General features: G+C 34.8%; 3 protein-coding genes and 1 pseudogene across 3 annotated transcripts; all 4 read right to left on the bottom strand.

The window, feature by feature from the left end:
• Nucleotides 1-3,314: 3,314 nt before the first annotated feature.
• Nucleotides 3,315-4,253, bottom strand: LOC143654937 (olfactory receptor 4K14-like). Its single transcript, XM_077126554.1, has one exon. The coding sequence runs from the start codon at nt 4,251-4,253 to the stop codon at nt 3,315-3,317; it is 939 nt and encodes a 312-aa protein (XP_076982669.1).
• Nucleotides 4,254-17,195: 12,942 nt separating this feature from the next.
• Nucleotides 17,196-18,128, bottom strand: LOC143655311 (olfactory receptor 4K17-like). The gene has a single exon (XM_077126692.1). It carries the CDS (start codon nt 18,126-18,128, stop codon nt 17,196-17,198), a length of 933 nt encoding a protein of 310 aa, XP_076982807.1.
• Nucleotides 18,129-42,291: 24,163 nt separating this feature from the next.
• Nucleotides 42,292-43,251, bottom strand: LOC143654935 (olfactory receptor 4K17-like; annotated as a pseudogene).
• A 22,603-nt stretch (nt 43,252-65,854) lies between these two features.
• LOC143654934 (olfactory receptor 4K14-like) lies at nt 65,855-66,772 on the bottom strand. Its single transcript, XM_077126552.1, has one exon. The coding sequence runs from the start codon at nt 66,770-66,772 to the stop codon at nt 65,855-65,857; it is 918 nt and encodes a 305-aa protein (XP_076982667.1).
• Between the last annotated feature and the right edge of the window lie 5,317 nt (nt 66,773-72,089).

Here is a 72,089-nt window from a genome sequence, read left to right as displayed (position 1 = left end):
TTCACATTTGCCTCTCACCCACACTTGCAGGTAGCTAGAGACAGATGGGAAATGCTGACATATTCTCCTCCCATGAGAAAGCACTCTGACTTGAAGCTGATCAGAGAAAGAGTCCCGTGTTCTTGGCTGCAGTGATCAAGAGTGGAGTCTGCCTTAATGGGCTGGGGAAAAAGAGGAAGTAACTATCCTGGTTTAAATTCAATAGTCTCTCACCTTGATTACCAAATCTAAATAAATGTTCTTAAAATAATGTTTATTCATTTGCTGTTCAACTTCAGGTCCATTTTCAGACCTGGAAAATTTATTTTATTTTTTATTTTTATTTTTAAAAAAAGAAAAAGAAAAAAGTTTATTTTTGTTTTAGATTTCAGCAGTTTCAAAGTGGAGTGGGCTAGGAGAACTCTTCATACTATCATACCAAAAGTCAAACTACAGAGGTGATTTCACATGACATGCTGACACTTACTAGAAGTTCAAATCTACATTTTCACTATCTCAGTTAAGAGCGGCCCTAAAGAACAGAGGTGAGGAACAATACCTCTAAGCACAGAAATTCAAAGAGTACATTTGGACCTCTACTTTGGCTAGAAACATGAATGTATATTGATTCATAAAAAATTACTAATGGTTTGGTTACCTGCTCAGACCTTAGAATGCATGGAATTAGCAAATTGGTGACAAAGAAATCTGGGAAATAATTCTTTGGCTTCCTGAAATGGGCACAGTTTTTTGAAAATCCAGTTACCCATTTTGAATATGCACCATAGAACAGCCTCTTCAGTGGAAGCTTTAGTAATCAGGCAGACAAATGACAAGTTCTGTGTAGGTTAGACTCTTTTCCTAGCCATCCCAAGGCTTGTTCAGTTCATCCCTTACAAAATGACAGGAATTGGAAGCCATGTGTTGGTAAGTAACCTGGACTATCTCAAAAGCTTGATGTGCCAGTCAGTACTGAAAAAGCCCAGTAATCCTGAGGCCATGATATAGCAAACTTCGTGGTAACTTGCCAGTCACCAAGTGGATTACATTGGGATATTTCCATCATGAAAGTAGTAGAAATTTGTTTTTATTGGAGTTAACATTTATCCCAGATACACTTTTTTTCTAACAATTAAAGTTTAGATTACATTCCCATTCATGTGTTTGAGGAATGTCTAATTGACAATCCTGGCACCTGTACAATTTTGATACTGATAAAGGAATTTATTTTAAAGTGAAATCAATGCAACAAATTCTGTGGTCATATTCTATATGACCATAGAATTCAATGGTCTTATATATACTTGATGATCCAGAAGGAGCTGGCATAATAAAACTATGGAATGGAATACAGAAAATTCCTATATGACTCCCATGGGGGAAAAATTCTTCATTCTCTGGATTTTGGAACCAACATATAAAAATTCCTCCTACTATTACACCTGAAATTTCATGCACAAAATATTTGCTTCTCACCCTCACAATTTTAAGCTCTACTTGTATCCTTAAAAAGGATGCTTCCACCAGGTTAGACAACAATATTTCCATTAAATTTGGAATTAAGACTGTAAGATATTTCAGGTTTTTTGTAATGGAGTGTGCACATCTACCAGTAATATATGTGGAGATGATTCCAGTAGAAACTATTAGGATTTTAGGAGAATCTGCCTATCTGATAATGTGTAAACAGTAAGCTCGGATATAATAATGAAAAGGTACTGAAATGTTTGAGTTGAGAGCATGTATTATTAAAGTATTATTAGGATTTATTATAAGATCATATAAGCTGTTTCTTTATATCCTTTTCCCTTACCCGTTTTAAAATTTCCAGGAAAGCCATACAAGTAGTCATTTATATTCAAGTTGGTCTTATAAGGACATACAAAAATATAAAGGTACCCAACAGCTTTGTAAGAAAAAATTACATAAAACAGAGAGTGAAGGCAAATGTGGTAAATAAAAATGTATAACCACAGTGAGTAGGAGAGGCTAGAGGCTATGTAGATACAACAAAATACTTTGCTATTAGTCTTTAAACACCATGAATTAAGTGGTGTTACATTCTCAATTTATACTACATGATCAAACTAGATTCCATATTATGCAGTTTCAAGGTTTATTTTTTATATTTTGTTAGATTAATGAGTTATATTCTGTATTTTATTCTTGGAAAGATCTACTATGCACTTTCTTTGTAGGATTTTTTTTTTGCATTTTGCAGTGTCTATAATGTATGACTCGTCCTAGAAAAAGATTCATCTCTGAATCTTATGTAGGCAGAAAAACAAGTCTATGTTACTTTGACAGAATTTAATTCACACTTATGTATCTCATTTTTTTCATTTGCAATATTGAATAACAGTAAAAGTATTTAAGTAATACCTAAAACAATGATATAGAGTAGGCACTCAATGATCATAACTGCATTTTCTTATTCTACAATTTTGTTTACATTGTTCCCATATTAAGAGAAATAAAAACCGCATATGTTCTTGTTTTATTTTAAAATTTTATTTTTAATTCTTTAAACTTAATTTCAATCTATTTAATATATAATTCTGTAAGAAAATCAAAATATTTTCTTTATGATTTAAATCATACATGTACATATCAATACATGTAAGGCATGATCCCTACCCTTAAGATTACATTTCAAGTGATTACATTCTACATAAATGGTTAGGGAGAATTTAAACCATAAATGTCAAATCTGGTGAGAGACTCAACTAAGGAAATGCCACTAGACTTTCAAGTTTTTTTACTTCTATTGAGCCAGTACAAACCAATATGGAATAACCATTGCTGTTACTGTGTATATTTTTACCACTTTCACTTCTCCACCTTTACTCTTCCCATTTTTTCCTGTTTGGGTAGGAAGATAGGTTAAGGAAAAAGTAATAATTTAGTAGCCTTTTAATAAAAGGTGAGTGAAAGGTTTGAGAGGAATGGTTGATGTTCTGGAAACACCTTATTTTCAAATGGAGATAGGAGAAGTTTCAAGGGAAATTAATGAAAATATGTTCCAAAAGAGAGATATATGGCTGTGCTGAAAGTATTTCAAAATTCTCATTGAACATATTTAAAGACATAGGCAGATTGACTGGGTAGTTTCTCCATAAAGGAGGATCATTAATATTTGGATTTGAGAGTAATGTTTCATGGTATTACATTGAATGATTAATATTTTTTGTAATTCCTTGAATTATATTAAACATATTCCTGCATTTGAAGATGGACATGACATGCATATATAAGCTAAATACCTGGAAATTTCAACCTAAATCACAGGGTCATTATGTTATCAAATTATAGTGCTCACATTAGATCCTGGAGCATTAAAAATTTCTCTTGAAATCTATGTAGGAGTTTCTATATCTCTTCATAGCATTTTTTATCTCTTTATTTCTCAGTGCATAAATGGATGGATTTAAAATCGGTGTGATAACAGAATAAAACACAGCAAGAAATTTGTCCACCCAAGTAACGCTGAGTGGCCACACATAAACGAAGATACAGGGCCCAAAGAAGAGTACCACCACCGTGATATGGGCAGTGCAGGTGGACAGTGCCTTCAATGCACCGGTTTTAGAGCTTTGGTGGACAGTTAAGAGAATATGTGTGTAGGAGATCAGTAACAGAATAAAGCAGGTCATGGCTAGGACCCCACTGTCAGAATTCATTAATATGCCCAAAGTATATGAATCCATACATGCAAGCTTGATCACCAGTGGTATATCACAGAAGAAGCTGTCTATTTCCCTGGGGCCACAGAAAGGTAGTTGCACAATCACAGCCATTTGACTCATGGCATGCACGAAGCCAATTGTCCAGGAAGCCACCACCAATCCAATGCACTTTTGCAAGCTCATAATGGTGGAGTAGTGCAGAGGCTTGCAGATGGCCACATAGCGGTCATAGGCCATCACCACCAATAGCACCATCTCAACCCCTCCAATAAAATGAACAAAAAGTATTTGACACATGCAGCCTCCAAAGGAAATGGTTTTGCTCTCCCTGAGAAAGTCTGTGATCATCTTAGGTGTGGTAACTGAGGAAAAAAATATATCAACAAAGGACAGGTTGGCCAACAAGAAGTACATGGGGGAATGGAGATGGAGGTCAGTGATGATTAAGATCATGATAACAATATTTCCAAATACAATGGTTAGGTAAAGCATCAAAAATATCATTAAGAGTAAAACTTGCATATTCCATGAATGGCTAAGTCCCAGCAGCACAAATTCTGAAACAACAGATTGATTTCCTCTATCCATTTTATTCAGGATTTACTTCAATAAAACCTAGAGAGAAAGGTAGATAGTCAGTTAATGGGTTGGGGATGGATATTTACTTTTAAAATTTTGCATTTACTTAAGAATTTTAGTATATGTATTTGAACATGAAAAGTACAATTATGCAGACAAATGTTAGCCACATATGCACAATTTTATGTTAAAAAGATGTTTGAATGACTAAGATTGTCTTCCCAGAGATGGATTCTTAAACAAAGAAGATAAGATTCTTATATGAAGATTTATTGTGGAAGTACCCTGAGGAGAAAATATGAGGAAAGCAGGAGAAGGTAACATGAAAGGGAAAGAAAAGTTTGTGTTCCACCTGTAAACTAGATTCAGTTTACTTGTTCAATAAAAAGAATCTGGGTAGAAATTTAGATTATGTCATATGCTTAGGAAGATGCTTTGGAACTAATATTGAAATTCAAAACAAAACATTACAGCTTTTTTGATTTGTATAACAGTGCCTTCAAGCCTCAGATGAATATTTTCTCTAAGAATCATAGCATTAAATCCCTAGATTTATGTGCTAAAATATATGGTGACTCAACCTTTAGAAAATATGATTTAAAAGGCTGTATAAAAATTATCCAGGCATGATGATCCTGATGTAATAAAAGGTACATAATATATCATTAACATAAATCAACAATTGAATTGAATTCATTTAGTTTATTAAATATGTCAAAAGTCATTTTGAGTGGACATGTGAAAAAAGGACTAAAAAGTGGAAGGAAACTCAGACTAATATTTTAACTTCAGGGGCTCTGAATAGAAATTCTCTGAAACTCAAGTATATCTGTAAATGCCATTTATCTTTTTTTATGTCATTAGATGCCAAGAAAATTCATAGAAATTGAAATATTGCAATCTCCTATAAATGTTACAAAAAGAAAAACTATAAAGTAAGAAAATAATACAGACACATATAAGCAAATTATACATCTGACTGTTAGGGCTATGTGAATTTTGAAGTTAAAACTTAATTGGTTATCAATTACTCACCTCTACATGTAACATTATTGCTTATATTGCTCTCTAGGTAAATTGAGAATTCTGATCATGTTGGAGAATTGAAAGATTATTGCCTGTTTCCTTTCACCCTTTATTTTCATTCTCCCTTGGCTCATTTCAATTTTGTGTGTCTCATCTTCCTTTATCCTTAAAAATTTTAAGGGTAGTACCAAGGAGAAGATACAAAAATGAAAATCATTACTTCGCTATAAGTACCAATATTCTGTTCTCCGATACTGAAAATCAGAAGCATAAATTAAAGATAGGTAATTTAATATTCAAACTGTAGGAAGTTTCTATTTGGGTTGATAGTAAAGTTTTGGTACTGCATGGTGGTTATGGTTGTACAACATTGTGACCATAAATAACACCGTAGAATTTTATATGTGAATGTGGTTAAAAGGAGATATTTTAGATTGTATATTTTATATTAGAATAAAGATTTTAAAATAAACATGGGGAAGTACAATACAAACATTGAACCCTATTGTAAACAATGGACTGTAGTTAATAGTCTAATTATAAAAATGTTCTTTCACGAAGTGCAACAAATATGCCACAATAATGCAAGGTATTAGTAATAGGGTGGTATATGGGAACTTGGTATTTTATGCATGATTTTTCTATAAATGTATAAATTCTCAAATAAAAATTTTAAAACAGTAGCTTTTTTCTAAAGAAATTAGGTGAAATATGCATTTGCTGTGGAAAAAGGGTTATGCAATAATAGTTTCAGAATTCACAAATAAACATATGTTCCATAGTAAGGGAGATTTACTTAATTTTAATGATAAAGTTCTGATGCTTTACTTGATTACATTTGACAGACTTGTGTTCTCTGAGGAACATGAGCAATTTCTCTTTCATCTTGAAATTTAACTTTTTATCAACACATATCTTTTCTGGATAACTTTTCAGTAAATGGTTCTGTATGCATTGGAAAAAATGACATAGGAGAGAGCTAACAGCAAAAATGGGAGTTCAAATATGCATGACAGTGGCATTTGTGAAAAGGCAAATATGTACATTCCTAAGAACAGTTTACCAAGAAGAATCACACTGCTTTTTAAAATTCATATTTTGTAATATTGGATAGTACTCTATTAATACTAATGTGATATTTAGAAAAGAAGTAGAAACCATGGACTTTTAAATTATTCACTCTTTTGCTCTCTCAATCTATTACTGATTCATCTTACTCTATTAGTGATTGCATCTCACTCTATTACTCACTCTATTCATCTTGCGACTATGCAATAAACCTGTTTCTGGTTCCATTTCCTCTCTTGTGAAAAACCAACCAACCAGCCAACAAAAAATATGCTCAATGTATTATGCTTGTTGTGAAAATAAATGAAGAAGACAAAGAGAACTTAAAACTTTCCTGAAACACAGACCAGGTTTAGTAAATACTACTTGTTCTCAGTCTGTCTTTTTATTTAAGTGAATCTTAAAGCAATACATTTGCAAAACTTACTGTCAACAAACACTATATAGTCAATGAACTTCTTTCTGAACCAAAATCAATCAGCCCTCTTTCTTTAAAATATACACTACTTAACCTTTCTCTGAATTAACATATAATATACTCAGCAACTTGGTAGAATGTACAAATGCAAAATATACATGCTGCTTGTTCTCAAAGAACATAAAATTGACTTCTCTTTATGTCCAAGGGGAATATTCAACATCTTAAGAGCACTTACGAAAGGCAATTATATGTTTGTGGTTAAATCACCTTTGAAATTCTTTGAGGGAGAATTTTCACAAATATGGGCACTGAAAAATCTGGGATTAATTAAATTGAAAAATTAAAGGAGATGAATTGGGTTGTTATTTTAGGGGCATTAAAATGTAGCACCAAAATTTTCATCCTCTTTTAGATGCAGTATCCTTTCATAAATATTTTTTATTTAAATGATAACCTCAAATCACTGTGAGAGTCTCAGAGTCAATACTTTACAAGGGGAAATTTGGACACAAAAAGTTATTAGATTTCCTGAGATACACATAGAATTGATAAGGTACCCAAGGAATATTCCATCTCCTCATTTTTTTTCTTGATTTATGTGTTTTAATGTTATCTTGTAGGAGCCAAGGGTTAAAACAAGACCTGCAGAATTTGTTGGGAGCAGCTTGCCTTAGGATGGTGACAGGAAACTGTGGAGATTGTTACCTTTTTAATTAGAGCAGTCTTGTAGTAAGAGAAAGTTTGTTTACCCCAAATGGTTACATTAAGTATGAAGAAAGTTAAGCACTTTGTTTTCTCAGGAAATGCAGGCATGCCTTTTGTTACCCTGAAGAATATAAGCAGGATCTGATTCAGAATAAAGCTGTCTGTTATCTGTTATGACTGAGCTTCGGACCTCCTGATCCCATCTGTCTCTTTCTCTCTGGTCATTTCTTAATATCCTTTGAACTCCGTTTCATAGGAAGCAACACTATCCCCTTTGTAACCCAGTTTTATATCACATCTTCCTGAATATGTAACTTCCTTTTATTTCTAGCTCTATGTTAAAAGTTGTCTTAGCTTTGTGTTTTTACCCTTATCTTTTAAAAAGGGAGGGGGCCATTAAATAAAAGAAGACTGAAAGCTGCTAATAATAAGTAGCCCTCAAAGAAATATCATCTTCCAAAGTGGACCTCAGAGCACGTCTGAGGCAGTGCATTATGTTGATGTGCAAACTAGTGTCAAACATGCTACTATGATTCCAGTCCTGGGTTAGGAGATGAAAACCTGCGAATTAACTTCTGAAGAGATCAGAAGCTAAACAAGTCATTCTTAACTACAAGCCTAACAGGCATGCATGGCACAGGTACATTGAAATATATTTTTAAATTATCTTAAGAGAATCAAAGAGACAGAAGATGACTTACCATATACAAATTTTCTCTGAGACCAGATTCCTCTGATATATTCTTGAGATGGCATCCATGTTTTGGAGGAGACAGTATCTGTGGGAGATCTTTCCCTCAGCCTGACCTATATCCACCATTGTAAGAAGCCCCATGGGTGAATTTTCCTATTCTATATTCTGTACAGAACAGGAATCAATGAATTAAATTACTTTGCATTTCTCTTGGGGACTTATGTGTTAATAATGATATAAACTTTAGTACACCCTTAAAATCAGAAAGAAGAGTCAAGAAAATTGCATATAAATCACATATAAAGCAGCTAAGAGTTAAAAATTAGTGAGGTTTTAAATAATTCTTCATTTGACCTTTAAGTGCTAAGTAGATGCTTTCTCCAATCTTGCTCTTTAACTAGATGTACAAAATTACATTCAATTAAAAGTTCAGTTCTAGTTGGAAGAGAAATCATATCCTGACCAGTAGGAACATGAGCATCAACAAAAAAAATTCAAAACGATCCTCAGTCAAGAATTTTCAGTTGTTACATGTTTTATATTTTTCCTACTATCTGCTTTATAATATACCTCAGTCTAATGAACAACTTTTCTGTGGATTTTTTTTGTTTCGTATGTACTTCATCAAAATAGTTTTATGAAAGTCTTTCCTTTCTCCAGTTTAGGTTGGAAGTGAAAGAATAAACAGTACATTGCTTTATAGCACATTAGGAAGTTAACAGAAGACAATAGACAGCCTCAATGGGCTTTGAAGAAATAAATGGGATGAAGGAGAATGTGAAGTACCATTATATTTGTCTTTATATTACTGGAAAATCCCAAAACAAAAGAAGATAGGCTTTGGAGTTTTTATGAAATATAATAAGTTGTTTATTATGTGTTGAATACTGCTATACTATTTTATAAATGGTATAATGAGGAAATGCAAATGGAATGATAGACAGTGTCCTACTCCAACAGGTATTTAAGGGATGTAATTCTGTGCATCCATAATTTGGTAAATAGGGAAATTCCATTGATTTAGTAAAGAAGTAGTGCTGATTCTTAAACATGCTCTCTTCTAGGCATGGGTAACAAGGCTCAATGAGGTTGAATCACTCAGCTCTTTTCTCATCGCCATCATTTATCAGAGTTGGTGCCTTTGCTGCAATATTTTAAGATAACTTCAAATGAGTCCCTTCAGGCTCTATCCCAGACATATACACCTCCTGCTTCAATAGCTCACAGCTCCAAGGTTGGAATGCACTACATTCCATGTCCACCATCCCATCCCCACTGGCTAGAGCTTCACTTTTATCCACATTACCCTCCTAGCAACGGTGGAGGAATTTTATTTCTATACAACCTTGCTAATGCTTGTAATATTCCTTTTTTTTTGTTTGTAGTCATTCTGATCAGAGTGATATGACATCTCATTAAAGTTTTGTTAATGCTTTTTATTGTTACATATGACATATACACAAAGAAAAGAAAGAAAAATCAATGATTTTCAAAGTACATTTCAACAAGTAGTTACAGAACAGATTTCAGAGTTTGTTTTGGGTTACCATTCCACTATTTCAGATTTTTCTTTCTAGCTGCTCCAAAATACTGGAGGATAAAATAAGTATTTTTTTTATTTCCCATGAAAAATTAGAAATATACAAAAAAGCAATAAATTTCAAAACACATTGCAACAATTAGTTGTAGAACAGATTTCAGAATTTGGAATGGGTTTCAGTTCCACAATTTAAAATCCCTAATTCTAGCTCCTTTAAGATACTGGAGACTAAAAGAAGTATCAGTCTAATGATTCAGAAAATATACTTGTTTGTTAAACACTATCTTCTCTGTATATCTCCACCATCAACTTTGATCTTTCTCCCACTCTTTAGGGGTATTTGGACTACGCCCATTCTAACTTTTTCATGCTGGAAGGGGCTGTAAATAATATGGGATAGGGGATGGAACCAGTTAATGTTCTGGGGAGGCTGAATTCTCCATGTTTTAAGATTCATAAAGTTACTCAAGTGCATGGAAGTTTTGTAGAACCTTATATATTGCTCTATATGTTCTTTAGGATTACTTGGAATGGTTTTGATTAGAGTTTGCCAAATTATGATAGGTAGCAATGTCTAACTGAAGTTCGCCTAAGAGTGATCTCCCCAGTAGCCTCTCATATTATTTGAACTCTCTCAGCCACTGCTGCTTTATTTTTACACTTTTTCCCCCTTTTGGTCAGGATGGCATTTTTCACATGGTACAAGGGCCAGACTCATCCTTGGAAGTTATCTCTCCTGCCACCAAGGAGAATTTCACCTCTAGATGTCAGGTCCCATGTACTACTGCCTTTTGAGGGACAATGTGGCTTGGTACAGAATTCTTGGCTGGAAGTTTTTCTCTTTCAGGATCTTAAATACATCATACCAATGCTTTCTCACCTCCATAGTGCCAGTTGAGAAGTCCAAACTCTGTCTTATGTGGTTTCACTTGTATGTATTTGATTGTTTTGCTCTTGCTGGTTTCAGGATTTTCTTCTTCTCTTCAACCTTTGACAGACTGATTAGTATGTGTTTTGGGGAAGGCCTATTTGGATTTATTCTATTTGGAGTTTGTTGGGCTCCTTTGATTTGCATATTTATTTATGTCCTTTATAAGGGTTGAGAAGTTTTTTCCCATAAGCTCTTCCACTAATTTTCATAACCCTTTACTCTTCTCCTTCTGGGACACGGATGATTCTTAGACTTGTGTACTTTCTTTTGCTCATCATTTTCCTGAGATCCAATTCAAAATTTTTCCATCTTTTTTACCATTTGCTCTTTTATGTGTTTGAATCATTTGTTCTATCCTCTATTTCAGTCATTCTTTCTTCTGCATTTTCAAATCTTCTGTGGTGTGTCTCTAGTATATATTTTACTTGGTTTGCAACATTTTTAATCTCTGTGATATCTGCTATTTTCTACGTATTCTTTTAAATTCCTCTTTATCCTCTTCTAGTGTCTTCTTTAATTTGTTATGTCATCAATCACCTGACTGATTTTATTTAGCAAAGTTAGATGAACATCTCTGATTATTGTTCCAAGGTCTGTATCTCCTCTGTTGTTTTAATTTGGTCATTAGACTGTGCTATATCTTTCTGCATCTTGATATGCTTAGTGATCTTTGGTTGCCTTTGAGGGATGTAAATATCTTGATAGATTTACTTTAGATATTGATTTCCCTCAGTAGTCTAATGCTTTGTATTTGCAAGATGGATGTGGAGCAAGATGGGGGTGGGGCACAACAATGTAGTGATGGGTTGCAGCACTGGAATAGGCACAGGTTGGGGGTACTACATTGATACCTGAGAGCATGGAATTCATAGTGCAGGGTCTTGGAGGTGTGGTTCAGGGTCCATGGGGATGGGGTGCAGCTTATGCAGGCCTTGGAGCACAGTACCAGGATGAAGCATGAGGGACACAGATGTAGGGTGTGGTAGGAGGTAAATGGAGGGCCTGTGCAGATACACAGGGGCTGTTGCACAGGCAGGATGTAGGTAGGTGCATGGAATGTGGGGTTCATGGATATCAGGGTGTGGGGTAGGTGGCCCAGAATTGGAGATCTCATTGATGTTTGCTTGTTTTTTTTTGTTTTTGTTTTTTTTGCTTGAGAAGACTCCAGGAATTGAATGCAGATTTCAGGCATGGCAGGCGAGAATTTTGCCTGCTGAACCACCATGGCTTATCCCATTCCACTGAGTGGTTTTTTTTTTTTCCTCCATTCTGTTTTGATGTGCATTTTCCTAATAATTAATGATAGTTAAAAACTTTTGTGCTTCTTAACATTTGTATATTTACCTTATGGAAATATCAAACTCATGCTCTTTGCCCATTTTAAAATTGGGTTGTTGAACTTTCTGTTGTTTTGTTGCAAGTTCTTTATATTTTATGGATACTAGACACCTCTAACATTTATTATTTGCAAATGGTGTTTCATATTATATAGGTTATCTTTTCTATTTTTTGGTAATGACCTTTGAGGCAGAAAAGTTTTAATTTTGAAGAAATCTAATTTTTCTATTTTTTGTTTGTTGCTTGTACTTTTGTGTTATATCTAAGAATTAATTGTCTAATCCAAGATCATGAAGATTTACCACTATATTTTCTTCTAATAAGTTTTTGGCTTTAACTCTTGTATTTGGATGTTGCCCCATTTTGAGCTAATCACATATGGTGGAAGATTGTGATCAGATTCATTCCTTTATATGTGGCCTCAAGTAATCTGGTCTAAAGCACTCCATTTAACATTTCCTGTAAGGCAGGTTTATTTGGAATGCAGTCTATTAGCTCTTGTTTATCTTGGAATATCTTTATTTCTTCCTTATTATTGGGATAATTTTGCAGGGTACAGAATTCCTGGTTGACAGTTTTTTCAGCATGTTAAAATTTTCTTCCCACTTCTTTCCTACTTGTTTTGTTTGGGATTTAAATTAAGCAGTTAATCTTTATGGCAAATGTTTGTACATGAGAATTCACTTTTCTCTTGCTGCTTTAAAAAAGTCTATATGTCATTTTCTTTCAAGAATTTGGTTAAATGCATTTCAATGTGGATCTCTTTTCTTTTATATGTCTTGGAATATATTAAGCTTCTTGGATGTGTAGGTTTATGTTCTTATCAAATTGGGTAACTTTTTCTTCCATCATTTCTTTAAATATTCTTTCTGCTCTTTTTTCTCTCTCTCCTCTCACTTTGGGATACCCACTATGCCTATGTTGATATACTTGATGGTGCCTTACAGTTCTCATGGGCTCTGAGAATTTTTCTTTATTCTTTCATTAATTGACACAACTTCAAGTTTGCTGATTCTTTATTTTGCATGTGGAAATATGCTATTGTAATTCTCCAATCAGCTTTTCATTTCAGTTATTGTACTTTTCGACTCTACAATTTCCCTTGGGTCACTTCTTGAATATCTAACACTTTATTGATATTTTCTATTTGTTTCTACACTGTTCTCTTGGTTTCCTTTAGCTTTTTATCCACAGTTTCCATTAGCTTTTGAACATATTTAAGACAATTGACTTAGAGTTGTTTTCTTGTGCATACTATATCTGTCTTCCCTAAAAGGATTTCTGTAAGTTATCCTTGTAAATGGATTATAGATTTTTGTTTCTTCATATGCTTTGCTATTTTTTTGTCCAAAACTTAACGTTTTAAATATTGCAATAGGGTATATCTGGAAATTAAAATTTCCCCTTCCCCAGGTTTTCTATAGTCTTAGTGACCTTCATTATGCTTATTGATGAATATTTTTTTTCATGTGTGTTCTCTAACGTTCTTGTACCTTTCACTTATGTTTGGCTAGTGTTTTGGCATAGATTTCCTTTAACATCAAGAGGAAAAAGGAAAAAATATATATGAGAAAGAGCAGAAAAAAATTAATGAACAATATAAAAATAATGTGTCTCCTGTTGTTTGTGGATCGACTGTTTCTGGACACTCCTCCAATGCTTAGTGAGGCGATTGACAACCTAACCTAAATGTTAAAAAAACAAAAACAGAAAAAATATCTTCCCAGCTTTTCCTTTTATATTTACCCTAGCTGTATCTTTATACAGAGAGTGTGTTTCTGGTAAGTAGCATAAATTTAGGTCTGTATTTCTAATGTGCATTGGTCATTTTCTTATTTTCTGATCTCTTTTGTTGGCTTTAGTATCAGAGTAATACTGCCTCCATTAAATGTTAAAAGTGATGCATATTCCTCCATTGTGAAATTGATATTGTAACTTTCTTAAATAATTAGCAGAATTCATCAGTGAATTCCTCTAGGCATGAGATTTTCTTTCTTGGAAGTGTTTTTAATAACTAATGCAATCTGTTTGCTTCTTATAGATCTCATATTTTTCACTTTTTTGGAAGTAGCTTTCAGTAATTTTTGTCTTTCAGGACATTTTTCTATTTCATGTAAGTTATCTAGTTTGTTGTCAAACAGCAAATATACAATTCCTTTATAATACTTTTTTATTTCTGTATGGGTGGTAGAGATCTCCCACACTCTGATATTTATTGTTTTCTAAAATGGGACTGGGGCATGGATTTCCCATATTCCACTCCAAATATTTTCAGCTCCCTCAGGCAGGGCCATGCAGCTGTCAGTCCTTCCAACCTCACATATTCATACAAGGCAGAACCTCTATAACATAGAGCCTGAACTAAGGAACTGAAGGGATGGGAGCTACCAGGTTTCATATCCCTATTTGGGCCAAAAAGGAATACCACCTCTGTGTTCCAGGAATCAAGCTAGAAGGGGTTGAAGTTGGCTATTCTCACAGGTTACCTCACTTGTTCAGGTAAAATTTTCACAACCTATTGCTGGGGAGAATGGGAGCAGCCTCTGGCTTAAATGTCACACCATTCCAATATCCTAATTACCTTCCATCTGTTTTATTGAATGAATTCTTCACAAAAGTTTTGTATGGCCTTTGGTCAATTTTAAAGGACTTTAAATGTTGTTTTAGGGGATTTTTATCGAGTTTTAATTTTTTTTTCAAGGAAGATGATCTGCTCAGTCATTCATGCAGCCATTCTGAAAGTCCTGCCTCTATTTTTGTTTTCTATGCTTATTTTCTTTTCATTGCTCAGAAATTGTCCTTTGTAAGAATACATTGCATTGTTTACCCATTTGCTAGTTGATGAACATTTGAGTGACTTCAAATTTGGCAATTATGATTTGAGCTATTATGAACATTTGCTTGTTTCTTACTGTGGAACAAACATAAATTGATTTCTTTTAGAACGTGATACACATGTGTGGTACCTTGAAGTTATGTACCTCAGAAAAAAATGTTCTTAATCTGAATCCTTTCCTGTGGACCTGAACTCATTATAAATAGGAAATTTTGGTGAAGTTACATTAGGTAAGGTGTGCTGCAGCTGAATCAGAATGAGTCTTAATCCCACTACTGGAGAACTTTCTTTAGAAGGCCACAGAGAAAGAAGCCACAGTACAAAATAAAAACTTGTAGGTCAACAGAACATAAAAGAGAGAGAAGAAACAACCATATACATTGCCATATGATAGAAAAGACAAGGAATTGCAAAGATAGCTGGGCAACCTGAAGATACTGACCCTGGGAGGCAGCAGGCATTCTAACCTCTTAATCCATGAATCAATATCTTCCTGATACTAAGGCAACATATTCTATTGTATTTGTTTTAGTAGCTAGGAAATAAACACACCCTAGATAGCATTGACTACTAGTTCTAGACCTCTAACTAGAGCCCAATAACTGATTTTCCAATATCACAAGAAGTTTCTTCACAGCTGTGTTTTCTTTTTGGGCATTGCTCCTAATGTTATACAGTATGATAAAAGCAAGTGCAAAATGATTTCAAAATAGGCAAAATCTATGCATCTCAGGGCTTTTGCCATTTTCTTCTGAACTTTTTCCCTATGTATTCAAGTTCTTCATGCCCAGGAGGACATCATTTCCCTAGGGCTTCAATCTTGGCTGGGTGTTGTAGAAAAATGGAATCAATAAACTCATTTCTGATATAATATACATGGCTAAAACCAAGGAAATATGTTACTGTTTGCATATTTTTGTGCATTGAAATTGTTTTCTGGGGACAGTTGAGGTCATCAGATAGCTTGCTGGTCTATGTATAAAACTGTCCCTGCACTTCCATCTCTGGAAGTGGGTATGAGCCCGAGCTATATAATGTAATAGGGAACTCTGTTTTTTTGTGAAATATGAAAGAGTTCTCTAGAACCCTACTTTCCTTCCTAGAATCTGTTACTTGTTTTGAATGAACCAGATAATATTCTTTCATAGTGCCTAGCATTCTTATTCTATTTATATTATGGCTGAGCGGTTAGTGGTGGAAGCATTTATCTGTGTACATTTATAGTAGAAGGGCTTCTGAGTTCCTGTCTGTTGTGCTGTTTGTGTTTTAGTTATGGTTCACTTTCACAAATTCTTGATTTGCTTTGTGGAATGCAAGATTATCTTCATTTTCTCTCAATGAGACTGGAGAAAAGAATGCCTAAGAGAATTGGAATTTATTGGAAATGTATTCTAAAATAACTTGCTCATAAACATAATAGACATCCAGAAAATTCAGTGCTCAACTTTTTCCTTACATTAAAACAACACAAAATATTTCCTTGTTGTGGATTTATTCAGATCATTTTATTTTATTGACAGAATGCACAGAATTATTTTCCTATTTCCTTCTGTATCTGTAACTGGAGTTGGTGTTAGTACCTGAAATTTCTTTACTAAGGTAGCAAGGTCTTCCTTAATCATTAAACTCTATTTTTATAATTATGGTCAAAGGGTATGTGAAAGTAGAGAAAATTATCTACCAAAACATATATATTGTTTTTTGTTGTCACCACTGGACTTTGCCTAGGATTATATTTGTTTAAAAGATAAAATTATTTACAGCTGCTGATTTTTATATCTTATATCATTTTCACATGTTACAGAGGGAATGAAATTAAAAATTGTAAAATATATTTGCAGAGTCACAGCTTGAGAAATTCTATAGAATCTTGTTTCATTAATGGGAATTAATACAGTTGAAACCTATATGTCAATATATTAATTTCTTGGAAAGTAATAATAGTCATTTAATATTAGAAGTCATTATTTTAAATTCATACTATTTTTAAGAAAAAAGTCAATGTCTTTTCCGGAATGCATAGTTTTTTGAATCAGTACTTATTTTTTTGAAGTGCAGTATTATTACATGGGACGATGGGAGTAAGATTTGGTAATACCAACAGACTTAAGGAACGTATACAAACCCCTCTTAGATTGGAGGCAACAGGAAAAATGAGTATACACTGATGGTGTAAGTAGATACTGAAACTCAGAATTTATGCCTTCTTAGGAGACACCAAAAGTATTTATCAATTGATTCTTTCTTGATTGTACATCAAGAAAGTAAATGATTTTTATATTCTTGCTGTCTTCCTCACTTGTTCAATATGAATAAAATTATTTTATTTTTAGAAAGAATTCTTAGAGCATTAAATATATTATTTCTAATTAAATTATATTTTTAACCTATATCACTTGTTAGGAGCTCCAAAAACACTCCAGAGTTTCTTCATAGCTGACATCATTTCTCTGTTTCTCAGAGTGTAGATAATTGGATTCAAGATGGGAGTGACAATGGTGTAAAATATAGCAAAGAACTTATCCACAGAGTGGTTGCTTAAGGGCCAGATATAGATGAAAATACATGGGCCATAGAAGAGAATTACCACTGTAATGTGAGCCATCAAGTTAGATTGGGCTTTGGACTGCCCAGTAGATGTATGGTTCTTAATGGTAATGAGGATAAGGCTGTAGGAGATAAGCAAAATCATGAAACAGCTCAGGGATATCATTCCACTGTTGGCAACAATGACAATCTGTACAATGTAAGTATGTATACAGGCAAGCTTAGTAACCATAGGAAGGTTACAGTAAATGCTGTCCAACACATTAGGGCCACAGAATGGCAGGTTCACAACAAAAGGTATCTGAAGCCCTGAGTGAAGAAGACCTGAGAACAATGAGGCCTCTACCAGTGAAACACACACTTTTTTGTTCATGATGGTCATGTAGTGTAGGGGCTTACAAATGGCCACATAACTGTCATATGCCATGGAGACCAAGAGTACCATTTCAACCCCACCCAGTAAGTGAAGGAGAAAGATCTGAGTAAAACATCCAGCAAAGGAAATGGTCTTATGCTTTTTAACCAAGTTCACAATCATCTTAGGGGTGGCAAAAGAAGCAAGGGTCATATCCACAACAGAGAGGTTCCCAAGGAGAAAGTACATGGGGGTGTTCAGGTTTGGGGTAGAATACACTGTGACAACAATGAGAAGGTCCCCCAAAACTGTGGCTACATCGATAATAGAGAAGAGTGGAAAGAGAAGAAACTGAATATGCTGTGAACTCGTGAGTCCTAGCAAAATGAATTCTGATACTTCAGACTGATTGAATTTCTCCATGGACTCCACTGTATAGTTTATGCTGGGATGACCTGTAGAGAAAAAAAGAGAGGGCAGTAATTCCATGGATATTGCCAAGCTTTATAGTCTTATGGACCCTTCAACATTCTTATTTGATTTAGAAATTTAATGTCATTTCCTACTATCTCTAAGAGGGAGGAAAAAAACTGAAAACTTATAACCTCCTGGAAAACCCTAACTGTAGCTTATAAACAATACCCTGAACAGATTTATTAGTTCCCTTAAGCAATCTGTAAACCCAGAGTCATGTGCTTCATTTTCTTAGGTGAAAGGAAATGCTCCCATCATCCATGAGTTTGTTTTTGTGAAGTGAGATCCTTTAATTTGAATCTTTCAGGGAAAATTGAGACTCTGCAAAACCTCTTTAAAATTCTAATTTAGGTGACTCAGAGTGTTACCTCTCTCCAAAACTACCTTAAGAGGATATATTCTTAGTTCTAAATCAATCCCACTGTTTAAGGATTTTAATGCAACATATTTGAAGCTGTTCTTGATAAAAGAGTAAAATGAGGTTTGGAGTACACAAGCGTTCTTTCTTTTCCTTCTTAAATTCCCAGCAACCAGTAAGTGGGTTTAATCTGGAAATGCCTATGAAGCCTCTATGGTAGACATATTATTTTCAAAGGTAATTGTTATTTCCCTGTGTCTACTGTGGCTGAAACCCACTTTCTCACAAAGGTTTTATAAAACCCAAAAGTTGAAAAGGCACCTTGTGGTTAAGCAGCAGTGATGAATGTTCAAGGTCTCTGAGCAGCTCCATCATTTCAAACAAAGGTCACATATTATGGAATGAGCATTAAAAAAGTGAATACAAACGGTATTATCTGTGGCATTTAGATGTCTTTCTTCATGCTTTCAGCTACTATGCCACGTCCCATCCCAAAGACTAAAACTCCATACTTTAAATGACCAGATTTTCCATTTTCTTCATCAGGCACCCACTCACACTCATGAATGTGTCACTGACCTGAAGATGAGAGAGAGGAGTAGCACCTATTCTAGAAGCCTCAGGCTGGGGAAAGCAATCTCTTTACTTGCTACATTCAAAATTGGTAAACCATGGTGGTCTATAGAGAAGGCTATATTGTATGCATGTGTGAATACGTGTGTGTGTACATGTGTATGATATTGCAGAAAATTGTATCTGAAGGGGTCAATTAACAACACAGGAGAGAGAGAAGAGATAGAAAGCTATAATAGCTATGCCTGAATTAAGATGTGAGAAAAAGCAGCACGGTATTTTGAAAACATTTAACTAAAGTTGGAAATCTGGGACTGAGAACCAACTTTCCCTTGAAGAGCTGGTTCATCTTTTTTTCTGGGCCTCATGTTTCCCATCTGAAAAACAAAGTGATTGATCTTGATCTTTGGGTTTCTATTCAGCCTCAATATTTGAAGTGTCTATTATTCTTTTCCCATTTCAGTTTTTTTTAATTTCTTATTAGCTCATTTGATTTTTACTTTGAATTAACTCATATAAATATCTGATACAGCCTGTCTAGCAAATTTTTGTTTAGAAGTTTCTCTGTGATAAGTCCTTTATCTCCTTTCTTAGGTAGAATTTTCTTTCTTGTTTGTGACATTTTCTCTAAGCCATATACCTACTGTACTTTTTCGAACAGAGGGTCCAACTGTAAATTTTGCTCCCTAATACTCATGTCACCTGGTCGTCTCTTTGTGCTTGTCCTTCCCCTTAAACGTAAGTTAGTCTCTACATTGTTTATTAATTTAAAATATTTCAAAACCTTAAAATGTGCTGAACAGGGCAGGCCATGGTGATTCACCAGGCAGGAATGCTTGTCTGTGATGCCAGAGGACCCGGGTTCAATTCCCGGTGCCTGCCCATGTTAAAACAAATGTGCTGAACTGTTCAGATTGATCTTCTATTTCTCATAATTTATGCCAAGATAATGATTATGGATTGATTATCCAATCCTCATGGCAACATTATTTATACAAAAATTTGATGCAGAGAACAACTACTAAATAACCAGAAACAATAGAGGAGAGCTCCTGGAGCCACGATAGTGACTGGACACACAGCATACCCCAGTCTGGACCAGCTGGACTGGCTGCAAGTCTCTAGAACAGTGACTTCCCCAAGCCACGGAAGCTCCCCATGCCGGGGTGGCCGGGCTTGGCACCCCTCCCCCACAGGCAGCTTCCCAGAGGGAAAGGAAAGACACTCTAACAGGAGCATGGACTGAGTCCAACCAAACACCAATTGTGGCATTAATAAAAAAATTCTGACTACTAAAAATAGGCTTGCAGCTCAGGTGAAACTGGTCAAGGCAGAGGTCGGCTATTGGGCTAAATGAAAAAGAGGAAAGGGGACTAAAAGGAGGCTTTCATGGCTGTTTATATGGAGGCTTGGCTGCCTCTGGATTCAGCAGCAGGATTGCACAGGCTGTAGCAGCCCCATGCTTACGCAGAGGCAGGCTGCTTTCAGGGCTGTCTCCCTCTTGACCCTTCCCCAGGGGAGGGGTGAAACGCAACTTGGGTGGAGTCCCTCTGTCGAAGATTTCAGACCCCAGGGCTTGGTGGCTTGAAACCATTAAAACTGGCCTACAACCTTTCCTCTGTCTCCACCACACCCCCAGCAGGGAGAGTCTTCCAAAATTAAAGGAGCCACATCTTTTGCTGGTAGGACCCGCAGGCAGACAAGCAACACATACTGGGCAGGATAAGAAAAACAGAGCGCAGAGACTTCACAGGAAATTTTTTCAACATGCTGGGTCTCACCCTCAGGGAAAACTGATGCAGGTGACTTCTTCCGCCCAAAAGGAGGCCAGTTTATTCCGGGAAAACCTGGCTGGAGTATGTAATACCTATGTAGACCCTCCTAAGGGTGGGGAGGGAAAAGGCACCTTACAAGAAGGACAAGAAACAAGAAAACAAGAACTGAAAAATTACCCTCTGTTAAACAAAACTTAAGCTAGAGGCCCAGAAAAAGCTGAACTGAAGGTCAATGAACAGATAGACAACAAACTCATCTAGTAAGAAAACCCTAGGTAAGATAAGTGAAAGCAAACTCCAGAATAAACTAATTAAGGTAATTAAATGTCCAGACGCCAGCAAAAAAATAACAAATCACACAAGGCAAATTGAAGATATGGCTCAGTCAAAGGAACAAGCCAATAGTTCAAATGAGTTACAGAAGCTAAAACAAGTAATTCTGAATATACTAACAAAATTGGAAAACCTCTTCAGAAACCAAATCAATGAATTGAGGGCAGACATGAAGAAGGCAAGGAATGAACAAAAAGAAGAAACGGAAAGCCTGAAAAAACAAATTGCAGAACTTATGGGAATGAAAGAGACAGTAGAAGAGATGAAAAAAGCAGTGGAAACCTACAATGGTAGATTAAAGAGACAGAGGTTAGAATTAGTGAACTGGAGGATGGAACATCTGAAATCCAAAAAGAAACAAACTATAGGGAAAAGAATGGAAAAATATGAGCAGGGACTCAGGGAATTGAATGATAATATGAAGTGCACAAATAACGTGTTGTGGGTGTCCCAGAAGGAGAAAAGTAGGGAAAAGGAGGAGAAAAACTACTAGAAGAAATTATCACTGAAAATTTCCCAACTCTTATGAAAGATGTAAAATTACAGATCCAAGAAGTGCAACGCATCCCAAAGAGAATAGATCCAAACTGACCTTCTCCAAGACACTTACTAGTCAGAATGTCAGAGGTCAAAGAGAAAGAGAGGATCTTGAAAGCAGCAAAAGAAAAGCAATCCATCACATACAAGGGAAACCCAATAAGACTATGTGTAGATTTCTCAGTAGAAACCATGGAGGCAAGAAGACAGTGGGATAATATATTTAAATTACTAAAAGAGAAAAACTGCCAACCAAGATTTCTATATCCAGCAAAATTATCCTTCAAAAATGAGGGAGAAATTAAAACATTTTCAGACAAAAAGTCACTGAGAGAATTTGTGGCCAAGAGACCAGCTCTGCAAGAAATAATAAAGGGAGCACTAGAGACAGATACGAAAAGACAGAAGAGAGAGCTGTGAAGAAGAGTGTAGAAAGAAGGAAAATTAGATATGATATATAAAATACAAAAGGCAAAATGGTAGAGGAAAGTAATACCCAAACAGTAATAACACTAAATGTTAATGGACTGAACTCCCCAATCAAAAGACATAGGCTGGCAGAATGGATTAAAAAAACAGGATCCTTCTATATGCTTTCTATAGGAAACACATCTTACTCCCCAAGAAAAAAATTGTTTGAAAGTGAAAGGTTGGGAAACGATATTTCAAGCAATTAATAACCAGAAAAGAGCAGGAGTAGCTATACTAATATCCAACAAATTAGACTTCAAATGTAAAACAGTTAAAAGAGACAAAGAAGGATATTATCTACTAATAAAAGGAACAATTCAACAAGAAGAAATAACAATCATAAATATTTATGCACCAAACCAGAATGCCCCAAAATACGTGAGGCATACACTGCAAATTCTGAAAAGGGAAATAGACACATCTACCATAATAGTTGGAATCTTTAATTCCCCACTCTCATCAATGGACAGAACATCTAGACAGAACATCAATAAAGAAACAGAGAACTTGAATATTACATTAGATGAGCTAGACTCAACAGACATTTATAGGACATTACACACCACAACAGCAGGATACACCTTTTTCTCAAGTGCTCATGGATCATTCTCAAAGATTGACCATATGCTGGGTCACAAAGTAAGTCTCAACAAATCTAAAAAGATTGAAATCATACACAACACTTTCTCAGATCATAAAGGAATGAAGTTGGAAATCAATAATAGGCAGAGTGCCAGAAAATTCACAAATACGTGGAGGCTCAACAACACATTCTTAAACAACCAGTGGGTCAAGTAAGATATTGCAAGAGAAATCAGTAAATATCTCGAGGAAAATGAAAATGAAAACACAACATATCAAAACTTATGGGACGCAGCAAAAGCAGTGCTGAGAGGTAAATTTGTTGCCCTAAATGCCTATATCAGAAAAGAAGAAAGGGCAAAAATTCGGGAATTAACTGTCCACTTGGAAGAACTGGAGAAAGAACAGCAAACTAACCCCAAAGCAAGAAAAAGGAAAGTAGTAACAAAGATTAGAGCAGAAATAAATGAAATTGAGAACATAAAAACAATATAGAAAATCAATAAGATCAAAAGTGGGTTCTATGAAAAAATCAGTAAGATTGATGAACCCTTAGCAAGATTGACAAAAAGAAGAGAGAGGACACAAATAAATAAGATCAGAAATGGAAGAGAAGACATAACCACTGACCTCACAGAAATAAAAGAGTTAATAACAGGATACTATGAACAACTTAATGCTAATAAATACAACAATGTAGATGAAATGGACAAGTTCCTAGGAAGGCATGAACAGCCAACTTTGACTCAAGAAGAAATAGATGACCTCAACAAACCAATCACAAGTAAAGAAATTGAATCAGTCATTCAAAAGCTTCCCAAAAAGTCCAGGACCAGAAGCCTTCACATGTGAATTCTACCTAACATTCCAGGAAGAATTAATACCAACCCTGTTCAAAATCTTCAAAAAAAAAAAAACGAAGTGGAGGGAAAGCTACCTAATTCACTCTATGAAGCCAACATCATCCTCATACCAAAACCAGGCAAAGATATTACAAAAAAAGAAAACTTCAGACCAATCTCTCTAATCAATATAGATGCAAAAATCCTCAAAAAATTTCTAGCAAGTCGACTCCAGCAACACATTAAAAGAATTATACATCATGACCAAGTAGGATTCATCCCAGGTATGCAAGGATGGTTGAACATAAGAAAATCAATTAATGTAATACACCATATCAACAAATCAAAGTAGAAAAATTACATGATCATCTCAATTGATGCAGAGAAGGCATTTGACAAGATTCAACATCCTTTCCTTTTGAAAACACTTCAAAGGATAGGAATACAAGGGAACTTTCCTAAAATGATAAAGGGAATACATGAAAAACCCACAGCTAATATCATCCTCAATGGAGTAAAATTGAAAACTTTCCCCCTAAGATCAGGAACAAGACAAGGATGTCCACTATCACCACTGTTATTCAGCATTGTGTTGGAAGTTCTAGCCAGAGCAATTAGGCAAGAAAAAGAAATACAAGACATCAAAATTGGAAAGGAAGAAGTAAAACTATCACTGTTTGCAGATGATATGATACTATACATCGAACACCTTGAAAAATCCACAGCAAAACTACTAGAGCTAATAAACGAGTACAGCAAAGTGGCAGGTTACAAGATCAACATTGAAAAATCTGTAGTGTTTCTATACACTAGCAACGAGCAAGCTGAGGGGGAAATCAAGAAATGAATTCCATTTACAATTGCAACTAAAAGAATAAAATTCTTAGGAATAAATTTAACTAAAGAGACAAAAGACCTATACGAAGAAAACTACAAGAAATTGTTAAAAGAAATCACAGAAGACCTAAATAGATGGAAGGGCATACCATGTTCGTGGATTGGAAGATTAAATATGATTAAGATGTCAATTCTACCTAAATTGATTTACAGATTCAATGCAATACCAATCAAAATGTCAACAACTTACTTTTCAGAAATAGAAAATCAATAAGCAACTTTATCTGGAAAGGCAGAGTGCCCCGAATTGCTAAAACTATCTTGAGGAAAAAAAACGAAGCTGGAGGTCCCATGCTGCCTGACTTTAAGGCATACTGGCATAAAGATAGATATATTGACCAATGGAATCGAATAGAGTGCCCAGATATAGACCCTCTCATCTATGGAAATTTGATCTTTTATAAGGCAGTCAAGCCAACTCATTTGGGACAGAACAGTCTTTTCAATAAATGGTGCCTAGAGAACTGGTTATCTATGTGCAAAAGAATGAAAGAGGACCCGTATGTCACACCCTATACAAAAGTTAACTCAAAATGGATCAAAGATCTAAGCATTAGGTCTAAGATCATAAAACAGTTAGAGAAAAATGTTGGGAGATATCTTATGAAACTTACAACTGGAGGTAGTTTTATGGACCTTACACCTAAAGCAAGAGCACTGAAGAAAAAAGAAATAAATGGGAGCTCCTCAAATTTAAACACTTTTGTGCATCAAAGAACTTCATCATGAAGGTAAAAAGACAGCCTACACAATGGGAGACAATATTTGGAAACGACATATCAGATAAAGGTCTAGTATCCAGAATTTATAAAGAGATTGTTCAACTCAACAACATATAGACAGCCAATCCAATTACAAAATTGGAAAAAGACTTGAACAGACACCTACCAGAAGAGGAAATACAAATGGCCAAAAGGCACATGAAGAGATGCTCAATGTCCCTGGCCATTAGAGAAATGCAAATCAAAACCACAATGAGATATCATCTCACACCCACCAAAATGGCCATTATCAACAAAACAGAAAATGACAAGTGCCAGAGAAGATGTGGAGAAAGAGGCACACTTATCCACTGTTGGTGGGAATGTCAAATGCTGCAACCACTGTGGAAGGCAGTTTGGCGGTCCCTCAAAAAGCTGAATATAGAATTGCCATATGACCCAGCAACACCATTGCTAGGTATCTACCCAGAAGACTTAAAGGCAAAGACACAAACGGACATTTGCACACCAATGTTTATAGCAGCCTTATTTACAATTACAAGGAGATGGAAACAACCAAAATGTCCATCAACAGATGGATGGTTAAACAAACTGTGGTATATACATACGATGGAATATTATGCAGCTCTTAGACAGAATAAACTTATGAAGTATGTAACAACATGGATGGACCTAGAGAACATTATGCTGAGTCAGACTAGTCAAAAACTAAAGGACAAATACTGTATGGTCTCACTGATTTGAACCAACATTAGTGAAAAAACTTGGAATATGTCGTTGGTAATGGAGAATATCAGGAGATAGAAATAGGGTAAGATAGTGGGTGATTGGAACTGAAGGGATACAGACTGTGCAACAGGACTGGATACAAAAACTCAGAAATGGACAGCACAATACTACCTAACTGTAATGTAATTATGCTAAAACACTGAATGAAGCTGCATGTGAGAATGATAGAGGGAGGAGGGCTGGGGACATAAATGAAATCAGAAAGAAAGATAGATGTTAAAGATTGAGATGGTATAATCTAGGAATGCCTAGAGTGTATAATAGAGAAATGTACAATGTACAAATTTTAAAAATGTTTTTGCATGAGGAAGAACAAAGGAATGTCATTATTGTAGGGTGCTGAAAATAGATAATTAATACTTTAAAATGTCACCTTATGTGTGAGACTAAAGCAAAAAAATGCGTATTGGTTTCAAAATTTAGATTTTGACTAGAACATTTCCTAATATAACTCATGTAGATCATTTGATTGAATGCCATAAGTACTTGGAATCTCAGGTAGCACATGAGATTTTGTTGGTTTGTCCAGAGTGACTCCCCAGTGAATCCCAGAATGATTTAATCAGTGACTGGAAAAGTATTTGCAAGCCCCCTTTGGGAAATGGTGAGAATGGGGACAAATTCAACTTCCCCAAGTGGAATTCTTGATATTCTCACAAGCAGTGTGGACAACCAAAGTTATAGGCTTAGACCCCAGTCCTGGGGTTTGTTCACATGAAACTTAACCCCACAAAGGATAGGTCAAGTCTACTTAAAATTTAGGCCTAAGAATCACCCCCAAGAGAGCCTCTTTGTTGCTCAGATGTGGCCTCTCTCTCCAGCCAATATGATGAGCAGTCTCACCACTCTCCCCCTCTCTGCGTGGGACATGACTCCCAGGGGTGTGGACCTTCCTGACAAGTGGACAAAGATCCTGGAATGAGCTGAGATTCAGCATCAAAGGAATGAGAAAACCCTAGAATGAGCTGAGAATTAACATCAAGGGACTGAGAGAAAAGAACCTTCTTGAACAAAAAGGGGAAGAGTAAAATGAGACAAAGTGTCAATGACTGAGAGATTCCAAACAGAGTCCAGAGGTTATCCTGGAGGTTATTCTTATGCATTAAGTAGATACCACCTTGTCGTTTAAGTTGTAGTGGAGAGGCTGGAGGGAATTGCCTGAAAATGTAGTGCTATGTTCCAGCAGCCATGTTTCTTGATGATGATTGAACAATGATATAACTTTCACAATGAGACTCTGTGAATGTGAAAACTTTATGTCTGATGCTCCTTTTAGCTACTATATCAACAGAAGAGTAGAACATATGGAATAAAAATAAATAATAGGGGGAACAAATATTCAAATAAATTCAGTTTGAATTAGTAGTAAATGAAAGCGAGGGGTAAGGGGCATGGTATGTATAGTTTTTTCTCTGTTATCATTTTATTTCTTTTTCTGTTGTCTTTTTATTTCTTTTTTCTAAACTGATGCAAATTTACTAAGAAATGATGAATATGCAACTATGTGATGATATTAAGAATCACTGATTGTATATGTAGAATGGAATGATTTCTAAATGTTTTGTTTGTTAATTTTTTATTAATAAGAAAAATTAAAAAATGTAAATTCCAAAAAAAAAATGATGCAATCTAAGTTTCCTACAGTTACTATTCACAATCATAAATATAATGTAGGAAATCTGTAGGATATAATATTGCACAATGGATAGAATGATGTCTCAGAAACTATTTAAGAATATGCTTATTTTTTTCAGTAATAAAAGGCAGATTGAAAAACACTGTATGCAAGTATGATCATATTTTGTAAAATTAAATATTCATATATATACATATATATGCATATATGTACATATATACACATATCCATATATAAAGAATTTCAAACCCAAAATTCCAAAATATACTTTACTGGAATTCCCATGGGAAATGACATGTTCATGCTCAGATGTATCTTAGGAGTAAGACACAACTAAGCAGAAATTTCAAAATTAAGGGCATGAAACCAAAATAGCTGAGCCTTTTTTTTAATTCCTTAACATAATTTGATGTAGTCTTTATGATTTGAAAATAATCTCCCATACGAAATACAAGTTGTGCAAGCAGTCATAATGTGGCTAACAAGATAAAAAATCGGGAGCTCTTAGTAACTTATTTAATCTTGAGAATAACTTCTTCAGGAAAATTAATTATAAAAGTGTTTTATTAATTTTACCATATTCTACCCTCAAAATCAAGTAACTTCTTCTGCAAAAAAAAGCCCAAAACTTATAATTAGACCTGATATTTTATAATAATAGAAACATAAATAGGATGTTACTTAAAGATTGTTTCTAAGAACTGTAAGCAGTGGAAACAGTTCCCACTAGCAGTCATGTGGTGTTATAGTTTGGAATTTCCCACAAACTCATGCTATGTCTTAGGAAAATCACTTTTGCCTTGAAATCTGAAAACGAAGACAAAAAGGCAATGGAGAACAAGTGAGAAAAGATATGAATATGCTTTATGAGGCTGAAATCTTATACAAGTAAGAGTTGAGATTATTATTTCATGTATTTGATATGGATATGTTCTGTATGCATAGGCTATAGCTTATTCTACGAAGTGAAGGTGAGAAAGTCAATAAATACTAAATGAAAAAGGAATATCACAGGCAGGCTACATAGTGGTGAATGGTTATAGGGACCTTGGGGAAGTGTTGGTGACACAGGAAGACAAGGGACTGGATGGTAGAGGGAAATCGTTTTGTGGGGAGCTGAAGCAAATAAGGGTCAGTCATAAGACCCTAAGTCACAGATAGTGGGTTGTAGGCAGGCTTACTATGAAAATGTGAAATTGAGGTATGGGCTGCTTTTGAAGGAGTAGGTTATGCCACCAACTGCTGCTGCACGGAGGTGTGTAGCATACACGTAACTATTATGACATCATACAAAGTTTAGGACATTCAAAGCTGCTCATGTGGTTGAGGATTATTGTGAAATCAGAAAAATGACCAACCATTTTTTTGCATATTCTTCTGGGAGACAAAGGCTCAGAAAGTGAAGAGAAATTGAACATCACCTTGCTTTCACTTCCAAAGTGGAGATACTGCCACCGATAGCAACTGTAACTACTACTTACTGTTAAGCATTCCACGTTTTATTTTTACTAATTTTTTTTTACTCCTGGATAACATATAGTGTAGCTCTGCAGTTAGGACATTTCTAAGGATTAAATGGTTTGATGAGCAGGGGAAAAAGGGAGTTGTACTGAGAATACAAAGCTTTATGTTAACAAGTGACAGGAGTGAGACATCCCCTCCATAATTGTCTAGTGGTAGTAATACATGAATGTCCATTGTTCAAGAAAACAGAAGGGGATCTGGTTTGAAGAGACATTCAAGCTGTTAGTTCTATGAACTTTCTTTAGATTGTGTGTTAATTAATGGAGGTAGGGAGTGTGAGTGCAGGTGTGATGATTTTAAAAAATGATTTAAGGTGTCTAACCCTAATTAGCACAACAAACCAGCTGAGGAAATACAGATTTCATTTAATAAGTGATCAATGAGCAACTAAAGAAAACAGATAAAATACTAATATTAAATTTAATTTTACCATATTCTACCCTCAAAAATTTTTCTTAAAATTCCAGGATGATATATTTATGCACCTAGGCATGTCAGTTTCTTGTCTCCTGATCAATGCCACCAAATACTTCTTTCTTTCTATTGTCACTTTTTCCTCAGCTTCAGTTCAGGTACCCTAGGTGACTGACATGATCCCCAGACTTCCGATGTTCAGATACATAGTCATTCCCATTATTAAAGGCATCCAAATAAAGCATTACTGCAGGATGAGTTTCTGATCTACTAGAACAGTCAAGTTTGTGGTTTTCTCCAAATATGACCATCTAGTGTAGCAAATATCCCAGCTCTGACTCTCTTATGTAGTTCTCCTCTACTTGAGTTTGCATTGACTAGTTACTTGGTTCTTATCCATAGAGTGTGGTGGAGATTAGGTTGCATGACATCTACATCTAGACAAGAAGAACTCTGAAGCTTCTGCCCGGACCTTTTAGGAATTCATTCTTGGTACTATCCCAAGAGAAGCCTAAGCTACCTGGAAAGGTCACATGAAGGAATTCTGTTCAGTAGTCCCAGCTGAGTTCCAGAAGACAGCATCATTTCCATTCATATGAGACATCTTGGGAATCCAAACTAGGATTTCCATTATGACTCCAGCCTTGGATGACTCAAGCTCAATCATGTCATGTGCTACAACTGCAATATAGACCCAAGTAAAATTACCTATCTGAACCCAACAACCTATGGATCTATGAAAGTTCATAATAAATGTTTTAAATCACTAAGCTTTGGGGCAGTTTTTAATGCAGCAAAAATTTGCCAGAGCAGGGCTCTTGGAAGACGAGCTCATAAATGCCTTCTTTTCTCTCCTGGTGCCCCATAATCACCAAACTTGGTGTACTTCTTCTTTTTCCCTATTACTCCCCTCCCCCCACCTTGACCAGAGGGCATAAGGACTTCATTCCCCCATGACACCTGCGTAGGCAAAACATCTTCCCTTCTGAATCGGCTTAGTCCAGTCAAATTGCATGTGCATTACAAAAAAAAGTATCTGATGCAACCCCAAATCATTTTTAAATGAATTTCACAAGTCACTTCCTAAAGTCAAACAAAATCTTTACTTTCTTGTAGTAATGTGATAGCTAAAACTCTGGCTTAATATTTTAATTTATAATTCAGTAGAAAAATCAATGGATACTCAACTCTTTATGACTCACTCTATTATATTCCTTATTTCCAGGATTTCTGAGCATTATTGACATTTTAGACCAGACATTCTGTTTTGAAGAGGCTGTTCAATGTTCTGTAGGATATTTACAAGTATATCTGGCCCTTACCAACTAGATGACAGTAGTCTTCCTTCTACTGTGACAAGCAAAATTGTCTCCAGATTGCCAAATATTCTCTATAGGGCAAAGTTTCCCCTAGTTAAAAATCACTGTTCTGTCCTTTTGGCCATCCTTAGTCACTCTGCTTCTATTTCTATTGGTTGTATTTCTGTAACTACAGTCTGTATCTTTTACAGATTCTTATGACATGAAAGAATGTTACAGAAACATTGAGCATGAAATTGTTCTCTCTACTGTTTCATAAATATAATTTCTTGGTTACTAGTTTCAGAATATGTGAGAGAGAATTCAGTAGTGGAGAAAGGTAAGAGAATGGCTAGTTTTGGGTAGAAATGTAGCCTTCTCAGAGTACCAAGAGGTACAGGACATACAGATCCAAAAGTTTTCTGCATGTTATTTTTTATTCCTAAAATTCTAAGATTGTTGTCCAGTTTGTTCTAAGAGACCTTGCAGACTTCATGCTGAGATTCTTGTGTGATTCTTTTGGCAGAACCATATCACAGACATCTTTGGAAAGTATTTTGTCCTGTATTGGTCTTTAGAATCACAACCACAACTCACTGGTGACAAATAATTTATTTACATGGATGAAAACAAGGTTTGTTCCTACTTCATGCTGTGTTCAAAATATTTTCACATAGACTAAACATAAAAATTAAAAAAATATAATTATTTTCAGTTAGAAACTAAAGTTAGGAAAAATATATGCTCTGGGAAATTTTTACAGGAAAATAGAAAACTCAGAAAATGTAAACATAAATGACAATATATCCTTAAGAAGTGATAAAAATATAATAAAATAGTAAAAAAGCAACTTTTGAAACTCTAAGTTATTTCAAAATGTATGAGAAATAAAGCATTAATATCAACAATCAGAATCATCAGAAAAGAATCATATCAGAAGAGAATCATCCCACTTGATTTTCAAGGTCACCACCTCAAATTTTCAAAAAAAAATTGTATAAATGAATAGTCACGTCTCAGAACAGTTATTTAAAATAACAGACAAACCTGTAGGAAATATTGCATAATCTCATTAGTAGTCTGAAAAGTGCAAAATAAAATAGCAATGAGATGTCAATTCCCACCCATCCTAAGGAAAACATTGAAAACGAGTTAACACTTAACATTGGTGAGGTTATTATGAAAAGGGTACTCAAACTATAACTGATTTATTTAAAGGTATTAATACTCTATTTTAAAATGAAAATACCTACATCATGGTAGTCTATCACATCACAATGAAAATAACAACATACAAAAATATGTGTGTGTAGACACTGCTTTAAATGATTTGGGCATCAAAAATAAGACAGGAGGAGCAACATAAATGCTCATCACTTAGGGTTGATAGAAAATGGCATTTTACATTTTTTCTTTATTGGATATGAGAAATACTTTTATGTAGGATCCAAGGGTTAATAGAAAACCTGCGGAATTTATTGGGAGTGAGTGGCTTCAGACTGATGTTGACAGAAAACTCTGGAGGCTGTTATCTGATGAACTGAAAGACAGCCTGGTAGGGAGAGAATGTTTGTTTTTTCTTAAACCCCAAGGTCTTGTTAGCTATCTCTTGTATGTAGGGAGTAATATCCTGAAAAGTAGGCACTCTGTTTTATCACAAAATGTATGTATGCTTTTAGTCACCTAAATCCTGCAGTATATAAGTAAGAACTAGTTAAGAATAGAGTTGTCTGTTGTCTTTACTGCTAAAGCTTCAGACCCCCTGATCCCAGTCTCTCTCTCATTTTACTTTAACATTCCTTAGGGTCATAACAGCGGCCAGCAATTTTATAATATTTTCCTCTTTTTATTCATGCTCAAAAGAGCTAAAACTGGCCTCAATCAAAAAACTATTAAAAGGCTATTAATGGAGTAAAAGAAAGAACAAAGGAAATATCCAAAGATCATGATAATATGACCATTAAAGCCCATCCCACCTGGAGTGTTAATGTTAGACCATAAGAAGGGCTGGTCTCAGGGTCTACTCGTCAAAGTTTGTTTCTCTCATCAGACTTTTTGAGGAGTAATTGTGCCACATCAAAATGAAAACATCTTATCTACAAGCAATGTGAGTTGGAGAGATTGAATACTTTAATTGAAACTGTATGTGAAAAGCAATTAGCACATCTTAAATATAGATGGCAAATAATACATTTTACTTCATTCTGCTAACTTTTTCAAACTTACAAGGATAATAGGCTGGAATTAAAACTCAGGGCATTGTGACACCAGAGTTATGTTTTCTGAACTGTAGAGTTAATGTTTATCTTAGGCATAGCCTCATGAAACTTTACAACCGATAAATGATCCTGAATATATTTACAAGTTTTCAAATACTGGGATTTTTGAAAGTACAGTTTTTAGGATTAATAGGTAATTATCTACATAAGAAAAGAAAAGGTGGTAATTCAAATAGCTGCCCTGTTATCACACGAGTACATTTTGTCAATTCTCAGTATTGTGTTACTTTCTGAGTAGAATTCTCTGCTCCCCTAGGTCAAAATGCTCACATGACTTAGTTAAGTGATCATTCTTTGGTATGGAATTGATGCTAGTCATGATGATTTTCTCCTTAAAACAAGCAATATTACATTTTTAGGGACTGTAATTTAACCTTTGCTATAACTAAGTATATCACCAGCAGCTTCAATAAATAGACTTCTGACATGATTTATATATGCTGCTTCACCAGAGTCTCCTTGCACAATTGTTAAGACCCCATGCATGCCATGAACACTTTTACATAAGAAATTCAATAAACTTTTTCATCATTACATCACAGGATTCCTATTTTCAGCCATGAACTTGGAAGTTTTCATACATTTGTATCTTTCTGAAATACTTTGTAAGTCAGGGAATACCCCAGTTGAGTTAGAATGCTACTTCACACTTTTCCCATACTTCTCACACCAGAACTCACCTCCTCCTGCCTGCAGTAGTTGTGAATCTCCACCCAGAAAGAATATTTTGCAAATCTTCTCTGGGAAAACATGTATTTTAAGTTTAGGACTCCTTCAACTGGTACTTTGTTCTTCCCTGACTTTAGGATGCTGACTTGGTCCTCCTTGAATCCTCCACCTTCTCCTATTTAATTTAGTTGCTGGAATGGTTTGTGTTCTTCCAGTTTAGATCCTGTGGATGGCCTATTGGATGACTATGTGCTAAAACTTCACCTCACTAGTTTATCTCACTTAGGATCCTAGTTTTTACTGCACTCTTGTACTATCCCATGGCTCTGGGAACATGGCTTTGTGTTTATCAGTAACAACTGAGGAGCCTTCACTACATTGGCTTACCTACCTTTGTATGTGTTTCAATGATCTGTTAATTATGGGGCACAGAAGCTAAAGATTCCCAGAGCAACAATGAGTAGTTTAGTTGTATGTTTTGTTTGTTAAATAAGAATAAACTTTCCTAATTAAATTACTTTCCTGGATAGCCTTGTTAGACCAGAAAAATGATAGCTCCATCTGTTTATTGTCAATTCAGATGACTCTGGTACTGATTAGGTCATAAAGAGCATATTCTGTAGTAGATTAAAAGCAACAACAACAACAACAATAATAACAAGCTGTAACTGTGACTGCATCTCTGAATTTCACATTCAACTGTCAAGATTCCTCAGTCTCTTCCTTTACTAAGACTCATTTTTCCTCCTATCCCAAATACATATATATATTTTCCTCCCTACTTCCATTGCTTTTCTCAGTCCTCTGGAAAAATGACAGGATCCAAAGTTGGTCTCTCACATTTACTTAGTCACCTTTTCTAGAACTCCTCCTCCATTCTTTGTTCTTCATCCAATTTATAATGAACAAAGTAAGTATTGACTTTGTGCTCCTCCAACTGGAGAGAGGAATTGGACAGAACTACTCATCATATTAGATTATTAAGGGAAACTAAGCACAGGGAAGTAGGGGCAATTATGGGTGGGCCTTTGAAGTAAAACTCAGACCAAGTGAGTTTTCTGGGGTCTATGAGGTTTTAATATAAGTACAGGATAGGCCCAGATTATCAACATCATGATCATCATCATCTTCCTCATCATCTAACACCGAATTGAATTTTTCAAGCTCTGGTTTATTCTATCCAGTCACTTTTTAAAAAACAGATGATGAACAACTCTGGCTCTTAAAATTTCTCTCTTGGAATTGGTTGTAGTTTAATCAACAACAATAACACCTAGCAAAAACCTAAATTTAGATACCTATTTAGACTAAAATATGCTCAGATTCTCCAAATTAGATAGGCTACTGAAAGTTGGATGCTTATTTTAAGGATTTTAATATAATAGCAAAATAGAGCTCTTCAAAAGAGGCTGAAAGGATGGTTTTAGGAAATTATCAACCTATTAAGAAGAAATGTGTACACCAAAATCAATGACATTCTCTTGCCTTCAACATTCCTTTTATTCAATATCCATACCTAAATAACATAATAAGGGCTTTTCCTAACAAACTGAATCAAACTTGATTCTTTTCCCCTTTTTGTTCCATAGTTCTTTGATGTAGTTACTGGTATGTATTTTTCACTTCCTTTTAAGAATATGAATACTTTGACTTCTCTATTATTGAAACTTTAGCACCAAAGTGCTTACCATATAATAAAAGATCAACATTCTCTCCTCATAATAATAAATGTAATTATTTAATGATTTTCTGCTCTTTACCTGCATCTCTAATAGGAAATTCACATAAATCACTTCATTTTGCTTACATAACTCTGAATTTAATTATTTTGGGGACCATTTTCCAGAATTTCTGATGCATTAGGTGGGGAAGGTAGGGCAGGTACATGCACTGGGAGCTGGTAGTGTAGGGGCACCTGGAACATGGAAATGGGAGTGGGTGAGGGGGTTCAGATGCATGGGGTGTGGAGTGAGTTGCCAGTCTCAGGGTTGTGCTAGTGAGGGTAGCATTCCCAAGGAACACAACGTGGCTTACTTCCTAGTCCCAGGCTCCTGTCTGTGCACTCACACTGGATCCACACTTCCATGCCAGGCTCTAGCTTTATGTTTCTCAGTTCCTCAGTTTCTGCAAATACACATGTCCTATGTGTTGCAGAGGGCTCTCCCAGGAAAGCTGCCCTCCCGTCCTTTCTACAACTTTTCAGTGGAGCAGGGCTGATCTCAAGCTACTCTATTCAGCCATTTTTACATCTAGTGCTTTATCCAGAAGATCTGGCTAAGATAATTGATGAATGTGGGTATGCAAATAATAGAGCTTCATTGTAGATGAACCAACTACAGAGAAGAAGTCAATGGCTACTTCAATGCTTTAAAGGGCAGGTGTTCTCTTGTAAGGGGAAAGTGCAATTGGTGTCTTTAAGTTGAAGCCAAAAGTCTTTTATCATTCTGAAAATCCCATCTAAATCATGCTAAATCTACTCTGCTTGTATTCAATAAATGGAACAAAAAAGCTTGGTGACAGCACATCTATTTATAAATTGATTTATTGAATATTTTAAGCCTATTGCTGAGATCTACTCTTCAAGAAAAAAATCCTTCCAAGGGATTACCACTTATTGACAGTATACTTGGTCACCCAGGTGCTCTGATGAAGATGTAGAGCAAAATGAATGTAGGTTTCATGTCTGCTATCAAAAGGTACCTTCTACAACCCCGTGGATCAATGAATAATTTTGCCTCTCAAGTCTGATTATTTAAAAAATCAATTTTTGTAAAGCTATACCTGTGATAGCCACTGATTCCTCTGACGAACCTAGGCAAATAAATTGAAAAAGTTACAAAAATGATTAACCATTCTAGATGAACAGAGCCCAAAATGTCAACATTAACAAGAGTTCAGAAGAAACTGATTCCAACTGTCATGGCTAACTTTGAGGGGTTCAAGACTTTAGTGGAGGAAATAACTGCAGAATTGTTGGAAATAACAAAAGAGATATTGTTATAAATGAAGCCAGAAGATGTACCTTGCTGGAATCTCATCATAAAATTTGAATGGATGGAGAGTTGATTCTTGTGGTTGAGCAAAGTAGGTGATTTCTTGAGATGGAATCTGCTCCTGCTGAAAATATTTTGAACATTATTGAAATGACAAGAAAGGATTTAAGATATTACATTTTAACTTGGTAATATAGCAGCAGTGTTTCAGGTTTTTTTTAGCGATAAAGTATTTTTAAATTAAGGTATGTACATAGGGTTGTTGTACTTAGTGATTGAATACTTAATAGAGTGCAGTGTAATTTAAGCATAACTTTCATGCTTACTAGGGAGCAGGAAATTTGTGTGACTTACTTTCTTGCAATATTTATTGCAGTAATCTGGCACTAAACCTGAAATAACACTCAGGTATGCTTGTTTCAAACCTTTTGACCATTTAAAAAAATTTTTTTTGTTGTTATTTAGTTCTCACAGTTCTTTATACATTGTGACTACTATTCATTTATCATGTCTATAATTCACAAATATTTTCTCTCATTCTGTAGATTTTCTTTTCATTTTTTCAATAATTACCTTTAATGTACAAAATTATTTAGTTTCCGAGGTCCAAATTGCATATTTTTCTGTTGCTGCTCATATTTTACTGTTATTTTAAAATTTTAAGTCTCAAACCCAAGGCCATGGATATTTGTCACTGTTTTCTTCTAAGATGGCTTTGGTGTTAGATCTTATACTTAGGTTATTGGTACATTTTAAGCTATTTTTTTTTAATATAGCATAAGGTAAAGTTTTGAATTTGTTCCCTTATATGTGGCTTCAGGCAATATGTATTAAGGTGTAAACTGCTGCGTTTGGCCACTATTTAACTAAAAATGGCATTTTTGGAGATACTACATATACTGGGTTAACACATGGAATTGGATTAAGTTTAAAAACATGCATTTTTGAGGTACATAATTCAACCTACCACCTATGAACAATTATATTTGACAAGGGTGTCAAGATTATGGAATGGGAAAAGAAGAGTCTGTTCAAATAATGCTGCTCAGACAATTATTTGAAGAACTTTGTTTAACAGTTCTTGCACTCAGGGTCTATTAACATCAAACTTCTTCAGGGCTTTGTTCCTCTGGAATATCTTAATTTGACCTTGATTTTTAAGATAATTTTGCTGGATATTGAATTATTGTTTGACAGTTAATTTATTTCAGCATGTTAAATGTGTATTCTTATTTCATTTCTACTTTCTAAGTGATTATGAGAATTATATTGTTAATCTCATGATAAGTCCTTTAACATGAGAAATCACTTCTCTCTTGCTGCTTTGAAAATTTTCTTTGTCTTTGTTTTGAACATTTTGATTATAAGGTGTTTTGATATAGATTTTTTCCCTTTATACATCTTGCAGCTTAGTATGCTTCTTGAATGCATATGCTTATGTATTTAATAAACTTTGAAAGTTCTCTCCATTACTTCTTTAAATAACTTTTCTGTCCCTTTCTCTCTCCCTCTTCTCCCTTTGGGACTCTTTTTCTGCCAGTGTTGGTATGCTTGATGGTGCTTCATTGATCTCTTAATCTCTTCAGACTTTTTATTCTTTTATCTTACACTTTCTCAGATTGGATAATTTAAATTGACCGATCTTCAGGTTTGCAGTTTAGTTATCCTATCTGCTCAAGTACGCTATTGAAATCCCCTAGTGAGCTTTACATTTCAGCTATTGCATTTTTAACTACATAACTTCTCTTTGGTTCCTGTTCATAAATTCGAAATATTTACTGACATTATTTACTTTTCTCTACATTATTCTCTTTGCTTCATTTAACTATTTGTCCATAGCTTCCTGTGGCTTTTTAGCAAATTTAAGGCAATTGGTTTAAAGTTTTAATTTCAGGGGTGTCAGGGGTAGCAATATTTGTGTTCCTTCAGGGAAATTCTGTTCATTTCTCCTTTTAATGGTATTTACACTCAAGTTTCTTTGTATGTTTTATGAAATTTTTGATGAAAGTTGAATATTTTAAATATTACAATATAATAATTTGAAAGTCAGTTTCCCCTCTTCTTCAGGATTTGTATTTGTTGGTGTTGCTATTTGCTGAGAGATCTGTATTCATTTTCAAGTGTGATTTCTCGTGTCTCTGTACCTTTAGCTTGTGTTCAACTAGTGTTTTGACAGAACCTTCCAGTAACACTAGTAGGAAGAAAAAAATAATAGAGAGAAAGAAAGTGAAAGAGAGAAAAAAATAAATCCAGCTTTCTCAGGCAAAGCTATATAGTTGCTAGTCTTTCCAATTTGTCATGATTCCCTAGGCAGAATCTCCATAAAATAGAAACTGAGCAAAAGAGCAGAAGTAGAAGGAGCCACCAAGTTTCAAATCCTTCCCATGAGGAGTGGACCTCTGGTCCCTGAATTTAAGCCAGAAGAGGGTAGAAGCTGTCTGTCCTCATGGGTTGACTCACCTGTGCAGTAAAAACTTTTGAAGCCCAGAGTTTGGGAGAATGGGAGCAACTTCTGTTTTAAATGTCACAGAATCTCAACGTTCTTAATGAGAGTCCATCTATTTTCTTGAATAAATTATTCTCAATATATGTTATGCCCTTTGGTCAATTTTTAGAGATATTAAATATTATTTTGGGGAAGTTTTTCCAGTTTTACAACTGTTTTTCTGAGAAGATGATCTCCCAATTTCCTCATGATGCTATGAAGCTATTCTGGAACACCTGCTTCTAGTTTATTTCTTTTTATTGCTTAGAAATAGTCCTTTGTGAGAACACACCATCATTGTTTATCCATTTGCAAGTGGATGAACATTTAGGACACTTCAGATTTGGCAATTATAATTTAAGCTGTTGTGAACATTTGCTTATTTCTTCCTGTGGAACAGACATAAATTGATTCTTTTTTTTAAATATGATAGCCCTATGTGGTGTTTTTGAGTTATGTATCCAAGAAAAACATTCTTAAATTTAATCCTTTCCTGTGCATGTGAAGTTAATCTAAAGAGGAACTTTTGATGAAGTTACATTAGTTAAGGAGTACCCTTATTACTGAGGTCTTTTTCAGGAGAGCACAGAGAAAGGAGTCAAGGTAGAAGCAGCAAAAACTTGTAGTCAGCAGAACACAAAGACAGGGAAGAATAAGCAACCATGTTCATTGCCATGTGATAGAAAAGACGAGGAATTACAAAGAGAGATGGGCAGCCTGAAAATACTGAACCTGTGAGGAAATAATCATCTAACCTCATAAGCCATGAGTCAATAATTTCCTATCTTAAGGCAACCCATTCTATTGTATTTGTTTTAGGATCTAGGAAACAAAAGCAACCTAGGTAGTATTGACTACAGGGTCTAGAACTCTAGTTAGAGCCCAATTATTGATTTTCCAGTCACACAAGTAGAAGTTTCTTCAAAGGTGTGTGTTTCCCGTTGGCTAGTTCCCTGTCCATACATTTTTCAAGAGGAAAATCATCTCAAAATATGCAAAATCTATATCTTCTAGTCAACTTACCTTACTTTTTCAAAATCTACATGCCCTGGAAGACATAATTTCTCCAGGATTTCAATCTCAACTGGATATTGTAGAAATATGGAGTCAATATTCTTATTCCCATTATAATGTGTATTACTGAATAAAGGAAATATGTTCCTCTTTCTATTTTTGTGCTTCTAAATAATGTATTTTCAAAGAAAAAATATTCAATCAGTAATTGGATGACAAAATGTAGTGAAACCTTAGGTATGTAGAAAACTGGAGGAAATGAGGTTTTTTGAAATGTTTTACTGGGGACAATTAAGGATCATCAGGTATGTTGGTGATCTATACATAAAGCAGTCCCTGTACTTCCACCTCTGGCAATGGGTAGTTTGTTTTTTGCACAATGTGATAGAGAAATCTGTGTTTGTGGAACACAAAAGAGTTTTCTAAATACCATACTTTCCTTCCTAGAGTCTGATAATTGTTTTCAATGAACCAGAAATACTTCTTTCACACAAACGAAATAAAAATAGCATTTTTATTTCGTTTATACTTTTACTGGGGAGATAGTGGTGGAAGTATTACTGTGTGTACATTTATAGTAGAAGGGGCAGGTGAGTTCCTATCTGTTGTGCTGCTTCTTTAAGTAATGGCTCATTTTCACAACCCCTTAATTTGCTCTGTAGGACTGAAGGAAAGAATGTAGGACAGAAGAAAAGAATCTTTAGGGAATTTTGAATTTCTTATAAAAACATTATAAAATAACTTGCTTATAAGCATAACAGGCATCCAGAAAACTCCCTGTTCAACTTCTTCACTTCATTAAAAAATATATTTGTTTTTGTTGATTGAACACAAAATATTATTTTCTTCCTTTCTCCTCTGTAATCACTGTTGGTGACACAAATGAAATTTGTTCTCTAGGTGGTAAGACCTTTTTGATCATTGCATTCTATTCCTTCAGTTGTAGTGAAAGTTTATATGAAAATGAAGAAAATAAGCTACTAATAAATATACATTTTATTTTTGTTGTCAACATTGTACTTAACCTACAAAAAGACTTCTTAAAAAGATAAAACACAACATTGTATAGCTGCTGATTTTATATCCTGTATCATCATAAGTTCAGAAGGAATGAAACTAAAAGTCATTAAAATTATATGCAGATTTATAGCTAGAGAAGCTCCATAAAATCAAGATTATTAATTGGAATTCCACACTTTCCCTTAAAAGTAATAACTTTCATAATGTAACTTATTACTATAAATCACATTTAAATTAATATTATTCTTAAAGAAAAGTGCCTTTTCTGGGAAATAAAATTTTTGAATCAGAAGCATACCTTTTTGAAATGCAGTATTATTGTATAGGAAGATGAGAGTAAGTTTTGATAATATTAGCAGCCTTTACAGAGGTCTACCAAAACTCTCCCATTTTGTAGGCAACAGGTAAAATATGTTTTGATGTTATAGGTAGACATTGCAATAATAAAGCTTTGTAGGCTTTATTAATGAAGTACCACAGATGAGTGCTTACTCAAAATTTGATATTGTTGAGAAGACAAAGAATCTTCTCAATGTTGGGACCCCAGCAATGACCAAATCTTTTCAGCTATAGGAAAATGTAGGATGGACTTTCTGAGGATTCTCTTTACTTTCTCTTTAAACCAATGTCACCTTCATAACTATAAAAATCATATTTTTACCAGCTGTGCTGAAGGAGAAGCAAATCTTTGCTTGATTTTCATAACTCAATGACATCATTTTGCATTTCCAAAAACAATGGTCAATTTATTTTATGTTAGCTTGACATCCTTAGAGCTGATTTTTATAATCTGGTTGTATTCTTCTTGACTTACTCAGCATGGGTCAAATAATTGTACCTGAAAGAGAAACCTTGAAAACAGGTAGAAAGAATCTGCTTTTATATAAAATGTATTTCTATTCTATGTGACTTGTTTAGAACCCACACAAGGACGCCAGAGTTTCTTCATGGTTGTCTTCATTTCTCTGTTTCACAGCATGTAGATAACTGGATTCAAGATGGGAGTGACGGTTGTGTGAAATACAGCAAGGAAGTTATCCACAGAGTAGTTGCTGTAGGGCCAGATATAGATGAAAATTCATGGGCCAAAGAAGAGAATTGCCACTGTAATGTGAGCAGTCAAGGTAGATCAGGCTTTGGACTGCCCACTAGAAGAATGGTTCTTAACAGTAATGAGGATAAGGCTGTAAGAGACAAGGAAAATCATGAAACAGCTCAGGGATATCATCCCACTGTTGGCAATGATGTCTATCTGTACATAATAAGTATCTATACAGGCAAGCTTAGTAACCAGAGGAAGGTCACAGAAAATGCTGTTCACCACATTAGGACCCACAGAATGGCAGGTTCACAACCTGGTACCTGAAAACCCTGCGTGAAGGTATCTGAAACCCTGCGTGAAGTAAACCTAAGAGCCATGAGGCCACTACCAGCAAAACACACACTTTCTTGTTCATGATGGTCATGTAGTGTAGGGGCTTACAAATGGCCACATACCTGTCATATGCCATGGAGACCAACAGTACCACTTCAACCCCACCCAGTAAGTGAAGGAGAAAGATCTGAGTGAAGCATCCTGCAGAGGAAATGGTCTTATGCTTTTTAATCAAGTTCACAATCATATTAGGGGTGGCAAAAGAAGCAAGGGTCACATCCACAAAGGAGAGGTTCCCAAGGAGAAAGTACATGGGGGTGTTCAGGTTGGGGTAGAATACACTGTGACAACAATGACAAGTTTCCCCAAAACTGTGGCTACATAGATAACAGAGAAGAGTGGAAAGAGAAGAAACTGAATATGCTTTGAATTCGTGAGTCCTAGCAAAATGAATTCTGATACTAGAGGCTGATTGACTTTCTCCATGGACTCCACTCTATGGTTTATGCTTGAATCACCTGTAAAGAAAAACAAAAGAGCAATAACACCATGGGAATTTTCAAGCTTTTAATTTATTTTTGTTTTGAACTGTACTTCAACATTTCATTTGATTTTGAAATTTAATGTCATTCCCTGTTACTTCTAAGAGGAAGGAGATGAACTGAAACCTTGCACTTTGGAGAGCTCTAACCCTAATTTATGTGTAAAAATCAAAACATATGGCTTGTTTCTCCTAAGGAATCTATGAACCCAGAAGCTTATCCTTTACCTTCATAGGAGTAAGGAAACACTCTAATCTTCAGGAAGTATGTTTTTGTGGCAAGTGAAATCCTATGGTCTGAATCTCTTAGAGATCAATGGATATTTGCATAATTTCTTTAATGTTCAAATTTCTAGTGAATCTAGAAAGTACAGTCTTCCCAAAGTAAGTGAGGAAATTCTGTTTTAGTTCTAATTTAGCCTCAGAGTTTTGAAGGGACTATGACTCAGCAGATTTGGAACAGTAAGTAAAGTGAAGTTTTGAGTGCCCCAATTGTTATCTTTTCCCTCCACAACTCCCACTAATCCCATATGTGGGGTCCTGATTGGGACATTCCAGGAAAGACTCTGAAGTGGACATTTTCTTCTCTGGTGACTATTCCCCCCACATTGCCAGCTGTAGCTGAAACCCATTTATAAGGCTCAGAAGTTGCAAAATCAGCTTATGGTTACAGAACAGGGTTGAATGTTCAGAGTCTCTGAGCAGCCTTATCATTTTTGAACCAAGACCACATATTATAGAATGAGAATGAAATGTGTAAATACAAACAATATTATCTGCAATATTTAATGTCTTTCTTCCTGCTATCTTTCTATGCCACATCCCATTCCAAATAATAAAACTGTATACATTGAGTGACCAGATTTTCCTAATCATTCATTGACCATTTTCCTCACTAGATCCCCATTCACAAACATGCAAACCATCAGCCCTGACCTGGGAGCAGAGGTAGCACCCATTCTAGAAGCCTCAGGCTGGAGAAAGCACTCTATTTACTTAACTCAGCCAAAAGGTAGACAGTTGTGTTCTTATGTAGAGAATGTTGCAGTGTGTTTGTGTGTGTATTTGTGTGACCTATTACTGACCACTCAACCTGAGTAATAAATAGGAGATCAATTACTCACACAGGCAAGAGTAAATAATCTATGAATTAAGATGTGAGAAGCAGAAGCATGGTGGTTGGAAAGAACACTGAACAAAAGATGGAAAACTGAGACTGAGAACAGACTCTGCCTTGTAAGCCAGTTTCATCTTTGTTTCTGGGCTTCAGTTTCTCCAGCAGATAAACAAGATATTAATTCCAATTCCTAGTTCCTTCCAAGGCCCCAAATCTAATGAGTCTACTATTTGACCCATTTCAGATTTTTATTGTTTATTAGCTAATTTAATTTTAACTTTGAATTAACATTTAAGTATCAGATACAGATAAAGTTTATGTGGCGTATTGTGTCTAAAATTTCTTTGTGAAAAACTATTTACCTCCTTTCTTAGATAGTGTTTCCTTCTTGATTGTGACATTTTCTTTATCTTAGATGCATACCATAATTTTTTTAACTTAATTTCCTACTGCACATTTTTGCTTCCTAATGCTAATGTCACTTGGACATTTATTTGTGCTGATCCTCCCCTAAAAGTGCACTAATCTCTAAAATGGTTCTACATGTTAAATATTTCAAAAATTTTAAACTGTGCAGAAACTTTAGAAACAATTTTCCACTGATCAGTATTTATTGGAAGGTAATAATTACAGGTGTGGTATAATATTTTTGTGGCAACAGTTTTATATATATAATAAATAAATGGTGTAAGTATCCTTCAATTAAAACTTACAATCATAAACTACAAGGTAATGAAGTGATATTATATTGCAGAATTGAGAAAATGGTGCTTGCAAAAAATATTTAAGGACTTGGAAAATATTCACATCTCTAAAATAAAGACAAAGACAGTTTATAAAACACGGTTCTAATATCACCATTTTGTAGACATATGTAATATATACACTCATCATAAATGGATAATATTAACATGTATAAGATAATGGAAAAAATGGCAACCATTAACAAAGAGATTTTATTTGTTCAGTTATTGGTAAGTAGCAAGTAAAACATTCTAATCCAAAATACACTTTCCTGGGGTTCCCATGTTACCTTAGAAAATTTATTCTCAGATTTATATCTTTAGAATAAGAGAATAATCAGCAGAAATCTCAAAATGAAGACTATTAAAACAGAGTTCTTGAGTTTGTTTTATATTCCTTAGCTGAGATTTGTTCTATGTCATTGCAACCCATATAATTTTGCAAATAATTTGCTTATAGGAATCAGCAGATGTTTGTAAACAATCACTGCTTTGGCTAAAGGAATAATAACTTGGGACCTCAATAACTTGAGAGTGGCTTGTTCATGAAGATTAATTTCAAAAAGGTTCTATTAACCCAACACTATTTCATCCACAAAAATCAAATATACTTTTCTGCAAACACAAAAACAAACTTATTATTAGATATGGTATTTTACAATGAAATATTACTTAAAGATTGTGACAGGTGTATAAATAAAATTCCATGGAGAGCAAATGAAATAAGGTATGAATATGATTTATGAGGTAGAAATCATATACAAATAAGACCAATATTATTATTTAGTATATTTGATATGCGTGCCTTCTGTATGTGTAAGCTAAAGCTGGTTTTATGCATTGAAGGCAGGAAAGTCATTAAACAGTAAATGTGAAAACAATATCATCAGAAGGTTACCATGGAAGATGGCTTCTGGGATATTGAGGGCAGTTTTACTGACACAGGAGGACCGGTGATGGGTGGTAGAGGGATATAGTTTGTTTCGGACATAGGCAAATAAGGATAAATCCCAGGATTCTGAGTCACAGATGGTGGGTCACAGGCAGGGTGGCTGTGGGAATATGAAATTGATGTATGTGGTGCGTTTGAAGAAGTAGGTTATGTCACCACAATAATCTAGAGTCTGCAGCTGTAAGGAATGCAACATGCATTTATCTGTTACAACATCACAGCAGGCTTTAGGACATGCAGAGCCTCTCCTTGATATAAGGTTTTTTTGATTACTTAGAAAAATAGCCAATATTTTTTTATTAATATTAATATCTTCTAGTGCATGAAAGGCTGAGAAGATAAGGGGGAATCAAACATCTTGCTTTCAGTTTCAAAGTGAAGGGACTGCAACCACTAACTACTGTAAATTCTACAGTAAGTGTTCTGCATTTTATCTGTATATTCTGTAAATTTTATCTGTATATATCTGTAAATTATACAGTTAAGTGTTCTGCATTTTATCTGTACTCAAAATTTCTTTACTCCTGGCTAATATATAGTGTAATTCCCCTAAATATTTTAAGAACTAAAGCATTTCATAAACATGGGTGAAAAAGAAGTGTGCTGAGAAAACAAAGCTCTAGGTTAAACAAGTGATAGGAGGAATGAGAAGTTGACATGAAAAAATTCTAATAATAGTAATACATGAATTCTCATTGTTCAAGGAAACAGAAATAGATCTGTCATAAAGAATTATTCAAACTGTTGATTTTATGACAATTCTTTACACTGTTGTATTAATCAGAGAGGGAGTGTGTGTGAGGGTTATGAACTCCAACACTAATTAGCACAACACCCTAGCATAGGAAATACAGCTATCACTTAATAAATGACTGATAAGCAAATACAAAAAATAGATGTCAAATGCCCACTCATAAGGCCTACTGGAGTTCAGAGAAGGTAAAGGGAGGTGTTCACTGATGAGATCATCTTCTTGCAAATTAGTTTCCCTAATTTGGAAGGAAATAAAACCTCATTTATTAGCCTGAATATCTACCAAAAATTTGACAAGTATTTATAATGTCCTAGGCCTTTTGTTCAAAGCTCCGCTATTATAGAGTTATAATATTTTGTCACATCTATTTACTTGCCTCTGGACCAACGCTCTTAAACACATCTTCCATTTTCTTGCCACTTCTTCCTCAGCTTCAATTCTGGTACCTACATGAATGATGTGAACCCCCATCTTATAATTGTCAGACATAGTCATTCTCACTATTTAACATATCTCATTAAAGCATTAATGGATGATGGGTTATCCATGAGGATAGGCAAATCTGTAGAAATCTCCAAATATGACTATCCAATGTACCATACATCTCTGCTTTCATTCTCTTGCATAATTCCCCTGTCTTTGAATTTGGATTGACCTATTTACTTGCCCTTGACCCATGGAATGTTATGGAAGTAATGCTGTTTGACTTTTAAACTATAGACAGAAAAAGTTCTGAAGCTTCTGCTGGACTTCTTAGAATGTTTACTCTTGGGTCATTCCTTATGGAACTCAGCCACCATCCTGTGAGATACCCACCTACCTAGAGAAGCCCTATATAGAGGCTATGCTCAGCATTCCCGGTTGAACCCCTAGAAGACAGACAATATTATTTCCCCCATGTAAGCCGCTTTGGAAATCTAGCTCAGTCAAGCCCTAGGATGACTCTAGCCTTCAACCTATCATGTGCCTGCCACTGCTATATAGGCCCAAATAAATCACCTATCTGAACCTAATCAACTTTTTACAGAAATGAGAAGTAATACTAAATGTTTTATATTGTTAAGCTTTGTACTAACTTTTTAGAAGGAAGTAAATAATCAGACCAAGCCTCTGGAGAAGAGCTGGTAAATGAATTATTTCTCTGCATTTGCCCCAAAGTCACTTAATTCAACCTACTTACTGCTGCTGTTCAAACCTTCTCCCCATGACTGGTAGCCCTAGAGGCTCCAGTACCCCCACTATTACTGTGCAGCAATGCAGTTTCCCTTCTGAAGAGGGAATTATTAGTCCAGTCAACTAGCACATGCATTACAAAAAAAAAGTATCTGCTGTGACCAAAATCAGTTAAAGTGCATTTCATAAGCCATTTTGGAAAATTGTACAAGTTATTTGCTCCCTGATAATCATGTGGTCAATACAATTATGGCTTATTTTAATTTCTATTCCATGTAGAATATCTCTGCATACCCAACTCTTTATGACTCACTTTATTTGACTGAATTTATTCCAGGTCTTCTCATCACTAATGACACTTTGGGCTGGCTAGTTCTTTATTGCAGAAGGCTGCTCTGTATCTGATGGGAGATTAAGAAGAATCTGGCTCCTACCTATTACATGATATTAGCACTTCTTCAATCATGTCAACCAAAAATGTCTACACATTGCCAAATATCCCCTGGTAGGCAAAATCACCTATGATTGAAATTCATAGCCTTATTCTTTTGACTTGTCTTAGTTATTCTATTTCATTTTATATTGGTTGTGTTTCCATAAATATGGCCTGTATCTTTAATGAATTCTTATGAAATGGAAGATTATTCTCTCTATTGTCTCATATATATGACCTTTTGTTTACCAATTTCAGAGTATATGAAAGAAAATCCAGGAATGGAGAGGACTAGGAGAAAGGATGGTCTTGGCAGGAATCATAGCCTTCTCAGAGTACCAAGAGGTACTCCACACACAGATCCAAAAGTTTTGGTCTGAGGTGTCTGTTTGTAAAATTCTAAGGTTATGGCTTAATTTGATCCAAGAGACATTGGGCACATCATGCTGTGATTCTTTTTGTTGAATTATATTCCTTTTTGGAAAGTATTTTCTGCTGCATTTGTCTTACTAATCACAACCAAAGCTCAAGGGTGACACAGGAACTGTTTACCTGAATGATAACAAGGTTGTTCCAAATTCATTCTGTGTTAAAAAGACAAATTTGAGGTAGTACAGGTAAAAATGAAAAAGTAAATATTATCAGTTAAAAAGTAAATTTAGAAAAAAGTTGTAGGTATTAGGAAATTGTTTAAAAGAAGTTAGAAAATTCAGAAAATATGGACATATCTGAGAAAGCATTTTTAAATAGTCTAAATAATATTATAACAAAAAAAGGCATAACTTGAGAGTACAAAGTATAAGACATTTCAAAATATATGGAAAGGGCAGTGCAGCAGTGGCTCAGTGGTAGAATTCTTGCCTGCCATGCTGGAAACCTGGGTTCCATTCCCAGAGCCTGTCCATGCCCCCCATACATAAAAAAAAATTATTTATATATATGTGATATATATATTTATCTATATATTTATTATATATTTAAATATATATTATATATTTATATATATTTTATTTTTATATATGTAATATATATTTTTGATATATATTATATATATAATATATATTATATATATATAATGTTAACCATTAAAATTCACAATATCAATGAATCTTCTTAACTGTTTCTTTTTTAAGGGAGCCACCCAAAATTATTATATATATATATGTCTTATACTTTGTACTCTCAAGTTATGCCTTTTTTTGTTATAATATTATTTAGACTATTTAAAAATGCTTTCTCAGATATGTCCATATTTTCTGAATTTTCTAACTTCTTTTAAACAATTTCCTAATACCTACAACTTTTTTCTAAATTTACTTTTTAACTGATAATATTTACTTTTTCATTTTTACCTGTACTACCTCAAATTTGTCTTTTTAACACAGAATGAATTTGGAATATTCATATATATATATGAATAGTTATTTCACAGAACAGGAATTTTAAATAACAGATAAACCAAGGAGGAGGAATGTATAATCTCATTTATAGAAAAATGCAGAATGAAATAACCAGGATATAATGTCTCTCACCCATCTGAAAGCAAAATATTGAAAAAGAATTAATCCTCATTACTGATGTGATATGATGAAATGAGTCCTCGTACTATAACTAATTTTACTTTTGAAATAGATTTGTTACTAGCCATTAAAATGAAAAACACCTGCTCTCTAGAAATGACTACTTGCTTGTAGTCTATTACATGGGCATGTGAATATAACAGCATATTTAAGTATATGTCTGCAAACACTGCTTTCACCCTGTTTGGGGGCTATAAAGGATTGGCGGGAGCAAAGGTAAGTGCTCACCTCTAAGAGAGTAGTAGAACACAGCTTGTTACATTTGTAATGTGGGATTTTGTATAGCATTTTTTAAAGTAAATCAGAAAATAATCTATTGACCTTGAAGAACACCCATGATATAATGTTATGTGAGAAAAATGGTTTCTAACATATACATATGCTGTTATTGCATTCCTGTGCTTGCGTGATAATAAAAATACTCTATATCAGGCTGTTCACATTGATTTTGGGGTGGCTGAATGTAGCATGAAGGAAAAGGAATGGTATGGAAAAGAAAAGTAGGGAAATAACAGAAAGAAAATGAAAAACTATTTAAGAAGTAGAAAACTGACCATGCTTATGGATAAAGAATAAAAGCACATTTTTGAAAAAAAAAAGTAAATTCTTTGATACTCATATATCATTACTTCCAATTTTTTACTGAATTCTGAAAGTTTCCTATAATGTCTTCAATAGATTATATAAATTTTGGGAAAAATGTACTTATTTCCAAAAATTTATTTTACATACTCATAATAAATAAGCTTTTATGTTATGAAATGTGAGGCACCCCAATTCATACTGGACATAATTTCTTGCCTTGATGTATTTTAACCTTTGAAGGGGAATGCATCACTAACTCAAGAGATGAAATCAAGGTACTCCATACTACATTCTATGATTATACAAGATGATGATGGTGCGATAAACAGAATGGAGAGGTTAATTAGACTGAAGACATCTGTGAAGGCCTTTTATAAAATCTGAGAGTTGATACTCACAGGGGAGTATACAAATATAATTCCAATTGATGAATTTGTTGTTTGCAGAGATGGTTTCTGCAAATAACCTTGTCATATTTTCTTTGTTATGAGAACAAAGTCAGCTTTTATAGATGTATCATAGATAATTGGAAAACAACAAAAATGTATCCACACATGTCCTTGAGCTGGTGAAATACATCTTTCTTACTATAGAGAGCAGATGTTAACAAGTGGAAAAGGAAGAGCAAATTATTTATTGTATATGTGAAATAATTCCATAATAATTTCCTCTTTTTATTCATGTTCACAAGAGCTGTAACTGGCCTCAATCCAAGGAATATTGAAGGCTTATTACATTAGAAAAAGGAAGGACAAAGGGAATGCTAGAAAGCCATGCTGACGTCATTCAAGGCCATCAGTCTGAAGGGTTAAGGTATGACCATAAGACGGGAGCTGGTCTTAGGGTTTTCTTCCCATCAGAGTGTGCTTCTCTGTTAATTTTCATATTATTCTTTCTTATGTGCACTTATGTCACATTCTCAATGTTAATATTTTATTCACATCCAATTTAAGTGTTGGACAGGTTGAGGAGTTTAAATCAAAATAATAAGTGAAGGCACAGCATCTAATATATAGCTGGCAAACAACAAACTTAGATCATTCGTATTATAATTTTGCTGAAGTCCATACAGTAGCAGTTTGGGATTTAAACTAAGGATGTTGGTACCCAAAGTTAATTCTCACAATCCTAGGGTTAATACTTAATTTAACATTGTCTTGCAAACATTTGCATCAGATCAGTTCAATGATTCTGAATATTTTTGAACTTATATATGTCAAATAATGAAAGATTTGATAATACAATTTTATTATAATTAATATGAAAATATTTATTTATTTTTTTACAGTGGTAATTGAAAAGCTTCCTTGTTATCACACTAGTACATTCAGTTGTTTTTCAGTATTGTGTTGCTCTTCGAGTAAAACTCTCCACTGTCAAAGTAAAAATACTTGTATATTTATTTAATATTTGGTCTTTCTTGGGCATAAGAATGGTTTTATGTCATGAGGCTTTTCCTCTTACTCAAAAATTGTATTCTAATCTGTACTATATTTTACCCTTTGCTATGATTCACTGCAGCACTAGTTGCTTTGACTGTGAGATATTTAACATTGTTCTGTATTTTGTTGTACCAGAGTACCATCATACAACCATTGCCAAGAGCACTTTTGCATAAAAAAGTTAAATAGTTTTCATTTCATGATATCAAAGGATTCATATTTTCATCCATGAACTTGGAAGCTTTTATACATCTGTATATTTTCTGAAATACTTTGAAGTAGAAGGAACACACTAATTGAATTAGAATATTTCCTCTCACTTTTCCCATATTTTTCACACCATAAGAACAAATTCACTTTATCTTGCCTGCTGGCATTTGTGAATCTTCAGAAAAAATGGTTTGCAAATCTTCTCTAGGGAAAGCATTTATTTCACGTTCTAGGATTTCTTTATCTGGCTCCCTGTTCTTCCCTTACTTTATGTTGCTGACTCCCTTCTCCTGGAACCTGTCTAACCCCCTCCCAGTTATTTTAATTGCTGGGCACGGTGGTGCCCTCTCCTTTGGAGCCTGTGGATGGCTAGTTTGTTTACCTTGTATTAAGACTTCATTTGTCTTATTAGGATGCTGGTGTTTTCCTGGTTTCTGACTTTGGTGCCACCCAATGGCTCTGAACACACTTCTTTCTGCTCAGATTAGTTATGACTAAGCATCACTGTCTCTCTTCTGCTCATTTGCCTTTGAATGTGTTTTAATCCTTTGACAACTCTGGTGTGACAGAAGCTAAAGGTTTTCATAGCAGTGAGGTTAGCAGTTGTATATATTACTTGTCAAAGAAGGAACTTTCCTGATTAAATAGCTTTCCTAAATTTTTGAAGCAAGGACACTGACTATACTACTGGATTATTGTAAAATCAGATAACCCTTAACTGCTTAAACCCTGACGACTAGGTTCTATACTAGATTAAAAATAACACTAGCAAAATAGAAAATAACATGCAGTAACCATGATTTTATATCTTAATTTCATTGCCAGGCTTTAATGACTCCTTAATCGGTTTCTTCACTAGGATTCCCCCTTCCTACTACCCCAAATGAGTAATTCAGATTTTACTCCTTTTTTCCTATTTTTTCCCTCAGTCCTTTGGATAAATGACCAAATCCAGACGTTCCCTGACTTGACCTAACCAGACTGTCTAAGACTCCATTTCTGTTATTTTTTGTGCAAAACAATTTACAGTGAAAGAAAGCGTACATTGAGATGGTGCTCCTCCAAATTGGACAGAAACATCTTATAGAGCTATGAATCAGATCAGACAATAAAGGAAGGCCTTGTACAGAGAAGCACAGGAAATTACAGGTAGAGCCATTGGAGTAAATATGAACCCAAGTGATCATATTTCTGAGGTTTATGCAGTTTTAAATAAGTTTAAGATATTCTGTATTATTATTTTTATTATTCTATTATTTGTCTAGCACAGACTTGTGTTTCTAGCCCTTTTTTATTCTATCCAGGCTGTTATCAACAGTTCTTACATGAGCAATTCTGACACTTAAAATTTCTCTTCTGGCTCTGTTTTTTTTTGGCTTTTCAAAAGGGGAATTTAATAAGTTGCTCATTTACAGTTCTAAGGCTGAGAAAATGTCCCAATTAAAGCAAGTCTATAGAAATGTCTAATCAAAGGCATCCAGGGAAAGATACCTTGGTTCAAGAAGGCCGATGAAGTTCAGGGTTTCTCTCTCAAGTGAGAAGGCACATGGCGAACACAGTCAGGGCTTCTCTCTCGGCTGGACAGGCATATGGTGAATACGATGTCATCTGCTAGCTTGGTCTCCTGGCTTCCTGTTTCATGAAGCTCCCCAGGAGGTGTTTTCCTTCTTCATCTCCAAAGGTCGCTGGCTGGTGGACTCTCTGCTTCATGGTGCTGCAGCATTCTCTGCTCTCTCTCTGAGTCTCTCTGAATCTCCAAAATGTTTCCTCTTTTATAGGAATTCAGAAACTAATCAAGACCCACTCAAATGGGTGGAGACATGTCATCCCCTAATCCAGTTTAACAACCATTCTTAACTAAATCACATCAACCAGGGAGATGATCTCATTACAGTTTCAAATATACAGTATTGAATAGAGATTATTCTACCCTTAAGAAATGAGATTTATATTAAAACATGGCTTTTCTTAGGGGGCATACTTCCTTTCAAACCAGCACATTCAACCCTCTGGCCCCTAAAAAAGACATGTTTTCAACATATACAAAATACATTAATTTCATAACAACATCAGAAATCCTTAAACCTATCAGTAGCAATACGATGAAGTACAAAATTAGAGACAGTATAAAATCTCATCAAGTCAGTTACAGACATGATCTGTCCTAAGGCAAAATTTTCTCCATTTACTCTAGACCTTTGAAAACTCATAGCAAGTTATTTGCTGCCAACATATAAAGGAGGAACATTCACAGGATACATAGACACATTTCCATAGGGAGGAAGGAACACAGGGGTCTCTCTTCTGGCTCTTGTTAGCATCTACTCAACATAAGGAAAAAAGTAAATATACATTCTTATTTGGAAATAAAGATGCTTAAATTTACTGAAATTAGCATGGGTTATTGAGCGTTAGAATTATTTTTTATGCTTTGAATTTAGCAGAAACCCAATTCTCCTTACAAAGGTGGAAAGGATGGTTTTGGGAGATTATCTCCCTGTTAAGAAGAAATGCATACACTCAAATCAATGAATAATTCTCTGGCTTTTAATGTTCCTTTTATTCACTTTCTAAGCCTAAGTAATATAACAGGAGACTTTCCTAACAAAGTGATTCACAGCTAATTCTTCTCTCCTTGGTTCTCCATAGTGTTTTAATGTACTTATTTGTAAATATTTTTGTCTTTCTTCAAAGACTGTGATTTTTTTAAATTTATTCATCATTGCTTTCTTAGCACCAAGCACAAAACCTGACATATAAGAAAAAGTCAAAATTTTCTCCTCATAATCATACACGTAATTATTTATTGATTTTCTACTATTAATTTCTGACATAGTATATTAAGATTGAGATGTGTCTTTTCAGTATGGACTATAACATATTTATATACCACTATTTTGTATATTATGTAACAGGAAAATACTTTGGTTTTATTATATTCCAAATGTATCTTTTCCTTACCAGTTTCAGCAGTGATAGGCAATGAGTTCTTTGATAGGCTCAAAGAACAGGAACCCTCTGATTTCATTGTGCCATAAGAAGGAGAAGGTCACACATTTATATAAATTTATATGAAATCCAATTCAGGAACTTCCTAACATAGTGTCTGTTAGTGTTAGGTAGGGTGCAATTAGTATTGGGAAATGCTGAGAATCCTTAATAAGTGATTCTAATGGGAATTCTGTCAGCTGCAGGACTGATGCCTCAAGGTTACAAGGTGTTTTGTGGCAGTTTGGTTTGTTAATACCAATGAGAATTTGGATAATACACATGAGGTTAGATTGACTAGGGTTATTGGAGAGGTTTTTAGAGCTGGTGGCTTGCTTTCTTCTCTCATCATTTATTGATTGTGGAACAACTATATTTTTGGTTATTGGCTGTACAAGAATGGAATTAAGGTTAATAAAGAGGTATATGAAGATAAAAAAGTGATGTTGAGGAGGGCCTTTAATAGTAACTTCTGATGTGATAAATGTCTCTTATATCAGTATTCCAAAGTAGCTTATCATGGTGGGTCATATTGGGAATGGGGAATATACAGGCAGTGCTATAGAGAGACAGACAAGACCTCAGAAGGGATATGAGGAAGCAGAGATAAGATTTTAGCAGGAAAGTCATGTGTGAATTTGGAGTTTAATAATAATATTGCCATTAAATGCTAAATCACTTCTGTGATGTTCCACGCAGTTATTATTTTTATTCACATGCTCATCAGTTGATTTCATATATCCTGAAGCATGCGATTTTTTAGTATCCACTATATGTCATATTCTAGGCTAATCATAGTAGATTAAAATATAAAATCACACTCCTAGCTTGCCATAAGCTTAAAATCTATTGATAAAAAGTATTCAATCTATAGAGAGTTTTTGTATACTAGATGTTGGGTTAAATTTTTAATACACATCATCTCATTAGCCCTTATAGAGAATTGATATTAAAAGTATATTATCATTATTATCATTGCTGTTTTAACCATCTTAGGATGAGGCAGTGAGGCTTAGAATTGTTCATAAATTTATTTAATGTTACAGGGAATGAACAGCCACAACCTAGATCTCTTATTTTTCTATTAGAGAAGACAATGTACTTTGTCCTCTATTCTATACTTTGACTCCAAGATCATCATATGTAATCAAGTTAAATACATGGTTGTAATTCCTATCATAAACTATTTTAAAGAAAAACTAAAGAACAAGTGACTCTCATGGCACCCTAAAAAATTTTCCTAGAATATTAGGATGCAGGAAACCTTGTTATTTCACTATTTTTCCTTTACTTGGACAAATGTCTACAAAACATTAGAGTGACAATAGCACACAAGCACACCACCACAAATGTGATCTTTTATCCACAAAAAGTAGTCTATAGAGTTCTAATAATGGTAGCAGATAATAGAAGTATAAAATCACCAGTTAGGTCTTTTATAATTCATTCTATGCCATAAATATTATTCTTGTTTGTGACATTATAGTACTTATACTAGTGAATATAACCCCTGATGAGACCCGAAAGGAGAGAGGGAAAATGTAATTGGGTGATCTGAGCATCAGATGTTTTAGTTACAAACCTTATAATCTACTCTACTGCATTTACCAGGAGGAATTTCTGGGGTTCTTTGGAATCCTAATGGAATTGTTGGAAGTAGTAGAGAATGAGGATTTACATTGTCTAAAGGAACAAGGACCAAACCTACATTGTAAAACTCTTTTTGGACATGTGCTTTTACTGCCTATCTTACATGCATTCTCATTGGACTATAATAATGCCACGGCATTGTTAACTTCACAATATGAAGCCTTTGCTGCTCCTGGTGCAAAAACAATGAATTTACATGCTCAGTCTTATTGCATATATGATTTATATTCAAATATATTCCCACAATAGCATATCTGATGTGTGAAGTTAGGTCTTATTTATACCACTTTTGTTGGCAAGTTTATTTGGGAAATTAATTTTTTATTTTACTTGTTGGTAAGACAGGGAACACTCTGTGAGGATTAAAACACATTAAGAAAGTGTTCATAACTTTGAAGGGGCCACAAGCGATGGAGATCTCCACCTATGTGATCACTGATCATTACATCAGATATAAAAAAACAGAAATATTCCCCCTCCTTATGGCACAGGAATGGGAAGATGTGATCATGTCCAGTCTATGGGATTCAAATGTGTCTCAACCTGTCTTTATTCAATTGTACAAAGAGAAGAATGGAGAGTCCAAGCAGCTTTTTTAGTGTTTCTATTTTTAAGTAAAGAATAAAACTTCATCCCTTAATTTATATAAAATGTTATTATGCATTTGTCTAAAAAATAAAAGGAATGACTTCTATTTCCTGATAAGTTGGCAGACACCATCAGAGAAATAAGCTCCTACATTGAGGCCCAATGCAGCTATGCAACAGAAATGAGAAGAAAGTGAGTGATCTGAGAAACTTGATTAAAATGTATGAAAATATCCTGCTGAAGGTAATGGTGATTCTGACTGATGTGAGAAGAAAATATTAGTTACAGGAAGAGATAAGCTTTCTAGCGTTATGTGGTAAAGCTTTAAAGGGCATTTTAATTGTGTTCTTTCTTTTTACTCCTTTCACATTATGCATATTTTAGCATTGTGGGCCTGCTGCAATAATAAAGAATGGGGAAAATCTCTATCACTCAATACAGAGGTCATGTGAGCTGATACTCCCTTGATATATTGTTGTGAAAAAAGAGCAAAGGAACGCCTATTGTAAGCTACTATTTTAACTTAAAATAAGAAAAAAGAAAGCAAAAGCATTTGCAGAATGAAACATAGAAAACAAACCACAAAGTAATGAGATTGGCTATATATAAATGGTGTTTGGAAAGAACGGGACTGGAAAGGAGTTTGAAATGATGGGTGGGAATGTTACTGCTATGGATATTTCTTTGTGTAAAGGATGATAAATCCCTCATATACATATATTCAATACATATCCAACAAAGGAGGAGGGGAATACCATTATATAAAAAATGAACACAAATATAAAGTATTTCAGTTAGATGACATAACTATAATGAAAGATCAGGTAACTTTTGATCACAGAACTTTGATATATATAACAAGAATAAAGAAAAATATTTGTAATATAAAAAATTTGAATTCTAGTTAGTTTGTTTTAGAGAGGTATGGTTTACAAACCTGAACGTAATTAAGTGTACTTTAGAACTGAGTAAACAAGAAAAATATGTCAAGAAAGGGTGCCAAGTTTCCTAATGTTGGAGAAGTGAGTTGCAGGAATGGAAAGGGAAGGCTACAGTAAAAGTGTTTTGGGATTTGAAGATAACAACTTGACTTAAAGATAACAGCATGAATGACTGGTTGTATATTTATCACATGAAATATTTATTAAATAGCTTATATATTTATAAATTTCTACACACTAATTTATGCAATTATATGTACATAAATATAAATTTATATTTATACATATAAAAACTTTTCTTCTTATCTGTCTCTATTAAGGGATCTAGAAGCAATGACACTACAGTAGTAATGAGAAAAACTAGTTCCAAAATGTTGGTGTCAGGTGCATGGATGGCTCAATGGCAGAATGCTTGCCTTCATGTGGGAGAGCTGGACTTGATCACTGGACCATGCAACCCCCCCAAAAAAAATCTTGGTGTCAACGAACATTATCCACATAAGTGCCCGCAGTTCATCTAAGGCTTATTCCAGGGCTGAGACTGGAGTGTCCTTGATGGTCTGGAACATCATTTTGTGCCATAAAGTAAGGCCATCCTCAAAGAATGCTGGAGGCTTGTCAGGCAGAGAAAACATGGGGTGAAATCCACCAACAACATGTGGCATGTGGGAGACTTTGAGCATTTTGAAACTTATGGTAATAGATTTGAAATGAAAAAAAATGGAAATCAGTCCATAGAGACATAAATCAATATATGAGTGACTATATAGTTGAGAAAGTAAAACTCTTACTTTTTACATTATACCTGAAAAATACAGAAGAAAGGATGGAATGAGAAAATAACCATTAGGAGCACATCATTATAATAATTGATTCAGGGAAGTGTCATCAATGGATGCTAAAACTGCTGGATAACATTTTAATGAGAAACACAATTATTTACATAGTTTCAAATGACCTCCCTGTAAAACACTTAAGAATTATAAAGGGAAAAAATGTAACATTTGAAGGAAGAATCTGGCAGACACCGCCTCAATCAAATTATCAAACTTAGTACTACCAGCGATGGGCAAAATCCTCATCTACCTCCTCATATTAAGGACTCATAAGGACATAACATCATTCTGATGGTATTACTGCACCAAATGAATTGCTTGACTCTAATTATGAGGAAACACAGAACAAAACTAAGTTGAAAATTGGCAGATTCTACAACTTCCATGGCCTGCACTCTGAGAAGATATCAAAGTCATGCAAGTCAAGTACAGTTTAAAGTATAATAAAGAAAAATGGTGATGAAATGCAAATTGAAATTCTGGATTGGATTTTGGACCAGTTTGTTTTTGTATCTTTTTCGAAAAAGACATTATTCTAACAGTTGGTAAAAATTTTAATAAAATATATAGATTAGATTTCATCTTCTATTGATGATAACTTCCTGATTTTGCAAATGGCACTCTTTTAGAAAACATAGAATTATTTGAGGGTAAAAGGGCATTATATCTTTAACTTAATCTCTGTCTTTCTAAAGAACATATATATGTACATTACATATATATAGGATGTAACATATATTGGTATATATATATACAAATAAGATTTTCTATGTGCATGAATTTACATATCTATGTGCATATATAAAATATTTCTATTTATGCAACAGTATTCATTATTATATATGCCCTTTATATGCATACACTGTATTATATGCCCTTTATATACATATACAGCCAATATTTTATATTAGATTTTAGCACAAAAATATAATCACCTACAAGTACCACTTTTCAAACAAGAAATACACAAGCTGAAAATGAAGGGATGACATTACAGAGAAATATTTAAAATGATGTTAGAGGAATTATTCAAATAATTAATATTTGAATGAATATAGGGAAATATCACGATCATCAGTGTGATGGCAGCATAGCAAGGATGCCAACATTATGGTGTTTGGATGACAACTATATTACATATTCATGTAATGTAAGGAAATTCAGGACACCTTTTTAGAAACTCATAGCACGGCTTACAAATGATGGATCTGATGATGGAATAGTTTTTGGGGTGAGAGTTATATATTTGTTTTACTGCAAGAGATCTGCTCCCAGCTGTCTTGTTCCAGGTTCTATTACACAAGTTAGCCAGCCTATACTTAGCCTGTATAGTGAATCTCATTTCCATTGCCTTTCACCACAAACTCCACTGTTTTTGAAAGAACACTTAGGCTTCACTTTCATCAAATGCTGTTTTAAATGAAGTCCTTTCCTTTGGGTGGCTATTATGAGCTCTCTATTTAAAGACCTGCTTCTCCTGTTAACATCATCTCTGATCCAGTGCTTTGGAGTTGGAAATGGGGAGAAATTCCCATATAGGATCTGAGCACTCAGTGGTGGGAGGTAGAGGTGTCCAGATGTGGGCTCAGCTTGTTTCACCTGGTATAGAAACACCATCCCAGAGCAGGGAGCAAGGTGATCAGAATCCCGGGCTTCTTAGCCTGCCATGCTGAAGCTAACACCTCTGCTCAGTGAGTGGAGGCTGTATGGCAAAAAGGAGCCCACACCTGTCATCCACATTTGCAGTGACTTAGCTTCAGCAGCAGGTAGCTGGAGACAGATTGGAAAAGCGGACATATTGCTCCTCCAGCAAGAAAGCACTCTGACCGGAAGCTGATCAGAGAAAGAACCCCATGTTCTTGGCTTCAATGGTCAGGAGTGGAGTTTCTGCCTTACTGAGCTGGGGGAGAGAGGAGGAAACTGCCTTAATTTAAATTTCACAACCTCTCACCTTTCTTACTAAATCTAAATAGGTTTGGATTTCTTCTTTTGCTGTTCAACTTCAGGGTCATTTTTGCATTCTTTAAATATTTGTTTCTTTGTTTTTTCTAGTTTTCAGCAGTGTCACAGGGAAGTGGGTCAGTAGAACTCCTCACACTGGCATACCAGAAGTCAAGTTATGCAAGTGGTTTCACATGATGTGTTGACACCTACTAGAAGTTCAAGTCTGCAGTTTCACCTGCCCAATTAAGAATAGCCCTGAAGAACAGTGCTGAGGAAAATTCAAGGAATGCATTTGGACTCCACTTTGGTTAGAAACATGGATGTGTTTCATAGACAATTACTAATGGCTTGGTTTTCTGGTCAGAGTACATGGAACATTTGTATATAGAACTGGCACACTGGTGATAAAGATAACTGGGAAAGAATTCTGTGGCTTTCTTAAGAGGGCACAGTTGTGAAAATCCAGTCTCCAATGCTTTTGTAGCTGCCACAGTAGTTGCTCAGTGGGTCTCTTACAAAATGACCAGAATTAGAGGTTACATGTTAGTAAATGTGCCAGTTTAAAAATATTATGGACCTCTGAAAAGCCATTTTCTAATCCTGATTCTTTCTTGTGGGGGCAGTCATTTCTTTTAATCCTGATTCAATATAGTTAGGTGGAAACTTTTGATTAAATTATATCACAGAGATGTGGCATGATAGATTGTGGGTGTAACCTTTTAATTAGACGAAATGAGACTTCACCTATTCAAGGTGGGTCTTGATAGTTTACTGGAATCCTTTAAAAGAAGAATCATTTTGGAAAAAACTGAGTCAACAGATAGCTGATGTAGATGTTTGGAGATTTAGACAGAAATAGCCTGCATGTTAAGTAAGTACTCAGGGAAATAACCAAAACCTTAAGAGAGGAAATCTCCAGCACCAGCAGTTGGTAAACTAAGAGATGAAATTCATAGTTTTCATGTCGAGCAGCTAAGTGAAGGCCCACACATGCATGGAGAGGAAACCACTGGCATCAGAAGCAGGAAGCAATGTACTGGGATCAAGGACCAGCAGATGCCAGTCACATGCCTTCCCAGATCACCCATCCTTGAGCCAGGGTATCTGTTTCTGGATGCCTTAGTTAGGACATATTTATGGCCTTAAAACTGTAAACTTGTGACTTATTAAATTCCCTTTTTAAAAGTCATTCCATTTATGGTATATTGCTTTCTGGAAGCTTACCAAACTAATATAGTAAACAACTGGAACTTTCACACAATACTGATGTGGCGATCAGTACTGAAAAAGTCCAGTAATGTTAAGACCCTGATATGACACATTTTCCCATGCTGACTGGTCAGTAATCTAGTGTCAGGTGGATTATATTGGGGCATTCCCATCATGGAGGAAGTAGAAATTGGTCCTTAGTGGAGTAAACATTTATTCCAGATACACATTTTCTTCCAAACCATAAAACTTCAGCTATACCACCATTCATGGATTTATGGAATGCCTTCTTCACAACATGGCTATGCCAAATACTGATTCTGATAAAATAACTTGTTTTACAGCAAAATAAATGCAGCAAATAGTTTGTGGCTATGGAATTCAATGATCTTATCATATACCTGATCACCCACAAAGAGCTGGCATAATATAATTATGAATGGAATGCCAAAGACTACTTTATATCTCCCTTGGGAAACAAGATCTTCATTCCCTGGATTTTGGACCAGCATAAACAACCAAAAGTGGAATAGTCCTTTCAAAACTATACTGCAAAACCTACTCACAAAATATTTGCTTCTCATCCTCACAACTTTGAGCCACACTTGTTTCCTTAGAAAGGATATTTCCACCAGATTAGGCAACAACATTTCCATTAAATTGGAAATTAAAATTATCTGCTATTTGAGGTTTCATCTAGGGAATGTGCACAACTACCAGTAATATATGTGGAGATGATTCCAGTAGAATCCAGTAGGACTTTAGGAGAATCAGCCTGACGAATATGTAAATGTTAACCTTAGAAATTATGAAAGAAAGGCACTAAAACGTTTGAGTTGAGAGCATGTACTACAAGGATGTTTTGATGGCAGGACTAATTATAAGATAATATAACCTGGTTCTTTAATTTTTATGCTCTACTAGTTTTGGAGTATCCAGTAAATTCATACAAATAATACATTCATTCAGGTTGGTCATATAATGACACACAGAGGTAAAAAGTATCCAACAGCCCGGATTTGAGAAAGGTACTTGAATCATAGAATGAGGACAAATGCAGTAGGTAACTATGTATAACCACAGGGAGGAGTAGAAGCTGTAGTCTAATCTACATACAGTCAAATAGTTTGCTATTAGTCTTTAAACACATCCACTGTAAGTGCATGCTAAAGAGGTGTTCCATTACCAATTTAAAGTACAAGATCAAACTAGATTGCAAACTATCTAATTCCAATATTTAATTTCCATATTTAGTTATGTTAATGGAGATATTCTGGTATTTCATTCTTGGCATGATCTATTATTTCACTTACTTTGTAGGAAATAAGTTTTCTTTTGCATTATACAGTGTCTTTTAATACATGCATAATCATGGAAAACAGATTGATCTCTGAATCCTATCTGTGTAAAACAAAACAAAACAAAAAACAAGTCTATGCTTCCTTTATGGAATTTAATTCACAAATTTGTATTTCACTTTCTAATTCAAATTTGGAGTAACAAGAGAAACATTTAATAATACATAAAACAATGGTAACAAACTAGGCAGTCAAGGATGATATATTAGTTTGCTAAGCTGTTGGAGTGCAATATACCAGAAAGAAATGATTTTTAAAAAGGAAATTTAATAACTTACAAGTTTACAGTTATAGTGAAGTGAAAGTATCCAGATTAAGGCAACAACAAGTGGTTACCTTTGCTCAAGAAAGGTTAATGAGGTAGGAATACTTCTGTCAGCTGGGAAGGCACATGGCTTTGGTATCTGCTGGTCCTTGTTCCAGTCTTTCTGCTTCCAAGTTTTGATGCCAGTAGTTTCCTTTATAATCATCCATGGGTCTTCACTCTGTTCCTCTGGGACACAACTCTGTGTTCTTGCTTCCTCAGTAGCTTGTGAGAAGGCACATGACAATATCTGCTGGACACTGCACATGCCTAGGCATCTTCTGTCTATATGGACACTCCAAGCATCTCCAAGTATCGCTATCTCTGAAGTAACTATTACCCAAGCATCTGCATCAGCTCTCAAGCAATGGTTTTCCAAGCATCTCTGTTGGCTCTGATCTTTCTCCAAAATGTTTCCTCTTTTAAAGGATTTCAGTAAATTATTAGAGGACCACCTTGAATGAGTGGAGTCATATCTCTATCTAATAAAGAGGGCACACCCATAATTTGGTGTGCCACATCTCAGTGGAGATATATCTAACCAAAAGCTCCTGCCCTAAAATAGGAATTAAGAGTAAAAGAAATGGCTACTTCCACAATGCTGGATCAAGATTAAAACATTGCTTTTCTAGAGTACATGATACTTTCAAACCAGCACAGATGATAACTGCATTATTTTTATTCTGCCATTTTGTTTATATCCCCAAATTAAGAGAAATAAAAACTGCACATGCACTTGTTGTATTATAATAGTTTACTTTTAATGTTTTAAGTTGAATTTCCATCCACTTAATCTATAATCTGAAAGAAAGACAATAAAGTTTATTTACAATTCAAAACTTCTAAGAACATTTTTAGTGTGCCAAAAGTCCATATTATACACTATAATTCATAAAAATTGACATAAGAATGTAGATGGGATAATTGGATTGATTCATTAAAATATATTCATTGAGGGTATATTATATATTAATCTCTGTACTACGTAGTATGATTTCAAGAATTGACCATGAGAGGCACGATTCGTTCATCAGGGAGATTGTATTTTATACAAACGGTTAATGAAAATTTAAAGCAGACTAAGACCGAATAATGAAATACCATTAGAATTTAAGTATTTTTTCTCCTATTGAGTCAGTGCAAATCAAACACAAAGCAGCCACTACTATTATTGTCTATAGTATTTACTGTTTTCATTTCTTCATCTTTTTCCTTCCTGAGTTTCACATTACTGTTTGGGTGGGAAGTTAAGTTAAGAAAAAAGTAATAATTTAGTTGCCGATTAAGGAAAAGAAAGTTGAATGAAAGTTTGGAGAGGAATGGCTAATGTAATGGAAACACTTTTGATTCCAAATGGAATTAGGAAAAGATTCAAGAGAATGATATAGGTGCTTTTCAAAAGAGAGATATGGCTTTGCTGAAAGAATTTCCAGATTTTCATTGAACATAGTTAAATGTATAGGAAGATTGACTTTATAGTTCTGTAAACTTTATAATGATCCATAAAAAAGGATCATTAGTGTTGGGATTTAAGAGGAATATTTCATGGCATTGCACTGATTGATTAATAATTGTGCAATGCCGTGAATTATATTAAGACTTTTCCTACATATGGAGATAGGCATGGCATACAGATATAAACTAAATGTCTAGATGGTTCAACCAATATCATAAGGTCATTGTACTACGAAATTAAAGTGCTCACATTAGGTCTGTGAGCATTAATGATTTCCCTTGAAATCTATGTAGTAGTTCTAAATCTCTTCATAACATTTTTTATCTCTTTATTCCTCAGGGTATAAACAGATGGATTTAAAAGAGGTGTGAGAACAGAGTAAAACACAGCAAGAAATTTGTCCACCCAAGTAATGCTGAGTGGCCACACATAAATGAAGATGCTAGGACCAAAGAAAAGAACCACCACCGTGATATGGGCAGAGCAAGTGGAGAGTGCCTTTGATGCACCAATTTTTGAGCTTTGCCAGACAGTTAGGAGAATATATGTGTACGAGATCAGTAACAAAATAAAGGAGGTCATAGCAATGACTCCAGTATCATTATTCATTAATATACCCAAAGTATAAGAGTCCATGCATGCAAGCTTAATCACCAGTGGTATGTCACAGAAGAAGCTATCTATTTCCCTAGGGCCACAGAAAGGTAGTTGCACAATCACGACCATTTGACTTATGGCATACAGGAAGCCAATTGTCCAGGTAGCCACGACCAACCCAATACATTTCTGCAAGCTCATAATGGTGGAGAAGTGCAGAGGTTTGCAGATGGCCACATACCGGTCATAGGCCATCATCACCAGTAGCACAATCTCACTTTTGCCAGCTAAATGGACAAGGAGGATCTGACACATGCAGCCTCCAAAAGAAATGGTCTTGATGTCCCTGAGAAAGTCTGTGATCATCTTAGGTGTGGTAATTGAGGAAAGCAACAAGTCTACCACAGACAGGTTAGCCAACAAGAAGTACATGGGGGAATGAAGATGGAGGTCAGTGATAATTAAGATCACAATGACAATATTTCCAAATATGATGGTTATATAAAGCATCAGAAATATTAATAAGAGTAAAACCTGCATAATCCATGAGTGACAAAGTCCCAGAAGCACAAATTCTGATATGAAAGATTGATTTCCTTTATCCATTTGTTTCAGAGAGTGCTCTAATGTAACCTAGAGAGAGATGTAGATTCTCATTTAGTGGGTTAGGATAGGATATATACTTAAAATTTTCTGCTATTTACTATGGAATTCTATTATGTATGTATTAAAGTCAAAAGTACAGTTAGAAGTCAAATCTGAGCCAAACGTGGGCAGTTTTATGTTCAAAAGTATGTTTAAATGCCTAAAATTGCCAGCCAGGTAACAGATTCAAGGGTGAATGTCGTTATACAAAAGACTTATTAAGGGAGTTCTCTCAGGAGAAAAAGTGAGGAAAGGATAATAGGAGAAAAGGAAAGGGAAAATAAGATTGTGGTGTCACCTGAAAACTTCTTTCAGTCCACTTGTCCAGGTAAAATAATCTGGATGGGACTCCAAGGACACCCAATTTCACTAAATAACTTTAACCTAGTTCATGTACTTAAGATGATGAATTAATATTGAAATTCAGAACAAACCCCTTAATTGTTTCAGTTTCTTTAGATATTGTATAACAATTCTTATGAGCGTCAGACGACCGTCTTCCATAGGGAATTGAAAAATCAAATCTTTAGATCATCTCATTAAAATGCTATATTAAGACCATAGTATAAATGCTTTGATATGATAGTTATGATTGCAAAGGCAGTTCACGAAACTTATCATTAGCTCAAATCAACAATTAAATGGAATTAATTTAGTCGCTAAATGTATTCTTTTTTTAATAATTAACAGAAAAAAAGAAATTAACCCAACATTTAGAAATCATACCATTCTACATATGCAATCAGTAATTCTTAACATCATCACATAGATGCATGATCATTGTTTCTTAGTACATTTGCATCAGTTTAGAAGAAGTAGCAACACAACCGAAAAAGATATAGAATGTTAATATAGAGAAAAAAAATAAAAGTAATAATAGTAAGAACAAAACAAAACAAAACAAAACAAAAACCTATAGCTTGGATGCAGCTTCATTCAGTGTTTTAATATGATTACTTTACAATTAGGTATTACTGTGCTGTCCATTTTTGAGTTTTTGTATCTAGTCCTGTTGCACAGTCTGTATCCCAATAGCTCCAATTACCCATTATCTTACCCTGTTTCTAACTCCTGCTGAACTCTGTTACCAATGACATATTCCAAGTTTATTCTCGAATGTCGATTCACTTCATTGGGACCATACAGTATTTGTCTTTTAGTTTTTGGCTAGACTCACTCAGCATAATGTTCTCTAGGTCCATCCATGTTATTACATGCTTCATAATTTTATCCTGTCTTAAAGCTGCATAATATTCCATCGTATGCATATACCACAGTTTGTTTAGCCACTCGTCTGTTGATGGACATTTTGGCTGTATCCATCTCTTTGCAATTGTAAATAAGCTGCTATAAACATTGGTGTGTAAATGTCTGTATGAGTTTTTGCCCTTAATTCCTTTGAGTAGATTCCCAGCAATGGTATTGCTGGGTCGTATGGCAATTCTATATTCAGCTTTTTGAGGAACCGCCAAACTGCCTTCCACAGTGGTTGCACCATTTGACATTCCCACCAACAGTGGATAAGTGTGCCTCTTTCACCGCATCCTCTCCAGCACTTGTCATTTTCTGTTTTGTTGATAATGGCCATTCTGGTGGGTGTGAGATGATATCTCATTGTGGTTTTGATTTGCATTTCTCTAATGGCCAGGGACATTGAGCATCTCTTCATGTGCCTCTTGGCCATTTGTATTTCCTCTTCTGAGAGGTGTCTGTTCAAGTCTTTTTCCCATTTTGTAATTGGGTTGGCTGTCTTTTTGTTGTTGAGTTGAACAATCTCTTCATAAATTCTGGATACTAGACTTTTATCTGATATGTCGTTTCCAAATATTGTTTCCCATTGGGTAGGCTGTCTTTCTACTTTCTTGATGAAGTTCTTTGATGCACAAAAGTGTTTAATTTTGAGGAGTTCCCATTTATTTATTTCCTTCTTCAGTGCTCTTACTTTAGGTTTAAGGTCCATAAAACTGCCTCCAATTGTAAGATTCATAAGATATCTCCCTACATTTTCCTCTAACTATTTTATGGTCTTAGACCTAATGTTTAGATCTTTGATCCATTTTGAGTTAACTTTTGTGTAGGGTGTGAGATATGGGTCTTCTTTCATTCTTTTGCATATGGATATCCAGTTCTCAAGGCAGCATTTATTGAAGAGACTGTTCTGTCCCAGGTGAGTTGGCTTGACTGCCTTATCAAAGATCAAATGTCCATAGATGAGAGGGTCTATATCTGAGCACTCTATTCGATTCCATTGGTCGATATATCTATCTTTATGCCAATACCATACTGTTTTGACCACTGTGGCTTCACAATATGCCTTAAAGTCAGGCAGTGCAAGACCTCCAGCTTCGTTTTTTTTCCTCAAGATGTTTTTAGCAATTCGAGGCACCCGACCCTTACAGATAAATTTGCTTATTGGTTTTTCTATTTCTGAAAAATATATTGTTGGGATTTTGATTGGTATTGCATTGAATCTGTAGATCAATTTAGGTAGGATTGACATCTTAACTATATTTAGTCTTCCAATTCATGAACATGGTATGCCCTTCCATCTATTTAGGTCTTCTGTGATTTCTTTTAGCAGTTTTTTGTAGTTTTCTTTATATAGGTTTTTTGTCTCTTTAGTTAAATTTATTCCTAGGTATTTTATTATTTTAGTTGCAATTGTTAATGGGATTCGTTTCTTGATTTCCCCCTCCACTTGTTCATTGCTAGTGTATAGAAACACTACAGATTTTTGAATGTTGATCTTGTAACCTGCTACTTTGCTGTACTCATTTATTAGCTCTAGTAGTTTTGTTGTGGATTTTTCTGGGTTTTTGACATATAGTATCATATCGTCTGCAAACAGTGATAGTTTTACTTCTTCCTTTCCAATTTTGATGCCTTGTATTTCTTTTTCTTGTCTAATTGCTCTGGCTAGAACCTCCAACACAATGTTGAATAATAGTGGTGATAGTGGACATCCTTGTCTTGTTCCTGATCTTAGGGGGAAAGTTTTCAATTTTTCCCCATTGAGGATGATATTAGCTGTGGGTTTTTCATATATTCCCTCTATCATTTTAAGGAAGTTCCCTTGTATTCCTATCTTTTGAAGTGTTTTCAACAGGAAAGGATGTTGACTCTTGTCAAATGCCTTCTCTGCATCTATTGAGATGACCATGTGATTTTTCTGCTTTGATTTGTTGATATGGTGTATTAAATTAATTGATTTTCTTATATTGAACCATCCTTGCATACCTGGGATGAATCCTACTTGGTCATGATGTATAATTCTTTTAATGTGTTGTTGGATACGATTTGCTAGAATTTTATTGAGGATTTTCGCATCTATATTCGTTAGAGAGATTGGCCTGCAGTTTTCTTTTTTTGTAATATCTTTGCCTGGTTTTGGTATGAGGGTGATGTTGGCTTCATAGAATGAATTAGGTAGTTTTTCCTCCACTTGGATTTTTTTAAAGAATTTGAGGAGAGTTGGTACTAATTCTTTCTGGAATGTTTGATAGAATTCAGTTGTTAAGCCGTTTGGTCCTGGACTTTTCTTTTTAGGAAGGTTTTGAATGACTATTTCAATTTCTTTACTTGTGATTGGTTTGTTGAGGTCATCTATGTCTTCTTGAGTCAAAGTTGGTTGTTCATGTCTTTCCAGGAATCCGTCCATTTCATCTAAATTGTTGTATTTATTAGCATAAAGTTGTTCATAGTATCCTGTTATTACCTACTTTATTTCTGTGAGGTCAGTAGTTATGTCTCCTCTTCCATTTCTGATCTTATTTATTTGCATCCTCTCTCTTCTTCTTTTTGTCAATCTTGCTAAGACCCCATCAATCATATTGATTTTCTCATAAAACCGATTTCTGGCCTTATTGATTTTCTCTATTGTTTTCATGCTTTCAATTTCATTTATTTCTGCTCTAGTCTTTGTTATTTCTTTCCTTTTGCTTAGTTTGGGATTAGTTTGCAGTTCTTTCTCCAGTTCTTCCAAGTGGACAGTTAATTCCTGCATTTTTGCCTTTTCTTCTTTTCTGATATAGGCATTTAGGGCAGTAAATTTCCCTCTTAGCACTGCCTTTTCTGCATCCCATAAGTTTTGATAAGTTGTGTTTTCATTTTTCTTTGCCTCGAGGTATTTGCTAATTTCTCTAGTGATTTCTTCTTTGACCCACTTGTTGTTTAGGAGTGTGTTGTTGAGCCTCCACGTATTTGTGAATTTTCTGGCACTCCACCTATTATTGATTTCCAACTTCATTCTTTTATGATCCGAGAAAGTGTCGTGTATGATTTCAATCTTTTTAAATTTGTTAAGACTTGCTTTGTGACCCAGCATATGGTCTATCTTTGAGAATGATCCATCAGCACTTGAGAAAAGGTTGTATCCTGCTGTTGTGGGATGTAATGTCCTATAAATGTCTGTTAAGTCTAGCTCATTTATAGTAATATACAGATTCTCTATTTCTTTATTGATCCTCTGTCTAGATGTTCTGTCCATTGATGAGAGTGGTGAATTGAAGTCTCCAACTATTATGGTATATATGTCTATTTCCCTTTTCAGTGTTTGCAGTGTATTCCTCACGTATTTTGGGGCATTCTGGTTTGGTGCATAAATATTTATGATTGTTATGTCTTCTTGTTTAATTGTTCCTTTTATTAGTATATAGTGTCCTTCTTTGTCTCTTTTAACTGTTTTACATTTGAAGTCTAATTTGTTGGATATTAGTATAGCCACTCCTGCTCTTTTCTGGTTGTTATTTGCATGAAATATCTTTTCCCAACCTTTCACTTTCAACCTATGTTTATCTTTGGGTCTAAGATGTGTTTCCTGTAGACAGCATATAGAAGGATCCTGTTTTTTGATCCATTCTGCCAGTCTATGTCTTTTGATTGGGGAATTCAGTCCATTAACATTTAGTGTTATTACTGTTTGGATAATATTTTCCTCTAACATTTTGCCTTTTTTATTATATATATCATATCTGATTTTCCTTCTTTCTACACTCTTCTCCATACCTCTCTCTTCTGTCTTTTTGTATCTGACTCTAGTGCTCCCTTTAGTATTTCTTGCAGAGCTGGTCTCTTGGTCACAAATTCTCTCAGTGACTTTTTGTCTGAGAATGTTTTAATTTCTCCCTCATTTTTGAAGGACAATTTTGCTGGATATTGGAGTCTTGGTTGGCAGTTTTTCTCTTTTAGTAATTTAAATATATCATCCCACTGTCTTCTAGCTTCCATGGTTTCTGCCGAGAAATTTACACATAGCCTTATTTGGTTTCCCTTGTATGTG

The sequence above is a fragment of the Tamandua tetradactyla genome, chromosome 14 (assembly GCF_023851605.1).
Source record: "Tamandua tetradactyla isolate mTamTet1 chromosome 14, mTamTet1.pri, whole genome shotgun sequence".
NCBI classification, from domain to species: domain Eukaryota; kingdom Metazoa; phylum Chordata; class Mammalia; order Pilosa; family Myrmecophagidae; genus Tamandua; species Tamandua tetradactyla.
This window is presented reverse-complemented; position numbering and strand designations above follow the sequence as displayed.

Coding starts and splice junctions, on each gene's coding strand:
- LOC143654937 (XM_077126554.1), bottom strand. CDS start 4,253: ATGGATAGAGGAAATCAATCTGTTGTTTCAGAATTTGTGCTGCTGGGA.
- LOC143655311 (XM_077126692.1), bottom strand. CDS start 18,128: ATGGAGAAATTCAATCAGTCTGAAGTATCAGAATTCATTTTGCTAGGA.
- LOC143654934 (XM_077126552.1), bottom strand. CDS start 66,772: ATGGATAAAGGAAATCAATCTTTCATATCAGAATTTGTGCTTCTGGGA.